This window comes from Heliconius melpomene, chromosome 20 (genome assembly GCF_056956725.1).
Source record: "Heliconius melpomene rosina isolate 202511_hmr_F chromosome 20, ASM5695672v1, whole genome shotgun sequence".
Lineage (NCBI taxonomy): Eukaryota > Metazoa > Arthropoda > Insecta > Lepidoptera > Nymphalidae > Heliconius > Heliconius melpomene.
This window is the reverse complement of record NC_140408.1, coordinates 8454623-8513156: the sequence shown is the minus strand read 5'-3', so window position 1 is coordinate 8513156 and position 58534 is coordinate 8454623. Positions and strand designations below refer to the sequence as shown.

The 58534-nt window shown below is 30.8% G+C and overlaps 1 protein-coding gene across 1 annotated transcript; it reads left to right on the top strand.

Annotated features, from left to right (window-relative positions):
- Positions 1 to 3311: 3311 nt before the first annotated feature.
- On the top strand, positions 3312 to 16571 carry fng (Fringe glycosyltransferase). The gene is made up of 8 exons (XM_085204922.1): positions 3312 to 3740; positions 6736 to 6784; positions 7274 to 7376; positions 14033 to 14180; positions 14493 to 14578; positions 14687 to 14757; positions 15143 to 15320; positions 15594 to 16571. The coding sequence occupies exons 1-8, from the start codon at positions 3453 to 3455 to the stop codon at positions 15646 to 15648; spliced, it is 978 nt and encodes a 325-aa protein (XP_085061048.1). The 5' UTR covers positions 3312 to 3452; the 3' UTR covers positions 15649 to 16571.
- The last annotated feature ends 41963 nt before the right edge of the window (positions 16572 to 58534 follow it).

Here is a 58534-nt window from a genome sequence, read left to right as displayed (position 1 = left end):
GCAAGTTATTCGCGTCTACGCGGACCATTTTGGGAAACTAGATTGACCCCCCGCCAAGGCGAGGGGTGTGTGCCTACTTTGACCTAATGTCTCGGCCTGGTGGGGCCGGGGTGAGTACCTAGCTTAAGCTAACACTGTGTAAAAGTACTCACGTGGGTATGGAATCCAGGTGAAATCCTATGGACACTAACACACTACACTGCACTACACAAAACAACGGAGATCGCCGCTCGCCGAACAAAACGACGCCGATTGGTCCTCTTCGTCTTCTTGGTGTTGCAGGATGGCGTGGCCGAGAGTGCGCGCGTGCGTGGATTGGTTTTTGGTTTTTGGGTTTTTTTGATTTTGGTGATTGCGAAAGCGATGCCAAGCGGACATTGAGACGTCCTGGCGGTACCGCGGTCGGATTGGAACTTTTCTCTTCTTTTCTAATTACATTTGATTCTTCCATCCCAATATCAATATCCGCTATGTTTATATCCAATAGGCTCGCACGAGTGAGTTACTTTTACGCGTCACTGGACTACTAAGGCAAGTTTTGACATGAAATAATCGCGAGATTGCCCTAGCTAAATAAACAAGCTATGTTTTTATATAATTGAATAGTTTCGTAATTTGTTTTTATTTCATTTATTTCATAACGAATTATTTTTAGGTACATACAATCTGAACATAATTATAAAGTGCTTAAATGTTATCATTAGGACGTCGGGAATTAAACAATCACCAATTAAAATCAATGATGCTTATTTTTGAATTCGATAGTGTGTTGATTCTGACGTAGCTTCAAATAAAAACTCGCTTGTCCACTATATGCCAACAACGCGTTTTGTCATACTTCGGCCACACAATGGGCAGAAGTGATGACAGTCTAGAAAAACTGATTGTGGTTGGAAATACCGAAGTCAAAAATCGTCATCTTAGAAGTTCTATACGGTTATGAGAGACGCGCTGGATAGAAGCTGGTAGAGGCAGATCATCTACTCCAGATGCTACCCTGACGCTGACTACGATCCTCAAACATGAGAGACGGACTACTGAAAAGTCAATAATGGTGTTCAGATTGAAATTTTAGATTATTACATCTAATCTACTACTAGGTTAAATTATTTGCAAACCAGCTACTTTACTAGCTTTTATAACAAGGAAATAGTTTTTGGAAAATATTTTTGTGACGAAAGTTGACGGCCAAAAATTATGTGACGTTTTTTAACAAAAATCATTAAAAGTAAAATTGAATACGAATGAAAAATTTAATTTTTATATACTTTTTTTTTTTATTGTATATTAAAAACATTCATATGTTAAGTATAACCGCCATAATTATTATAAATGATACTCTTACACAGTTAGGAGAGAGTTAACGTAATCATGTATACATTTATGGATTCTAAACGGTTATTGTTCCCACGTTAACCGTATGCGATCCTCATTACAAGCTTCCGCAATTAGCTTGGCTTTCTAACTACTGTTTGATCGTTCCCGTAGTAAGTAAATCTTTTATTTCAATTCTAAATAATAGTAAATATCTCTTAAATGAGTATATTTAAAAATATTTATTAGACATTAATACACGTCCTGCAGTACCTTTTAGTGGATTAATTTTATATTTATAGATCTCTCACTCACTCTTACTCTCTCTTTCTGGTAGCTAAGACAATTATGATCCGGCATAGTATCCACCAACCTTTAAAAAGGACGACCACGACCGCTTTGTCAAGAGTGAATCGACAAAGAAGAAGAAGAATAGTATCTTTTTAAATTAGCGATATGAATTGATTTCTTTGTTCTCGCCATGCAAAATGGGCTTACATAAAGCTTACCAAGCTAAAGATTGGTGAAATTGAACGCTGTGTCGCCGCCACTACCGTCGACTACTCCGGCAGATTACTTGACGTGATGGAGGTATTTAAATGTGAATCTACCATATTTCTTTTTAATCATAAGTTACACGAAATTTTCTTTTTGTAGAATATCTTCTACTTTTATTGCCTTATGGCCATTGCAGTGGTACTTACAAAAATGTACATTTTATATAATGTTACTTTTACCAGAATTATTAATTACGTTAAGCCTCCGATATAATTAGTTAAAGAGACGAAGAATACGATCGGTTAGACATTGCTACGTTATGCATTTCAATTAAAAACGTTATAAAAACTGACCGACGTGGGTTTGAATTCTAATTAGCCGATCACAAGCTACAAGCCAGCTACATTGGCTTAATGAAATCTGGAGCCATAAAAAGAATTATGGGCGGACAGGCTTCATTATTTATTGCAATATTTTTATATTGCACTTTCAAAAATATATTACTTTATAGTTAATTACGTATAAGAAACTCTTTGGTCAGAATATGCTGCTGGACATCTCAGTTGCAACATACGCTCCTGTCTTATAGAAAAAAGAATTTAATTAACACTTTCAAATTGTGTCTCTAGCTTTTTTTATTTAATTAATTATGAATATAAAAAATATGATAACCACGACTACTAAAACTCATCTTTTACCAGTTTCTCTAATTTTTTTTACTATTGTTTGAACAATCGATAAATGTGAAACAAAACCTGTTATATTTCGTGTAAAAACTAACCTGATCTTTATATATACAGGTGGTATCATTGTATTCTTACAGCCCTCATTTTATCGCCATCATTGTTTTCTTACAACTCCTGCAATGTAATACCAAGAACTATTTAAAGCTTTGCGATCATTGCGACATGCGATCTTTTCCATTATAAAAATATTTTTATTACTCGTAACATATAAAATAAACAATAATACGAAAAAATATTAAAGTTATTTTAATATTTGAAATATTATAATAATATATAAATATAATTTGAAATATCTATATAATACAGGTTTATTAAAATTAATTCGACTTGAACATGTCATAAATTCTTTAAATATTAATATGTACACGAAAAAAGTGTTTTAAAATGCTACTTAAACAAGTAACTTGATGCCATAGAGGATCCGTGAAAATATAAAATATAAAAAAAACATATTTACTACAATCAAGAATATTATTGTTAAATGAAGAATGTTAGTCTTACAAATAAATCAAAGCTTAAAAATCAAAGCCGATTATCTGTTTCTATATAAAAACATGTGCACAATATATGTAGATGCACCGATGAAGGTAACAATTACGTGAGCCATTGACACGCGTGTCGCTGCCGGCGGTTAGACCGGCGCGCGCGCAGGTAAGCTTAGAGGAAGGGAGAGGGCACCATGGGACCTCTCCCTTCCTCTAAGCGTGGAGGGGCTGCGCAAGCGCGGGCGTATTTGCCGCCTGTGCTACATTTTTATTCAGTTTATAACCGTTCTCTGGCGCTACAAGTGTTTTTGCGTTCTTCAACCGTTTTGTATTTCGATAAGAAAGTGCAACAGATGAGTGACAAAACTTAGTTACGTACATCGGCGCTGTGGCGCCAGCCGGCTCAGCCATGGGTGGGCGTAGGATAATTAAGGCTGTGGCCCTCCTCATAGCTTTAGGATACAGCAGTTTACTTGTTTATCAAGGTGGAGTGAATTTTAACTTCCAAGAAAGTCGGTCAGTGCAAGTTGCCGATTTATCTATAGAACCCGTGACGAAAACCAGTATTTTTGACAGTGGCCAAAGTAAAAATATTACTTTGGATGATGTTTTTATAAGTGTTAAGACAACTAAACATTATCAAAATACAAGACTGCCAGTAATATTGAAGACGTGGTTCCAATTAGCGAAGGAACAGGTAAGATTACTTTTTTAGTAACCGACAATATATTTCTTTTCTATACTAATTTATATTTAATTTACTTCATAACAAGTTTGTTGAATATTTTTATTTCTTTAATAACCGCTTTAGTTAGTAATATTATTATGAAACCGAAAAATAAACTAAAAGAAAAATATACAAATAAATATGTATCTTCAATATGAATTCAACGCTAAGATTATTTTATACAAACATACAAGAACACTTGTTCTAAATTGATAACAAACAGCTGGTGCTTCGTTATAAGTATCTAATAAGTATATTGGGACAGTAGACAATAACCAAAACGACAAGATGTCATTTATGATAAAAACTTTAAATGTAGCTAAGATTTTAAATAATAAAGTATTATTTATTCACTAGCGGCCAGCCCGCGGCTTCGTCCGCTTGAACTAAACAATTATTTATTTACTAATCTTAATTTTTGTATTCTTGTAACATTATCACTTTAAAGATAATATTTATACATTGAAAATTAAAATTTCAAACAATTTTGTCAAATATAATACTTTATTAAATTGATATAACTTTTTATTTATAAGCCGATTAAAGTAAAACAAATACTAAATGTTAGGGAACCAAGGCGAAAGCCCGGCGTTGAGTTACGCCACTCAACGCGCAATACGTCGAAAATTTCGGCGGAAAGTATTGAACGGAGTTAAAACACTTCTTAAGACCTAGTATACAGCGTCAAAATTATTTTTTATAATAAATGTTAAAGAAGTTTTCCAAGATACAATAATGAAAACTGTATTTAAATCGGTTAAACCGTTATTGAGATTACCGTACACGGTAAAATGCACAGAAATACAAACAGACAAAATGATTATTATTTTTTGTGTTTCATTAAAATTGGTTATTCTTACATTTGTAACATAATAAACGGAAAATAATTTCATTTACGTATTATACTGAGCATCAAGATTGCGAGTTTGTATTTTAATGTCAACATTTTGTAGTTATACGAGAAACTTCTTAATTTTATTCACTTATCTCTTCATCAGTGATGGGTTATCCAGCATCCAAAATAATTTTAAGAAACATCTGCCAAAAGTCGTCGTTAAAAACCTGATATCTAAATTATACAAGTAACGAACTTGTCCCACAAGATGTGTTGTTGGGGATCAGTGCGTGATAAGAATAAAACTTGACACTGTCATTTAATACGTCACTGTAATTTAGAATAATAAAAGTGAAGCAGTAAATATTAAAATAATCGTATTCTTTTTAAATTGCTTTTAAAATTTACGAGGGCACGAGCTAGAGATACGGATAGTTTATTGAGGATAAATAAAACATACAAAACTATATTTCTTTTATTTTCTTTTCATTTTATTGTTATTTTAACGTAAGTGTTAATTTTATTTAATTTCAACACAAAATTACAAAACAGCACAAATACTATTTCATTTAGCCACGACAGTTTCAATAAAGCATCTAGAATCTAACAATAGACAACTGGTTGGGGTCAAGCGTGAGCAATACCTCGTTTAGCTCGTTTTCTGAATCTGGAGCGTGCATAATCGCCCGTTAATCCCGCTCGAAGGACCAACATAAATAACTATTGTACACGGGCCCTGCGCTTGCGCAGCGCGTGGCACGAGCGCGCTCGCCACGTGACCGGACTGTTGCCTTGCTTTCACCCTTTTTTGTATAAATGTGAGCTTATCGTTTTTGATTTATGTGATGATTAAGAATAGTTTGACGTTTGGATATTTTGAATGAGAATTGTAAAAAAAATTTTAGTTGTAGTTTTGTTTTTTTTTTTAAACTTGTAAATTAACTTATTATTAAATCTTTGGAGCTCTACAGAAATAACTTCTTAATGCTTTATCTTCGACTCTTTAACTAATGGCCGAGAGTATCAATATAAATCAAATGAGAAAATAAGACAGTTACGGCTGTATAGTCATTTAAACAGAATGCTATATATCCTTCTATAGCACTTAAGCTATAAAAATAGTTTAAAGCATTACTTGACTGGCGCAGGAGCACAATCGTGTTGTAAAAGAAACAGGTTGTTGGTTCGATTCCCACTCGGAGAAATAAAATATTTAATATTTACATTTTTTCGCTCCGGCTCAATATGCAAAACCTTCATAATTCCGCAGAAAATAAATAAATAAAAATATAAAAGAAAAAAAAAATAAATAAATAAAAGAAAATAAAGTGTTTTAGCCCTTTGTTTATACATGCGGGATACAGCGGGAATCTGAAAAAAAAACATTACTATGTTATTATATTAACATGAAAAATATACATGTTTTAATTTGTTTTCATTCAGTACTACATTTTCATAATAAACGTAAAACAAGTTAATTAAGAAATATTAATGGTTCTGAGAGTAATTATAATATCGTAACGAAGATATAATTTATTTAAAATATGATATTTCAGCATGCCATAATATTTTTTTTTATTTAAGCTGCCAGCCAGAGTTTTGAGAAGTGAAAAGTTTGTTTAGCTATGCCAATGCATTCCTAGTATACCTTATCTGTGAGATAAACTTAGATAATATTAACTTTATCATTAGTAAGTTTTGTTGCTCTCTGTGGTCGGGTTAACTAGAAGTTTATTTCAATACGTTGTGATATACTTATTATTAACATTCTATAGTTAGTTGTTTTTAAATATTAAAATGATTATATTTAAATAGCATGAGGCTAGTCGTGTAGCTGGAGCAGAAGTTGACTGTGGGTTCGATGCCCACTCGAGGAAAATGAAATATTTAATATTTTCATTCAGTATTAAGGCACTGTTAAGACAATTCCGTTTCTCACTTACCGAAATTTTTAAAAAGTAAAATAAAAATATTGACGCGTGCGTTGCGGCAATAGAAAAATAGGGCGGATAGCGTGGAACGGAAAGTGTTAACTCTTACTTGCTTACCTTTTTCTATCCTGATACGCAGAAAAGACGGAAACCAGAACTATAAAAAGCTAAAAAATGAATTACCTTTTCCTTGTTTCAGACATGGTTCTTCACTGATATAGATAACAAACAACTGCAGGACCAAACAAGTAAGTAAACGTACTAAAATATAATACTTATGAAGACACCAAAAAATGTCGTAAAATAAAGCGTATCTACTGCAGTTAGACTTTAATTTAAATATTTATTAAATTTATTAAATTTAAACATAATAATATAGACCATATTATTAGGTTTAAATATTTATTAAATTCATCCAATTTTAGGATTGAACATAAAATGAAATTGAATATTATAACTCTACCTTTACATTCTATTTTTCCCAACTTTGTGAAAAGCAGCGTAATAAACATTATTTTTACAAACTTTTGAAACACCAGCCATATCTCTAACTGAATGGGAGGTACTCTCCTATCTCGTATATATGAGAACGCTCGGTGCCGTCAAACTTTGAAAATTTCAAATCTCAATTCAAAGCAGTAGCAATTGAGCTCGATACTTCATAATTATTGTCCCAATGTAAATTGAACCTTGTACATTCGGAATACAGTTGTAAACTGTTAACTTTTTCCCACCAGACGGCCACATGGTAAACACCAAGTGCTCGGCGTCACATCAGCGCAAACACCTCTGTTGCAAAATGTCCGTGGAATATGACCACTTTTTGGATAGCGGTAAAAAGTAAGTACTTCAATATGTATATTATTAAGCTACACGGTTCTGAAATTGCCACTAATTTTTAATGTAAGCACGTGTTAGGTGTACGTTGTAACTTTTTTCATTTTCAATGCAACGAAAAATTTTAGGTGCTTTAAAATTATATGTTTTAAATTGAAGGTATCATAGAAAGTAGAAATATTATTTATTGCCTTATTAGTGCATCTGTGCAATCGTTCTCTTTATTGTTAGGAAATCGATTGAATTAAGAAGAAAGAAATATTTATATATACTCGTATCTTGTTCATACAAATAGATGAAACAGTTTTAAGGCATAATACATACCTATTCTTATTATAACATAAACAATATTTGTTTTTAATGGTGCAGACAAAAATACTAAAAAGCAGGATAAATAAAAAATATAAAACGTATTTTGTTTTACCATAACAGAAAAAATAAATATTATGTATATAAAAGTTTTCCTAAATTGAGAATCCGAACCCTATACCCTAATATTACATACTATTACTTATTACATGTACCTACAGCCAGACATGTCCACTGCACTAAAATGGCGTCTACGGATAAAGCTTAGTCACATATAAAATTAAGCTTCTTTCGAACAATCTATCTCTTGTCACTAAGAAATAAATGTTCTAAGCTATTAAAAAGCAATTAAACTTTTTGTTTATATCATTATAATTATGATGATAGTAATTAATCAACGTTAATCATAAGATACTATAACAACTCTACAATTAATGCAGGACGTGACCGTTTTCGTAGCGATTTAAAGTATATATGCGATGACGTCATAAAATAACAATAAAAATACATCTTATACAAGAAAATATGAAAATAAAATAAGTATATAGTAGGAAAAATTAAGCTCAGAAAAGTTATAAGCTTTGGTTACATTTTTATATCGAACTATTTACTTACCTTTACATATTGTCTATGTTAGTTTTTTTTAGTAAAATTTGACTAATGATATCTAATAATTTTTTTTTTTTTTGTCTTTATGTTTTTATCCAGAATAACTATATGGGGAACGTAAGTGATCGAATAGGAACGAAGTGAAGCGAATGCTAACAAAATAAAAATAACTATATCAGAGTTACTAGAGAGAACTTTATGTTAAGAAGACACGCCATTGTCCATTTTTAGCTCAAATTCGAAACATTTAATAGCGGTTCTCAACGCTGCCCTTTGTTTTACCAAAGCGGGAAAAGGAAAATAATTCAATAACATAAATGAACGGGAACTCAACCTGCTACCATCGTATTTACTACCAGACAGACCACGCCAACTTAAAATCATAATAAAATATACGGTCGAATTGATAACCTCCTTTTCTTACAGAAGTTGGTTAAAAATATAATTTAATATAATCTTTATATAATTAATCTAATAATATATTCTTAAAATTTATCTCATCAAATCACAATTAAATACTCCGCGTATGTTAATTAATTAAAACAACAACAAGTAAAATATTTTGTTCAAATAAAGCAATTCGACGTTTAAAAGCTTCTATAAAATATTTACTTAAATATTTCTGAAAGCAAACTAATTCATTAATGTATTCCGAAAACCGGCCGGTTTATATTGAAGTTGTATTCGTTTCTGTTATTAGTAAAAACAAAACGCTTTTAACTACTGTTTTGACAGGTTACTGGGTAAATAATGAATATGAGCATTGTAAGAGGAGATTGTGGCGTTTGATTGTAAAGGCAGAATAGTGGGTTCAAACCCGTTCTAGGGGGACAGAATTATATTTATTTTTCTTATTTTTAACATTAGGCTTTCTTTATCCAGAATATACAATTTATATGTGAAATAAATATAAAAATATATATGTAAAAAATATTATTTGGAGAAAGTAATAACCGTTACGTATACTTATATTACTTATATAGAACGATGGGCTTAAGCGCGTCTCATTGGCCTTTATAAAACTGCATTTATCTAGCTTAACTGCATACAGCTTATATGCTTAATTCGTTTAAGGCTAATTGACCATATAATCCGCGTATCCCGCACACAGCAGGGTAGGCAGAGGGAACCCGAACTTTCTGCCGAATTCTGGAGGCTTTGCGTGTGGTAGAACTTGCTTTGTCTCGTTATATATATGTCAAGTTATAATAAAAATCCAGTAAAGAAATTTTTAAAAATCTTTTAATAGAAATGTTAAAAGAATGCAAGTTGCAAAAACAGTTTGCTCTCGTATTGTTCTTGGCGGTTAAGACGCTTCTACGAACTTAAGAAGGCTGCTTCCATATCTACCACATACGGCATCTACTAAATATACTGTACGGAATATTATTATATTTATTTAATTCAGTTTTATATATACTTAACTCATCTTTTTTATTTCTGGCTGCTATTTCTAATCAAATATCAACATGGTTTTTATTTGTCGAAAAATATATCATCAGCTTCACGCTGAATCCCGCACATAGCAGGGTAGGCAGACGGAACCTAGTGTTAAGACACTCCGTTCCTCACTTTGCGTGATGAGTGGCAGAACTCAACGCCGCGCTTTGCCACCAGAGCGAAGAAATGAATATAAACGTAAATAAATATTTCACTTCCTCGAGTGGGTATAATGGGTGGTTCCCATTTTATCTCATACATTGACTGACATGCGCGCTACTGTATGTAGCATAACCTAACGAATAGATGTGAATTAAACAGACCGAAACGAATACGTGTAAGGCCAATGCCGATTATTGTTATATGTCATTATAAGGCGTGTGAACTTGCAACCACTGCCTATATAATAATAATATATTGTTATGACAATAAATACCTCAGTAGGTATTTGCGATTTTTAGATATCTGTATTAATTTTGATAAAATGATATAAAACAAGTGTTAAAACACTACTCTACAGACTTACACGTTACGTACACTTAGGTCTACTTAGGTCTTGCTAAGAACATAACGGATTTTATTGTGATTTTAATTTTTAAAGCACAATATATTTTTTACGTTTTTTAAAGTGTTATTTTACACTTAGACTTTATTTTAATTGTAAAACGTATAAGAATGTAAATAAGTTGTAAAAAGCGTGTAAAATTTCAACGTCGCTTGATGAGAACGTATACACGGGTAGAGTTCAGGGTTAGTCACATAATATTTTATCCATTCATTTAATTTATCTTTTAAGTAATTCTCAATGAATTATATAAATAAATATTCTTACAATTATTACAAAAAAAATGTTTATTTATTTATTCTTAACTACACATAAGTTGTTTAATGTTAATAACATTCAAATACTCGACGCTTCCAACACCCCATAATGATCCCATGACAGAACTACCTGTTAAATTTACTTAGTTATCAAAGGCAACGGCTTCTAACTACCATTCAAGCTGTAGACCCTTTAATATGAGACCTCCAGGTTTAAATAAACAACACTAGTTAATGGTTTTTCGAGTGGACGTCTAATATTATTTTGGGCTTACAATAATTTTTACGCGTTCATTAAAGTAAAGAAATGCTTTGTTTGGTTTTTCTTTAAATTTGTTTTTTCACGTGGATTTTTGATTTGAAATATAATATAAATAGTGGAATAGAGACCATTGTGATGTAGTAGGTGACTGTTAACACGATAGTAGTGGATTCAATTTGATTATTTTTGTTTTCCTGCTCTAGCCTAAAATAGGACTAAGATTCATATTTCTAAAGCGTTAAGCAACATTTACACGAACGTATATTTTACATATTATATAAGAAATTAATTTCATTTCGATTTACACTTCTTTGAAAGGACGCAACTAATTTTAAGGCATTTTTCTTTAATTGCAAGTGCTTCACGAAGGTTTATACTCGTATTTGTATACTTTCTATTCATATGCACTAATATATTCTAACTAGACAAAGCCGCGCGATTTACACTAGTACGTATTTATATATTTAAATTTCTATGTCTTTAGAATAAAATATATACCTTCATCATCGAATAAATTGCCAATTTGCTATTTCAAATTAAACGCTTTATAGCGAATATAATAAAATTAAAACTGTCAGTGAAAATATTGCCTGGAATTATTGCCTCTATTGCTTAAGTGTAAAGTTTAATTTCCCTTGATGTAACATTAGGATCTTTTACAATAATATAATTTGCTTCATAGACATTTAATCATATTATTCACGCTTATTAAGCTATTGTAACTAAAATTATATTAAAAATAAAAAATATGTTACTTTTATTGAAATATAAATATAATCGTTTTTATAGCCGTTCATAGGAGTTTTTCAGCTTTACGTTTTACCCGTCCCTACCTACACTGCTATAAATACACAGATTTTTGTTTGCCATGATTGGCGTAACACAACGCCGTTTAGTCCTTGTCCAAAGCGGGAATTTGTACAGTCAGACACTGGCACAATGATGGCCTCAAAATATCTATTTGGCTTATTTGTGTCTTAAGAGATGTTAACAACAAAACTTGTAGTCACACTACACTAGATAACACTACTTTCTCTCTGTCAATCCCACTACGCTTTAAGTTTTTTTAAAAATAGGCTACTGGGCTATATATTTGGTACCATTTCGTAACCAACTTAATATTAAAAACCTGTAAAAATAATATTTTCTTCCAACAAGAGACGTAAATCTAACTAAAACACGCATATAAATGTATAACAGAGCTTCCAAATTGTATTCTAAGCGGAATTGGCGTTCTCTTTATTGGCCTCAGGTGGATATCCTGACTTGTGTAATGAGATAATGGTTTACATTCATATAAATTGATACTAGATGAGTACTTTTAAACAATGGATCATTTAAAATTTTCGTTACTTTTAATTTTTGTTATTTTTTTTACAAGGAATAATTAATTAATTAATAAATTACAAAGAGATATATTATTTGATTAAATTTACCATTAGTTAATGTTAACAAATACAGATAAATAACTTACTACGCCTAACTAGCTACGCCCGCTTGAACTATACGAATATTTATTAAATATATTTATGAAATTATTTTCAGTTTGTAATAGAGAGATGCGTTAAGCAAGCTCATTTTGGGTAACGTTTTCTAACAAACTTTGCAAATCGTTGCTTAGCAACGGTCGCTTAGCGACGGTTGTTATTAACAAATTAATAAGTATTTTAATATATTGATATATATCAAAAATATTACAAATAAGAGAAAAAAAAAGTATCCTATGTTCATCCCGAGACCGTCAAGTATCTCTCTATGAGTATTTTATCACAATTAAATTGGCGGTTTGGCCCTGTTTGCGTAAAAGACAGACAGACAGACAGAGTTACTTTCGAATTTATAATATAGGTATGGATTTACATATAATGCCTTAAATAATTTTACACTAACTACCCATACATAAGTATAAGGTACAAGCCTCATTTACATAACATAGTTTAATTCAAAATTCGACTACACCGCAAGCGGCTCGGTCAAAGGCACTTCTACATTCTCCACGTTTCCAGTTACAGTTTACGAGAGGTACCAATGTACGGAGGTTTGGAACTCGGAGTAACTCCAACATTAATCCCCCAGGATATTTACTGCCGCGGCTCTGCTCTGCTCTGTTAGAATACTCTTGGTGATCATTATTTAAAACTTTAATGCAGTATAAAAAGGAAATATGATAATTTGTTTTATATTGTTTTATTATATTTTTGTTTTATAGTATAAAAGCTAATATAAGTTTGCTTCATTTTTCATCCTTAGTGAAGGCTAATGGACACCAACGTTTCTTCTAATTAGATCGAGTGGAATTGAAAACCACTAATATCTCACATAATTCACGATTATACTAAAAAAATTAAAAATATATATATTTATATTATGGTAGAAATTAGCATATATTTTATATTGGAATATATTTATTGAAGACACGTATTTTAACAACTTATTGCTATAGACAACTTATAATATAAATTCATAACAAGATACCAAGGTTAACCACTAAATTCTCGAATGAACCTGATATGCAGAAATTGGATCCCTTATATTTTGTATGCAACCATTTGTCGTACGCCATCTTGCAATACAGCGTATCTGATTGCGCGGGCGCAGGTATTATTTGATAAAACCGTAATATCAGCAAATTATAAGCAGTATAATTTATACTTGTACTTAAAGGTCTTGGAACAATTTGTATCGACCGTAAAAGTACAATTATGTCATTGTCATTAATGGAATCTTGGATGGAGATGATGAAGTCTTCGCCTCTTTTTGGGTAATTCGCAAATATGACAACCGTAAAATGCTACCTGGTAATTTAAAGTAATTTTCTTAGGGAATTTACGTTCCAGTCTTAATACACAATTATTATTGGAAAGAAAAAGGATTATGTTTTTTTTAGTATTTTAAAATTAAATTTGTAAAAGTCTCCCTTCAGAGATAACAACATAAATAAGTTGTAAAAAGTGTAAAAGAATTTCAACGTAGCTTGATGAGGACGTGTAACTTAGCGGTCAGAATGCTTGGATGGGTTGGAGAGGCGCGGGTTCAAATCTGGCTATGTTATTTTTTTTATATGTTTTAATAGTTTATTAAATTTTAATTTGGATATCCTTGCCTATGCGTTTTTTATTATACTTTAAAATTTAAACAAATAGATTACAGCATATTTAAAATAATACACACTTAAATATGTTGTACGGTGTATTTTATATTATTTTTATTTCCATAGATGGTTCTGCCATTTCGATGATGATAACTATGTCAATATACCGCGACTGGTGTCCATATTACAAACGTACAACCACCAAGAGGATTGGTATCTCGGAAGAACATCCATCTATGAGCCTGTAAAAATATATAAGAAGCCAATTAGCAAGGTAAATAAACATTATTTTTAATATTAAGAAAAAACATTTAAATGCTAATATTTTACTATCTTTCACAATAATTTAAGTGTACATATTTCTCGAATTCTCTATAGAAATAATATATATTTAGTAGATCTTCAACTCTATTCCTTCTTCTTCTTCAATTTCAACTAAAATAGTTTCCGAGAACACTGCTTTACTTTCCATCCAAGATTTAAATCAGCGTCTGTCGTATTGCAGTTCAGCGCCAAATACGAAATATATTTTAAATATAAAATAAACGTTTAAAGAAATGTAATTAAATGAAACTATTTGTTGCAGTTGCTATTTTCTTTCTGGTTCGCAACTGGTGGAGCTGGATTTTGTATAAGCCGAAGTTTAGCTTTGAAAATGTTGCCAGTAGCGAGGTAAGAGAAAAAAATATATTTAATTTTAAATTTATTAGTAAAATCAGGAGAGTGAAGAAGAAATCTTTTTTCTTCATATTTTTAATAATTTTTTTGTTTTTGTTTTAGCGGTGGCAGATTTATAAGTATTTGTGAGGGTATTCGTCTTCCAGATGATGTCTCCATGGGATTCATTATAGGTATGAAATTCTTCTTCACTTATTAATTTTCATTAACGTTCATTTATTTAATAACAATTGGTGAATAATAATAAACATTATTTACTTTTTTTTTCCCAATTGCTACTTGAAACGTAGAAAATTTGATAATTTTAAATATAATATTCCAACAATAAAATATTCGGATTCGAATGAATAATCCTAGTTTAGGTGGAAACGAAATATCTTATCCCCTACCCTATTATGAACGGGATAAAAAACTACTAGCAGTTACACTGTAAAGCACCTACTAAACCAATAGGGCAGTCAAATGACAAATGTCTATCATCATTTTTATGATATCTGTCAAAATAGAACGCTAAGCGCCCAAATGAAAGAAGAAAGTAAATACAAAATTCCATTTCAGAACATCTTATGAAGAAAAATTTGACTCGAGTGCCAGAATTTCATTCTCACTTAGAGCAAATGAAACTCTTGATGCCGGAAACTTTCCGTGACCAAATATCCTTCAGTTATTCACACTCGAAGAGTGGTTGGAATGTTATAAACGTTCCCGGTTTCGATGTCAGATATGACCCAACTAGGTAAGATTTTTTTATGTAGTAACTTTTTAATAGTAATGTTTACTTAATATACTTTATCATATGATTTTTATGAAAAAAATATTTATATATTTTCTATTTTCAAGTGTAATTTGTACCACACTTATTATTCAGTATATTATTGAATAACAGTTATCGAAAAATTATATTTAACTTACTTTAAAGTTCTCCATTATATGGCTAATATAAAACAGAATAATCTTTCTAGTTTATCGAGTAAAAGTCAAGAGTTACAACATTTTCAATTTGTTTCAGATTCCTTTCACTGCACTGCTTCCTTTTTCCTCATTTTAAATTCTGTCCGAGGTAGTAAAGAATAATAGTAGTGTTAGTAGACATGTCAAAATAGATTTAGAGTTTATTTTACATTCCTATAAAAATAATATTAAACGTTCATTTTTAATCTAGATTTACTTATCTAGATTTATTTACAATATATTTAAAAAGATATAATAACGATATTTTAAAATTTTATATGAAATTGAAAAAAAAATAAGAATTTGAATAATTTAATACATTACTATAATATATTTTAAAATAGTGAGAGCATGAAAGTGTCTTATAGTTGTGTTGTTAATTATATTATTTTTTAGATTGTGATATTATTTTAGCAATCTTTTTGTTTAATTTGTAAAATATAAATTATTATCTACAATTCCAGATCAATATAGCTTTAGTATGTAAAAATACTTTAAGATATCCTAAAGTATTTGAATAAATAACAGCCTCTCTTGCAAAATGATCATTCATTTTTGTAATAATATTTGGAAAGCAAAAAGTTTGTCATAATCTGTCTACAGAAGAGACAAGCTTACAAAAAAATTGAAAAAGAAAACATTTAATTTCGTCGTGGCCGTTTTCAAGAAGTACGGCTTCCAACTCTGCTATCTTTATTTTTTAATATATTTTTCTTCAATCTATTCAAATTTATCTATTTAAATTAATAGCTTATATTTCACAAGACCAATGTCAAACAACTGTACTTTTAAAATTATCTAAAGAGAAACAAAACCAAGTTTAAACTAGGTACTATATGCAATCTCAGCTTGTTTTTGTTTAATGTAATTTAATGCCTTATAACAATATGAACTGTGATATTAGATCTTATTTAATTTTTAAGTTACGTTTATATAGATCTACTAATAAATAATATGTATTTGAATTTCTTTCAGTCAAAACTGTTATGACGTTGTTGAATAGGTTGTTTATAAAATAAACGAATATAATTTTATATTTATTTTGTTTTAATTTTGTATTATTCCTGTGTTTTATATAAAGGTGTTGATATATCAAGATATAGAAACAATAGACAACTGATACTAAAGTTTTATTGTATTTTAGAAATATCATTATTGAGTGCTATGGCCTAATATTTTCCTGTTATAATAAGATCTGGGAACTTGGGAAGTATATTCGAATTCATATATTTGCTTGGTTTAGTAGGGTACGATGGTACTGTGTTACTTCTATTTCTTGGTTTATACATTTTGCATATAATAAAATATATGTAAATGTATCATTAATAATATATTTTTAGCCATTAGTTAACACACATACTAAGCACACACAGATGAGGATTGTAAACGCGACGTTTGCGGGTTCGATTCCCATTCGAGAGGATTAAATATTTAATACTTTCATTTCGCTCCAATAAAAGCGCGAAAGCGCGGCGTTGAACTCCGCTACTCAATATCTCAAGATTTGTAAATAGTAAATCTAAGCGCTTACTTAAATAAAATATTTAAAAAAACTTAAACATATTTTGTCATCAAGGAATTCACCAGCTATGTTTATAAAAAGACAAAATAAAACATACATATAAACAAGATGGCACACATATGGACCGAGTGCGAGTCGCAAATCGCAGTTGTCTACAGCTCACTCAGCCGTGTTTACCATTCATGGAATGTTAGGTTAATGTCCTGGCATACGTGTCGATATTATAAATTAACTTTATATCATTGGCAAAGGGAAATAATAGAATTAGTCTTTTTTTTCGCGGGTTTTCTTGTTTTTTTTTAATAAATCAATCTAGATATGAGTCATTGTGCTGTGCTGTCATACTTTTAAGGATATTATGTTTTGGTTGTTAGTCCTATATATGTGTTAGACAAAAGTTTAAATAAATATTCTTAAAAAAAAATACAATTATATTATAGTAGTAGTCACTCAAATCGTTAAATTAGATAAAAAGTCTGTATTCAGGGAAAAAGCTAGCACTGCTTAGAGCCTGCCAGAAACTAATCAGTCTTCTTTATAATTTTACCATGAATATTATCATAAAGAATAATGATTACAATTTTTTACAGCTAAGTTAGTATAAAACAGCTTATTAAAGTTTATATATGAATTTAATTCCTCTCTAGTCACAGGAAATCACAAGTTGGTTATAAAATTTAGCACCTACAATAATAAATATTCTTTGTATCTTATCTTACAAAACCATGTCAAAAAAACGAATACAAAACTACTCTGCTTAATGAGGAAATTTAAATTTTAATAACTTTAAATAGCCTCAATTTTTTTTATTTAAAATGATAAAACATTGGCAACGAAAGTGAATCAACTCGGTCGTAACAGTCGTATTTATTAATTCATTGCAAAAGACTTAACGGATACGAGCCGTCGAAAGTTTAATTCGTACTTCCTTTAAACATTGCGAAAGCTACACATCTTGCAAATTTAATATTTTAATGACTTAATTGTTAAAGTATTTTAAATTATAAAATGTTATTAAGATAGAAAAAGTTTTTTTTCATGAAGAGTATGTCTAACGCGCGACGTTTAATTTTGCAATGTTCTTTCTTCACTTTACCATTTCGTTCTACTCATTTTAGAAGTATTGTCTTTTAGATGGCCAACGTCAAGTAGGCAGAGGTAACCCAGTGTTACGGCACTTCGTTCCACAATTTTCGTCAAATTCGGGAAGCACTGCGTATTGAAAGAAGAAAGCGAAGAAATGAAAATATTGGGACTAGCTTTTACCTTGTTCATAAAATTAAAAATATGCTGATAATCTTCATCCGCCCAAATAAGTATCGAACCCATACCGACCGTGTACAATATTTCAATTCAATTCTTCTCAACTGTGCCAAAAAAATATAGCGTCCAAAATAACAACAATATATTTTTAAGTCAAATAATATTATTTATGTATATTTCACCCAAAAGAGTAAATCTCAACGATTAAGGAAAATCTATGATTTATTATGCACTGGTGCTCTAAGCTGTACTCATGGTTAATAAACTGCATACATATTATAAGGATTTATCGCCGCTCTGGTAAGAATTTAAAAATTTACAACCTGAAATTCAATATTCACGGTATTAAATTTTTCAATAACCGTTGGAAGTTAAATTCGTACCTTTAAAGCATCGATTTAATTGGAGGACTCGTTTACTTTAAAAGTAATTGAGTATGTTATAGTATTTTAGTTATTATGATATACCATTTTTTTAAAAATAAAAAACCTTTCAAATACGTTTAAGACTCACATATCTAGGGTTCAGTAGCAATTTCAGGATTGTATAAAACGGGATGTGTAAATAATAGACGTATGCACTCATTCTGTATGAAATGAATTACAATTATAAGTTTGCTTCTATGAAATATCTATAATTTTTTTTTGGTTTTTTAGCTTTATTTGTACTGGAAGTTCTCACTTCTTGTTAAGTTTATTAACTGCTTATAGACTGGAAGTACTCTATAGGTTTTAATTACGCAGAAAATTTTATACAAAATGCAGCAAAAACGATGCATAAACGCTTGAATCTTCTATTGCGTTGACTTAGGAATTTGATTTTCTCTGTACTATTTGATCTTCTCTAAGGAACCACAGAATTGATCTCTCCGATCTCGAGACTAATGCTCTTGACAAACGAACAAAAAACGATCTTATAAGGGTTCCATTTTTACGGAACCCCAAAAATATATTGAACATACTTATAATTGACGATTTAACTTTGATTAATAGATGATAATGATTCCGAATCCCACATCCCACTATTGTCAGAAACACCTTCGTCAGCTTAACCCTTGATTGGATTAGGTTATGAAGCATAAAATTTCCTTTAAGCTTCTTAAACGATTAATTAACATTGACATGGTTGATCTGACACGCGGTGGCGGGTCCTGGCGTTTCCTGTGCATCCACCTGGCATCGTGATCATTTCTTTTTCTTCTAATCAATTTTGAACGACTGCAGACTCACTGTGCGTAATTGAGTTCTAGTTTAATTTGTTATGCGTGAGTGGCAACCCTATAAAGTTTATTTTTAAAAGTAGTTTATATATAACAATAGTAGTTTAGTTCAGCTTGACGTTATAAGTTTTAAGCATAATATAATATCAAATGCAATAATGGCGGGAAAACAAAGATTACTAATATAATTATATATTATAAAATACCGTAAATATGATATACTAAATACTAGATGCTTTTAATTTACAAGTAACTGGCCTCCTTTGTCTTTGATTCTTTTTTTTTCTTTATTTTTCTTTTAGAACTATAATTTGAATTTAGAACGGCTTTTATTTTATAATGTCCATGGTATTACAGTACTGCAAGATATATAGTGTGGTGAAGTATTGTGAATTGATATAAAACTATAAATTGTAATCAATGTAAGATAAAGTAAATGTGTATTAATTATTACAAATATAATTTATTACTGAAAATATCCTGACTGCGACAACCGCAATAAATGTATCTCTAGATTGTCTCCGTTTACCTTGCATACAGCAAGATATGTATGGAATTATAATACAATTTTTTTCATTATATTAAAGGACAATATATTTCGAAATTCAAGTCTGCCTGCCTGTCAGTCATTTTGTGAAAGCTGTTCTACTTATGAATAATACATTCGACTCATATGTACTTTTCATAAATCTTTAAAAGGAAATAGTGCTGTCACATTTAATTCTCAACGGTAAGATTTTAAGATTAATATAACAATTTCCGCCCAAAGTACTACCTACATTAGTAACAAGTATAAGCTCCTACATTTTTATAGATCCAATTATAACAGTTTCTATGAGTTCAGCTTCTTTATCGATTAATCGAACTGGTCTACTTAATGGTTTCATATAAATAAGTTTTCTAAAGGCGCCGATCGAACTAAAAGTCATTACTTCGGAAATAACACCCAATTAAATTTGACTACCATTTGTACCGTCGCGTCGTCGGCAGCTTTCGATGAAGCTTATTAATATGATACTCATGTAATGAGCGTCGACTTAAGTAATAAAATTTTAGATTATATTTTTATGTGTATTTAAAAAAAGTAAAAGTATAAAATCTTGATTTTTTTCTTGTTTTTTTAGTAGTTAGAAACTCCGTTCCTCTCTTGACGCAGAATTTTCGAGGCATTGTGTGTTGAGTGGTGTAACTCAACGTCGTGCTTTTCTGGCTTGATATCAGAGCGAAGATATGAAAATATTAATAAAGGCACCCCGAGCGGGGATCAAACACACAACCTTCACGTTACAGTGACACGCGGGGCACATGCGCCACGAGGGCCTTTAAAAATATAAAGTATTTTATTAAAGCTCCAGGATAATAATTATATTTGGCATCTAAAATTAATTTTAAACATGTAAAACATAAAATACACATAATATTAAACATTGTCTACTTTTTTAATAATAATACGAGCAGGTGGTAGACCCGCGGTATTGCTTCACCAGCAATTGCAAAACATAATGTAATCACAGATAAGCGTTCATGCAGATTAGTTAGACCACATTTGAATGGGCGTGACCTCACGACAGCCGCACCCTTGAAGCCTTGCCAGTTACTCATTTGTTAGTCCGGTAGTGAAAGGTTATGAGAATTGTGTTGTATTCAATTTGGATTTTTAATTTTGATAACGAATTCATTGTTTGGAAAGTATGTAGATTAAGATATATTGTGTTATGGATGGTCCATCAGGGAAAGATATATTATAGAGGCGTGGCAGGCAGAGAGTGTGATTGCCTATGCGACAGGTTGCTGGTTCGATTCCTATCCGAGGAAATGAAATATTTATTATTTATTATCATTTTTTTGCTCTGTCAAGTCAAAGAGAGGCGTTGAGTTCACCGCTCAAACCACAATGTCTGCAGAATTCAGCGGAAATTGGGGAACGAAATGTCTTAACACTAGGTTCCCTCTACCTACCTTTAGGTTTTAATAATAATATACAATAGCAACATTAGGTTTATTTACTTATGAACCTATATTTTATTTATTTACCAATGATCTTCCGTAATAAATTTTTAAATAATAATCGCGTATCGTGACGTATTTATTAATTAAAGGTTTTTGATATTTTCAAACAGGATTGAAAGTAATATCCGTTCTTTTACAATGGTGTTATGTAAATAACTGTGAAACTGTGTTTTTGTTGGTTCTCACATTTTATATTTCTTATATCTATTTAGAAATTTTGCATTTATTTTTAAGGTACAAAACAGAAATTTGTAAGAATTTATATCCGTACTCATATCAATATTAGTCAAAGTTAACCAAAAAAACACATTTACACTAAAAATAACGCTAACTTAACGAAAATATTCCGTTTCCGAAAATAATTCTAAAATAGTGTATAGAATATAGATAAACAAACCTTACCCGCTTGAAGCAAGTGAAGTATGATAGTGTATAAAGGAGATCTTTTGTCGTACAGTAAAGGATCGTGCTTGAATGGTTATCAATGAACTCTTACTATATAGTAGGTACCATATAGGTACCTATGATGTAGAACATTAACGACTTATGATTTTAACATGACACATTCAGGTCCCCTTCGTGTAACATAGATTGCGTGTGAATGGGAGATTAATTTTTTTGTACTGGACTCTATAGATATGCTAATTTTGTAATCTGTATTTGTGTTTTTTTTAGATGTATGTATGTATATACTAGGATTTATTAAATGTAATATTTTGTTCGTGAAGTCGTCGTGGTATAGTGGCACAAGCGCGTGACAGTAACGTGACGGTTGTCAGTTCGATTTCCGTTCGGGGGAATAAATTATTATTGATTAACATTTTCATTTCTTCGCTCTGCTACCATGGCAAGAGCACGGTGTTGAGTTTCGCCACTCAACACACATATACGGATACTATATACGGATGCCGCATGAAGCTGAAAAAAATTTTTTCTAATATTTGCTTCAATTTATTAAATATAACATTCATTCATTAGTTAATGGAAAAATATTATTAAAAATATAAATAATTTAGTAATTATTCTTGTGAATCGAATTGAAATATGTATCGTACAAGGATGCAATTTTTATTTATAACTAGCGGCCCACTCGCGGTTTCACCCGCGTGAACTATGTTATTATTAATTTCTGTCTCCATGACTACGTCTTAGTGACGTCTATGCCAAATTTGAGACTCCTAGCATTTGTAGTAACGAAGTTTCATACAAACTTTCGACCCTAAAAACAACCCCTTAGAAATCGAATATTGCAAATTCCCGTCTACCTACGTCCCATAAGTAACTCCTATGCAAAATTTGAGATTCCTAGCAGTTGTAGTTTCTGAGATTTCGTGATGAGTGAGTGACCTTTCGATTTTATATATATAGATGATATATCGTCTAGTATTTTTAAGATAAAAATATAATATAAACAAATGAACTATAAATATATATACAAAATATAACCAATAACCATAATAATAGAATTGCATTTACAACTTTAACTTGGAAAATAGAAAATACACCCAATTCATCTTAGTCAAGTAGAAATATTACGATATCCATCTACTTGTCATAATCAATGCAAACTAAATGACAGTGCCCAGTCACAAGCTGGTCTTGCGATAATTAGACATTACAGAGTGCAGAGGCGGGGCAGGTGTGAGCAAATAGTGCCAGTAGGATTATATAAGACTATGAGAATATAGTTTTAGTAAAGGAAATAGTCGATTAATTTAATGTCAAATACTACTAATTGCATACTAGTAAATGTTTATATGTTATATTTTTACCTAATATAATTTATATGTGTATGAGTTTACGAACATACAACTCTATCTTCAAAAATGCTGAATTTAAATTCATCTAGGCAATGTTTTTGGTATTCCATTTAAAAAAAAATGCAAAAATACATGTTCATGTTCAACTCAAAGCGAACAATGTCCACTCAGAAAAGAGAGCTATCAATGTTTTTTACATTTAAATATAATTTGACTAGTATGAAATACAGAAAAAATGAAAACGTACCTTTTTGGTTCCTTAATATAATGTTAAATGAATATTTAGTACTTTATTTTAAACATGAAGCAATCTTTGCAAAATTACTCTTCTGATATTAAATTTGTGAATACGTACTTTATCGCCCACTTATCTGATATTTTACGAAATAATTATATTTGCTATAAATCTGACCTAGGTGTGGTATGCCACTGTGCACGACCACACCCCTTTGATTCTACGTTTAGTGGAAAATGTATCGTATAAATACTAATATAGACAGTAAAATGGTTGCTACAAACAAAGATAAATTACTTAGCGGTATTTCAGCTAGGCCACTTGGAAAATGTCAGAAGTTGAATTATCAACATCAACTGACTTATAAACGAGTTACACTATAAATAAAATTTTAATTAATCCCGTAAACTATAATTAGATATAAAGAAACGGCTTAGAATTCCGCTATTTTGTAGAGCAGAGAACGAAGTGTGTTAACACTAACTTCTGTGCCAATATAGCTATAATTGTTATATAAAGCTCAGGAATATTCTTTCAATATTTTTATCATTATTTTATCTCACCTTCATTAATGCATTTATATATTATAAACACTTCTTTAAAAAAAATTTTTTTCCATTATTTCAAAGACCTGTATCGCTATTTAGTTTAACAGATATGAGAACCTACAAGACGCAACCAATTCTTAAGTGCTAATATTAATCTGAACTAAATTGCATTGGGGGTTCAAGTGTTAAGCTTGTAGTGAATACATGAAATAATATTTTTTTACTTATCTTTTATAATCTATAATAATTTGACATATTTTAAGTATTAAAAATAACTACAATAATTTACATACAAGTACGGTACAACTTAGAACTACGTCTTATAGTCGGTCTCAATAGTTTTAACAGATTGTTAAAGATAGGTAAATTATTGAGAAGATTGCAAAACCAATCCCACTCCTTATTTTTTCGACTTAAGGATGCGAATAACTCCTCAAAATATTTTGAATTTATGGTGCACGTACAAGTTATTAATTAAATAAAGTTACTACAGTTTGATTTATATATGCAGTATATACTTAAGTCTCATTGTTAATAATTAAATGAAAGAGCTAATGACTTCTATAGTCCTTATTAAGTATTAATACTAATCAAATAACTTTATGTAATACATTTTTACAATGGCAAATAATGCAAGTTCGTTATTAAATCATCCCTTAAAAAACGAGCATATTTGAAAACCAAGTTTTTTGAAATCATGAATAAATACAAAAACTACAAAAATATACTATACTACAAATAAATTGTATAATATATTAAATAAATAACAAAAGCTGCATTATACACCACCTCAGAAAGTTAATAGTAAATTAGATATTTACTAATCGCTACTTTCAATAAACTTGGAGCAAGCTAATAAATGCGCAAGTAGGAGGCAAATAATGCGGAGAAACCTCGGCTTATAGGTGTGGTTACCAGCATCTAGTGCACTTGTACTGTTAAATTTATATTAAAATGTTATAGTGAAAGGCAGTTTTGAAAGTAATTATTATTAGATTAAGGATATGATGTCGAATTACTTCTCGATCATGTTTTAAGTACATTTATTTAGCGTAATTTAAATGCATGTAACGGCAATGTTAAAGCGGATGTATAAAAACGTGTGAACAAAGTTAGTTCAGTGAGAAAAAAAATAATATGTTGTAAATAATTTTAATATTTTTTAATAAAAATAAACTTTTAATTACTTTTCTCAGATTAAATTTAGCAATAAAATTTAAAGCAAAGAATTTGTAGCTGCAATATTAATACGATTTAAAATATGGTCCATGCCTCTGATGTGTATTAAATGGCGTGGCTTCCTATATCTTATAAAACAAAGTCGCTTTTCGTGTCTGTCTGAACTTTCTAACTCTTCTTCTTCTAAACCACCCAACGGATTTTTATGCGGTTTTCACCATTAGGTCGAGTATTTCTCAGGGAAGGTTTATATATAGTTTATTATTTGTACATTCTTATGTAAATTAACATAAATACGATAAATGTGTCTAAAGTCCTACCCATTCAGACACTTTCGCGCATGCGCTGCTTTAATGGTAAGTACTACATGAAAATAATATACTGGAGTATTGTTCCTCTTAATAAGATCTACAAAAAAGTCCGCGAGAGCATATTTTTATCTTTTAAGGATAACGTGTAGTGATCATATTTCTGTCTAAAAATAGTAATTTCAATATATTTTTTATTGTGAGGGATATTTTTCCATAATGGTATTAATCCTTATCCTTTAAAATACTTTATTAATTTTCTACGTTAAACGAAGATAAAATTTGCTTTTTACACAATTTCGAAATTGTGAATAGTTTTAGAGAAAAACGCATTTAATTGTTGACACATCACGTCGTTGACTCATCAGCTGTGCCGACTTAAGTTTTACTTATCCCTTACTCTCAGCATATAAATAAGTATATTAGTTACGTTGGCCATTTAATGTAGATCAAAACTGTCTTTTACTGTTTTTTCATTTTAATAAGTACTTTAGAAGTTGTTACAATATCAAAACATCCTTGCTGCGCAACGCGCCCCGCGACGTTTTGCTTATACAAGCGCGTCATGAGCAGTCATCGGTGGTTCCGTGGTAGAATGCTCGCCTGCCACGCGGGCGGCCCGGGTTCGTTTCCCGGCCAATGCATTCTTTTTAATTTTCGTCACAGGCAGCCACGTAGTGCTTGCTTTTCATCAGGGACAGAATACCCTCTTCAGCATTAAACACAAGCTCGAAAAAAAAAACCCGCCCGCTATAGAGGCATAGCAACGAAGATTTAGATGCGTTTGGACGTATTGGATAATTGGAGTTGAATGTATTATTTCAGCGCGATATATTTGGTGTCATATTTTTTGTAGTAGTTATTAGTAGGAAGGCTTTTGTTTATAATTTCTTCCGTTTAAAAATAGTCATTTAACTATCTAAAAATAGTCATTTAAATATATTTTAATAAGTACTTGAAAAGATTAGTAGCACAGATTTAAAATTACGATACCTACTAAAAAATCCTTGCTGTGTAAAACAATTGGAAAATCCTTATTGGAACTACGAAAATGCGGGTTGCATTAGAGTTTAATTAATTTTCACATTATCTTAAGTGCTTTGCAAACATACATTATATGAATAATCCAGTAGTAAAAGCGGGCGAAGCCGCAAGGGGGTCGCTAGTCTTGTATATTTATTTAAGTAATTTATGTTGCTTATGGAAATTATAAGCATTAAGATAAAATGTAAAAATAGTAACTTATAGAAATAGAGAGCAATAATATGTATTAACATATATTCAGCAGTTTCAAAATTTAATATACAAAACAATTATTTCTACCACCGGAAGAGAGGAATATTAAGCTCCCAAAACTTATTATAACTCTACACGCTTTTCAAAGTATATGAATATATCAAAAATATGAAGTTTCAACATCTTAGTACTTGCCTACTTAGGATATTTAATATGCTTAAATATGCATGTTGTATATTAAAACGGTGTAGGTACTTTATGTAATTTAAAAGCAAGTAATCAAAATATAAAGTTAAAATGGCTAGTAATTTATTACTGATGTAAGAAATTATAAATGCGACAGGTTGTGAGTTCCATTCCCAGTAGAGGAAATAAATAATTTAATATTTTGCTCTTCCAGAATTCAATTGGCAACAGAAATCACTTAAACGGAGCTTAGTGTTTACTAGGTTCCTAGATTCCCTCTGCCTACCCTGCTAGTGCGGCATACACAGCGGGAAGCTGAAAAAAATAGTCCAGTAGCAAATAAGCCATAGCTTAGTACTATTAAAAACAAAAATAATAGTAAATTGTCATAAAAATCAAATAATTTTAAACAAAACAAGCCAAATCCCTGTCATTTTACAATCATAACAATGCTCCAAATTAACACGTTTAAAGTTATACTTCAGCTATAAAATCATAAAATCGGTTGTACCTCTGTTTGCCGGAACATTAAAATGTAATACCGGTCCAAAACCGCACCTCGTATAAACCCCCTAATATCTTTCATTTAACTTTTTATCTGACCGCAACTCCAAAAGTTTCTATATAAAAACCACTAATAGACGACGATGTGGTTGAAAAACTTGGCTATTTTACTCGAAAACGTTGAAATATTTGTAGAGTTACAACATTTTTACTTTCTTTAAAAAAATTTTTAGGTACAATTGTAAAATGGCGCACATGTGAAATTATGTATATACGAATAATATTAATAGATACATAAGTAGATTGTATCTACAGAAACAATACTCTACTCTCTACTTTCCTTATATATTAGAGAAGTTACGGTTTAAGGAAAATATAAAATATAAAAGGGTAATTTTATATTTTTCGCTAATTTCTAGAGAATAGGTGATGAATAATATTTCATTAATATTCCACAGAGTGAGAATTGAACTCGTAACTGTTGCGCTTAAAATCAAAAGCTTAAGCCCCTGTTCCATGATGACCTATCATTGATATAATTAAATAAAATATATTCTTTTCAAACCATCTAACATACTTGTCAGATTATACTTAATCGAATCATATTTTTAATTTTTTAAACTCTAACTCTACACTCTTTTTAAAAGAGTATTCGAATCCCTTATCATCGTACATTTAAATGCTTTTGAGCCGTGTACTAACTAATCTTCATACCTAAATTCAAAATATTACTGCCACTTCTGAATAAATTCAAGTCTATTTTGCGGTTTGCAGTTATTATTTAGGATTCTACAAAGAAACTTTTTTAAGTAATTTCAAAGTTTGGTAACTGTTAAAAAGCTTTTTAGTAGATAAACGAATAAAATTTCGTTTGCTAAATCGACTCGCAGGGTTAACTTTGCTGATTTTTAACCGACTTCTCTAAAAGGACGAGGTTATCAATTTGACTGTATTTTTTTAAAATGTCTGAGATGTTTTGACAGGAACCGATTTTGATGATTTTTTTATCTGAAAGTGGATGCTTTCCGTTTGGTCCCATTTTAGTTTGATTCTGATAATGTTATCCATGAAAAATTCCACGAAAAAATGTGCGCAAAATGAACGAATAACTCAAAATTTATTTATAAAAAAAGCATACACTTCAAGGGTAGTTTCTAATTATGAGATCCAACTCAAGTCGGTTTTTTTTGTTAAAAAATATTTCTATCTAAATGAGCTAGATACAACCCCCTAGTAATGTTTCTTGTCGTTCCATAATTACTGTACAACGTAAGAAACCTAAAGCAGCATATATAAACAAATGTATGTACATATTCTATCTACTAATATATGCAGGATATCAAGCAAAAAGGACTTCACTTCTACGAAACTTTAACTCGTATCTTACCGTTTGCATTTTATTACACTTTTAATTTACATACCGTAACAAGTAACAAGCAAGCAAATTAAGGACTTGGAAAAGGCCAGCTTATTTCAGCGCGTGTGGTCCAGCATCCTCATCCAGATACGAGGATTTGTGGACCATTTCATTTACTTTGCATAGAGTTGAGTGCTGTTGTAAAAACAATGTACTCTCCAGAGACAATGTTCACGTGAATTTAACAAGCAAATTTATGATAAGAACAGGACAGATCTAGACTATGTTTTTTTTTCTATTGTAAAATTTGATGTAGTAAACACATACCAGGGTACGTAGAGAGGTATAGGAACCTGGGAACTTAGTGTTACGACACTCAACAACTGTACAATTAACAGACTTGCGTTCCCCCCTTTCCGCCGAATTCAAGAGGCATTACGTGTTGAGCAGAGGAAAGAACTAAAAATATTAAATATTTCATGTTCTCGAGTGAGAATCAAAATCACAATTCGACGCTGGCCTCGTATTCTTCTTAATTTACAATAGTTCGTTAATCAATCGGTAGGACCGATATAAATACGAACCATTTAGTTAAGTCAATATGACTTGAGACATTTGTTAAAATTTTTAAAAATAGTGCTGTATTAAAAAACACACTCATTTAGTTGTAATTCAAAGTTTCTTTAAAACATTACTATATTTTTTTCACAATTTTTGTATGAACTAGCCTTACCTGGACTGTATGTAAGGAATTGCAAACCAGTTTATTCGTTTTACATAAACTGATAGGACACCCGTTTTAACTATTCATGAACAAACGTACATTTCTTACTCCCGTAGAGCAGATAAATCCTCCGAAATAACATCTGCAACATATATTTTGTGTTATTTTTTCAAACACAATAACTAGAGTAAGATTCTCTTGCCCAAATTTACTTTTGTATAGAACAAAGAAAAAGTTAAAAATGTAGTAATAAATTTTATCCATTATTAAAAACTAAAATAAATAACTTTAGTTTTATTCTTTTTTCGCATAACAGTATAGGCAGAAAGAAATTAGTGACGGGAGTATTTAATTATATTAATAAGGATATATATATGTATATCGATATTAATGATGGAATTATATATTGATAAGAATTATTTCAAGATGTCAGTCTTGACAAACGAACATACGGATAACATAGTGTCTTAACACTAGGTTCTCTCTGCCTACCCTGCTGTGTGCGGGATACAGCGTGAAGCTGAAGAAGAAGAAATAAAATTATAGAGGCGTAAATTTTCCGTATTTATCTTTTGAGATATGAAACACCAAAATGATTCTGCGTGCTAAAATAATACTTTTCCAAGGATTTATATTTAAAGTGTAAAATTTAAAATTAAGTAAAAAATAATTCAAATTTGTAAAACATCAACGAAAAATATAATATTTTCAGGATTTTGTCAAACCTAGACAAATACAGCGGCGGTACGTACTAAAATTCTTGTTTCGAGCTGGACGAGTACGGAATGAAATTGTTGGACACACATATGTGATTTAATGCCTCATAATTGCAGCTGATGAGCGTTTTGGAATGCTTCCTAAATTTTATTATGAATCAAATTGAATAAATAAATTTTATTTACTTATAGTTTGTTTTAATTTAATAAATTTAATTTTTATTTATAATTTTATTAAAATTAACCACAAAGTTATCATTTTGTATATAATTCTAGGATTATTAAAGATAATTGCAATTCAAATCCTTCTATGAAAATTACGAATAGTTTCTATTTTTGACACAATTTAAAAAAAAATAGTCCTTCCGTTTACCAAACAAAAAAAAAACTATAAAAACACATCAACTATATAAATAATATAAGTAAACAAATATAAACGCGAAAAATACATATCCCCCAACATAAAGTATCCTGTATCTCTCCATCCTCTTCAAACAAGTGTCGGCACCCCCTAGTCCTGTCTACGCGGCACCATTTCGTGAAGAGGTCGTTCTTTTTAGTTTTATGGGCGCCGAGAATGTGTGCCTTGCTCTTAATTTACAATGACATACATTCCCATGCTTGTTAAATGAAGGCTAATGTTACAATTTCGTGAAGTTTGTTTGTTTATTTGTTTTTTTTGTTTACGTTTCCAATTGTATCGAGTAAAACATTGATTCATTTAATTAATTTCTTTTAGATAATTTAAGCGATACTTCAAATACATTACAGTTAACGTATCTACTCTTTAATTTTTCTATCTGTATGGATATATTATTTTTTTAAATATAATTTGGAATACAATTCTTGATGATAAATATATTTATTAATATACTAGCGACCCTCTTGCGGCTTCGCCCGCTTTTACTACTGGATTATTCATATAATGTATGTTTGCAAAGCACTTAAGATAATGTGAAAATTAATTAAACCCTAATGCAACCCGCATTTTTGTAGTTTCAATAAGGATTTTCCAATTGTTTTACACAGCAAGGATTTTTTAGTAGGTACCGTAATTTTAAATCTGTGCTACTTATCTTTTCAAGTACTTATTTAAAATATATTTAAATGACTATTTTTAAACGGAAGAAATTATAAACAAAAACCTACCTACTAATAACTACTACAAAAAATATGAAACCAAATATATCGCGCTGAAATAATACATTCAACTTCAATTATCCAATACGTGCAAACGCATCTAAATTTTCGTTGCTATAAAGGCAGGTGGGTTTTTTTTTCGAGCTTGTGGTTAATGCTGAAGAGGGTATTCTGTCCCTGATGAAAAGCAAGCGCTACGTGGCTGCCTGTGAGGAAAATTAAATAGAATGCATCGACCGGGAATCGAACGCGGGCCGCCCGCGTGGCAGGTGAGCATTCTACCACTGAACCACCGATGCGTGTAAGGCAGGGCGCGGCGGACGCATGGCGAGTGGCGAGCCGTTTCGCAGCAAGGATTTTTTGATATTGTAACAACTTCTAAAGTACTTATTAAAATGAAAAACAGTAAAAAAAAGTTTTGATCTACATTAAATGGCCAACGTAACTAATATACTTATTTATATGCTGAGAGTAAGGGATAAGTGAAACTTGAGTAACATACAGCTGATGTGTGAACGGCGGGATGTGTCAACAATTAAATGCGTTTTTCTGTAAAACTATTCGCAATTTCGAAATATTGTAAAAAGCAAATTTTATCTTTGTTTAACGTAGAAAATTAATAAAGTATTTTAAAGGATAAGGATTAATACCATTATGGAAAAATATGACTCACAATAAAAAAATATTGAAATTATTATTTTTAGACAGAAAAATTATCACTACACATTATTCTTAAAAGATACGAATATGCCGTCGCGGACTTTTTTGTAGATCTTGTTAAGAGGAACAATATTCCAGTACATTATTTTCATGTAGTACTTACCATTAAAGCAGCGCATGCGCGAAAGTGTCTCAACGGGTAGGACTTTATACATATTTATCGTATTTATGTTAATTTACATAAGAATGTACAAATAATAAACTATATATAAACCTTCTACGAAAAATATTCGACCTAATGGTGAAAACCGCATCAAAATCCGTTGGGTGGTTTAGAAGAAGAAGAGTTAGAAACAACAGACAGACACGAAAAGCGACTTTGTTTTATAAGATATAGGAAAATGCATCGTAAGAGAAAGCATCTCTAAGGATACCTAATTAATTATTTATTTATGTAAATGAAAACAGTGTTATCTATGTAAATTTATAAGTTTAAGATGATATTGTAACTATAAGCTTAGACATTATCCTAATTTGAACTTTGATAACATGAGTTCATATAAGAAGGTCCAATTAAGCAATTATTTAAATCCCAAAAGTCCTAAATCAGATTATATAAAATAATTACCTCTAGATAAGGGTTGAGAGAAAGAGATAATATTTGAAGGCAATATAATGAATGTTATCACTCTGCGGTAGGCTGCTTTATAATCATGAATATTAATTTACATAATTACGTCATTGATAAAGTTAACCGCTTAAGAAATACCCTTCTGTCCCAAGAAATAAAATTAGTGTTTTTACTATAATCATATAAGAAAAAGGAAGGAGGAAGGAGGAATATAAGAAAAGGGGGTAAAATTTTTTTTAGGATATTAATTTGAAATAGATACTGTCGTTATAGTTGAAAAAGTTGACTAAAGGCAAATCATCTTCAAGCTACTAGTTAGGGCAACTAGTTTAATTAAGTTATATTTTGCTTAATGTCTACAAGAATTCTCTTATGGTAAATAAACAAATCCTTTGCATTTTAATGATTTTAAAATTTAAAAGATATAAAATAATCGTTAGCAAGGGTAACGTTGAAAACAAACTTGTCTGTTATTTCAATAAAATGATTCATCAATTAGTGTCGCCGTGTAACGGCTTTGGTCCACACCGCAGTACTTGAATAATGATTAGGGGAACGGATAAGAACAGGATTTATTTTTGGAATCATTAAATTAATTATTGAAAATCGGGAATTATAAAGCCACGTTAAATACGACAAAATGCTTGGTTATGGGTTCAGTTCCCACTTTGGGAATGAAATATTTAATATTTTAATTTTCCTTGCTCTGGCAACGAGGTAAAGTGCAGCGTTGAGTTCCACCGAGTTCGGTGGACCCAGAAGTGTATGTTTTGTAATCTTTTTTCCAGTTTTGAACTATATCCCGCAAAACAAGGTAGTCTTAATGTATTTATATCGAGACACTTCGTTCTCTGCCAACCGCCCGAACAGTGTTTTCGGTGGAGTAACTCAACACCGCAAGTTATTTTTATATATTAAACATTTAATTTTCTAACTAAATATATAGTAATTTAACAGTTTTTAACAACGTTATAGCTAAACATATCATTTACAAATTTTATTACACAATCAATAAACTCGATACTGAAGTGTAGTAAACTTGTAGTTGAAGTTTTTTTTAACTTGTTTATTTTCATAGAACTACATATTGGAAAAGGATACTCGCCATGTGACTTTTACCATTTAAACTTTTAATGGTTTTCAATTCACAAAGCACTTTTAACTTTAAAAAATCTGTGTAACTTTTTTCGAAATTAACCAAATATGGAACCAGATTGAACTTTGTTGGACCTTATTTTAAAGCATCGATTGTCTCATTTGAAAATGTCACTATACTTTATAAAATTTGTACGTAGGTAGTATCGTATTTTTTAAAACTTTTTTGTTACGTCTATATTTAAACAAAAAAATATTTTTCCTTCTTAGTATTTTAATGCATGCACACTTATCAGAAAATATCTCGTTGCGCTACGAGGCCCTCAAATAAATACTTATTTGACTATGTTTACAATTTGCAATATCCTGTCATAACTGAATTAATAAAAAAAAAATATCCAATAATAAAATATTCATAATTAAATTAAAAATGTTTATTAATAAAATTCTCCATACTCTAAAATTATTTATTATTACCATAACAACGTTTTGAGACAGATCGTCCCTAATTATTATGCAGTAGTCGCGCAATCTCGACGCGTATTTGTGGGCGGAGGGAACAGTGGGAAATTATGTTCACCGCATACCCCGTAACGAAATCTCGTACAATCAGTGTTATATACTATATTAACATTCTTATTGTAGATCCACTAAATTGGGGGGAGGGGGGGTGAAAATGGCATCTTACTTATTTTTAAGCGAAAACATTTGTAGTATTAGGCTGTATAGCGAGGCTGCTTGAAGAGTGCTTTTATTCAAATTATTATTCATTTTTCCATTCTAGAAGACGAAGAACGATTAAAAATAACCGGAAAGTTGGTAACGGAGTATCTTAACACTAAGTTCCCTCCGCCCACCCTGCTATTCTAGAAGCTTTAGCTTTTTATACTCTTCATAATTAATTAAACATAGGTATAGTAGTTAAATATTTTGTATAAATTTTGTATTAAGAGCAAATTAATTTAAATAATTATATACTATAAAATACCACTTCCATTTTGTTATAACAAACTAACATACAATTTACACAAAGAAATACTTGACTTAGTAATAAAATGTATCTTTTACAAGTATTAGATTGTAAAACGGCAATATAAAATTATGTTAATGAAAACGTGTGGCGATCGACGGAGCGAGACCGCGCCAGGCAGAGTGGCAATTACGCGTATAATCGAGGGTGGTGTAGCATTGACCTCACTGACGCCACAACGCACCTAATTAGAGCACTAGCGTTTAAATGTACTTGCATTTATCTACGTGAGAAGTGATAAACTATTTTTAGCAGGTTTCAAAGTTAAATTTTCTTTTTTAGGGTTCCGTACCTTTTAAGGAGAAAAGTAATCCTTATAAGATCACTTTTTTGTCCGTCTGTTTGTCTGTCTGTCTATTAAGAATCTTTATCTCAAGAACGCTTCGAGATACCGTGTTGGAACTCAGATGTACGGCCCCATAATTTCCTGCAAAAAATGTATTTCTATATTTACTTAATAAAAGAATATGGCCTGAAAACTAAACACTTGTGGTTGAAACCTTAAAAAATAATAGCCTTAAGAGGTAGGCAAAATTCGGGGGCAAGTTCAAGTGAGGTATCAGATGAATGTGCTCTACCTAAATTAAGCTTCAATTTCAGAAAAAGCTCGAGACCTCCAATTTTTGTACGGAATTCTCCTTGTCTGACCCACTAAAAGCCTAACTTGCGCTTGCCCAGTTTTTTTTTTCAGATTAAATTCTATCTCTAGAAAAAGATATATACAGATTTTTTCTCACTAGGGTAGTAGTCCCAGTAGGGTCATCATACAAAACTTTCATAACTCCACACCCATACATTTACTTCTACCATAACATTTAACTTAACCAAGCACACATAGAATGACAAACCATTTTGAAAGTCCTACAACAGTTACTATACGAGTATAATCTGATAACGTTCTAATTTTCTAATTATAGTTGCAATGCAGGCCTCACATTGTTTCTTAATCGACTCATTGCCTTTGAATCGTGTTCATTGATGTTATCATAGCACTCATTTGTTTCAATTTAATTTTAATCAAGACAGTGATTTGCAAAAGCTATGGGAGGGTTACGGACAAGGAACCCTCTTGGTGTGTTTCGTAACGAATTAACTGTCTATCTATCTATGATAATATAAGTTAATATAATAAGTAAAGTTGCTTAGCGTAATTAAATCTGAAACATGTGATGAAAAATCAAAGCATTAGCTTTAATATATATTAAAATTTGGTCAGCGTGTTAGGATCTAGAACTACATCTTTAATTATTTAAAATTTCCCTCTATTATATCGGTCCTATAAGAAGTATGGAAATGATACTTTTGAAAAAGTTTTTCATTTTCAGGTAGGCTTTCGTTGAAATAATTAAATTATTGAAAATCCAGGCCGTTGTTGCGCAGTGGGACAGCGTGACATGTAAATTTTTTATGATGATATTGAAGTTTCTATATAGCCTTTATTGTACAAAAATATTTAAAACAAATAATTAACTAATTAATTAGCAATATGTTCTCCATATTTGTTTTGTATCTTTTACTTATCCTATATGAAACTAGAATAATATAATTTTTATTTTCAAAGTACGTGTGTAATTGTATACGTACATATATCTGACCTGCAATGACTTAAATACATCTTTATAGGTATCTGAATAATTTTCAAATATCAATTACATTGATGAAATTGATTTACATGTAGAAATAAACCTAAACAAACAAACTATGTCATTTAGTCATTTAGTATACCTACACGATAATTCCAGAAGCAAATTAGATACTATTGGCAGTCGAGGCATAATTATTCAAATAATTATCTATGCAATATTCTAAATTAGATATAATTATATGAGATTATTTTACTGTGAACTTATAATAAAATGGAATGGACAATATTCAGTTCACTTCGTATCTCTGTGAATATGTCCTTTAAGAAGACGTAAGTCCCTTAGAATTTTATTTCTATTGCGCTACATTTCTATATTTTTACACCAATTAACCTACTTAGTGATTCTGAAGTAAATAAAACTAACTTAATGTGACGTAGTTGGCACATAACTGAATAGATAGTTGTAAGTTCCAATTTTTTTTTATTACCTTTTTTCTTAACATATATTTTTTTAAGTATATTTTTTAATGGTAAAAACCTAGGTTCCCTCTGTTTAGTCTGATTGTGTTGATTTCTTTTGTCAATTATTGCATGTAACAATTTTATCATACACACATACTGGAATCGCCTTCATGTGTTCTCCATACAGCGGGACATTGGCAAAGTGACTGGTGCTCAACTGGCACGCTAAAAGCGACATAAATTAACAACTGAATTGTACATATTGGAAAATATATATTTTATTGATTTCATTTAAATTATAACTACAGGTACATAACCTGAAAATTATAAGCACTAGCACGACTTTTGAAGAATTTGACGTTGGTTCGCTACTTTCTTAAGTAATTATAACACATATTATTCCTTATAAAATTTAACAATACAAATGCCATTAATATAATAATCGTCTACACTCATGTCGCCGACCGTACAGCGGGTGAAAAACGAATGCCGCGTAAAGTTGACGTCAAACAATCTGTCACCAACAAAAGAAATATTTTAATATCAGCTTAGCACCCTCAGGGAAGATGTTTTTTTTTTTTTTTATTTTAACCGAGCATCTCGTTATTCAGGTTTTATGTTGTAAAATACTAGCAATGCCTTTTAAAATTATATTTCATTACACTGCTCTAGTTTATTTTTAAAAGTTGTTATTCGAATAAAATTTTAATTAAAATATATTTACAAAATAATTTACTTTTCCATATATATATTTTTGGTTTTCTTTTTTTTTATTTTTGGTTGGTTGCAATTTCTCTTTGATATGAAAATCGTCACTTAGTGTTTCCTACAATTATGTTCTTTTGTATATGTTAAATTGTTAATACTACGCCATGACATACTTAATATTTTTGGAATGTTCTGCTTTACTTCTTATTCAGCTTATATTACATATAGGCAGAGAGAATCTATTATCAAGATACTCTCATCGCCACTTTTTGCCCCAATTAAAAAAAATTGTGTCTATGTGAAAAATATAATATAAGTAGAATCGTTTTTCGAGTAGACAATGAACCAACGGGTTGTTGATTTTAATGGTTTGGGGCGTTTATAATCAAATGCAGTCAGAGATATTTTCACTTGTAACCATTTACGTTGTTTTTTTCCAAATCGAAAGTTATCGAATCCATCCCTTCTTAAATAAATAGAGCTTTCTTCAAGTAGAATTCAAACTTCCAATTATCATGTACGACCTAAGTAAATTGCGTCATAGAAATTTCTGAATGGCTATAGCAAGTTATTTAATTATTATAGATTTTGCCCAATTTTATACTCTATTTCATCCAATGAACATCAAATCCTATTAACATTGTTCTATGATAACAAAAGGTTGTTATTTTAAAACAATATAGCTAAAATATAACACAACAGTTTTAACACAAATAAAATGACAATGAAAATTATCACGACCAGCCAAGGCTAGCCAATTAACGAGTTATAATAGACCCACTTTTGTAGTTCACTCGACGTTGACCTTATATAAGGAATACAAAGCGAAAGAATTATTTATAGCTACATATTATATTATATATACAACTAAACAAGGTCTATTTAATTTTTTTGTAAATTTTCAGTGAGTTGTGGAAAAATATATTTTTTTCTATTTACACTTTTATATACAATACTAAAGCAATACCTACGAGAAAAGCGTAAAGTAAAAAAACACAATTAAATCATATTATTTATAATTTGTAGGGCATAAGTTCAAAATTTCTAGGTCCAATGAGACTATTAGTTGATAATTTCAGCCACAGCATTGATTCAGCTACAAACAACAACGATAGACTAGAATAAAAAATAATATACATATCGATAAGGTTTTTTTCTTGAAATGTTTGTATAAAATATTCGATTTTATAGTTTTTGGATATACATATAGATATAGTTAAGTCATATGGTAATGTAAAATATTTAAATATGAGACTTTCTTCTAGCAAAAAAATTAAAGAAGATACGATAATAGGTGAAAATGGTGCAAATTTGTCGTTTAACTTTCTATATGCACAAGGGGAGCATCTAGGAAGGATCAAATTTAATGGTTTTTTTATTATTATTTAAACAAAAATCAAGTACAGAAAGAAGTATGGTAAATATGCAATTTTACTAAGCTTTAAAGGCAACTGCTATAAAAATAAATTAACTCTAAATTTAGGACAGTTCCGTATCAGATGCTGGCATATACAAACTTAATTATTTAACTAAAACAAACGGTTCTTTCGCCCACTCTTGTCCACATCAGCGTCGGGCGCCGCCCACGTACAGAATTATTCGTGTTCCAAATGATATCTAATAGATATAATCAAACTATATATTTTTTAATTTGATTCAATTGTTGAATCATTGAATTAAATTGGCTGCTTGATATATTATACACTCATATAATATTTACTGTATTGCAAATATGCTTGTTGCGGAACTTAACGCCTAACTTTGCCTCATTACCAGAAAGAGAAAATAATAATATTAAATATTTATTTTTTTTCGAATGGGAATCAAACTCACAACCAGTCGCGTTTACAAATGCATATTCCTGTCCATTATTTCGCAACCTTAAATTCAATTCTGATTTTAAATTCAATTCTACGTATTATAATCTGGGATGTTTATTTATTGGTAAAACTATTCATATAATAGTCATTATTTCTTAAAAGAAGACATGATAGTAATTTAAAATTACTATCTAAGACTACATATATACATTAAAAATAATATTTGATTATAACCTACTCTAGTTTCAATAATTAATTAAAAATTCTTGATAAATTCAATTTTTTAAAACCAATAGTCAAAATACATTAATAATCTACAAATACAAATTTACATGTATTCTATAATTGTGTATATTTATCTTTTTTATTACCGGTCAATTTCCTTCGTGTGTTTTCCATACAACGTGACATTGGCGAAATGAATTGTGCTCAACTGGCACGCTCGAAACGCCATATATCAAGAATTCAATTCAATTCAAATACAAATCGATATATTACGTAAAAATATCGTAAAACTCGCTCATATAATACATTAAGACAAACTCATGGGACATCACTATTTTACCATTTAATTAACAGCATCCACGCATGGCATGACCTGTACAGACGAAACCCAATACTGTATTTATTATGTCAATAGAATCACGGTAATTTATGCTTTATTCGTTGCACAGAAAGGTTATAGTTCTGTGTCGATTTTTTGAAAAAAGGCGATGTCTTTTGTCATAGTCATTGTTAGCCACAAATCGGAATGAGTAAAAAAGCTTAATGAATAGCTTCGTTGATCGCAGCTTTTGAAGCGCGTCGCTTGATGGGATCGTCCAAACGATTAAACCTGAATATATATAATTTTGTAATTCGAACTGTGTTTATCTGTATGCACCGATGGTTTTATTCCAATCATGGAATTTCTTAATTGAGTCAGCCAACTTCTTGGTTTTCTTTATTACTATTATTAAGTTATATTAATAGTAATAATTAAATGATAAAAACATATTTTTTTATATTTTCCTTTTACATTTATTTTTTGCTTAAAGAGACAATACGATACTTTAATTTGATGGAATAGGGAGCAATTTTTTATCTGTTGTCTTGATTGTGTTATTAAATATATATATATATCCTTTTATTGCTTATTCACATATATTTTTCTTTTCTTATTCTACAATATATCTCTATAAGAAAATCCTTAAAAATGCAATAAAACGTAAACAATTTGAAATAAAAATGTACAAATTATTGTTTAAACAAACACACAACGTCCACTTAATGGGTCTTCACAGAAATTAAAAAGCGTGGGCTCCAGCCAATTGTTTTATTTAACGGAGAGCGAAATGAAGCCTGTTTCCGGTCAATAATTAAACGGCGATCAGATATGAATGTACCTACTCGTATGGCAATTGAAAAACGTTGGCTGACTTGCGTAATGACTTCTGGCGATTTGTACTGAAACATGTATTTTATTTCAATGTTTCGAACATTTATAGTTAAGTAATAAATATGGTTTATTTTATTTATTTTTTTATTACATTCACAATTTATTTATTTATGGATTTTTTACATTTCTACTTAACTCCCGCATTGTTATTAAGTAATAAACTAAACCATATGCACCACTCGTCTTTATTTGTATAGCTGCGGAAGAATAAAAATATAAATTTTACGAATATTCCTCTGACAAGAATTTGAATGCACAACCAGAATCCACAAGGTTTTCAGAATCATGTTTCTCATTTACAGTTCCTTTTTTTATTTTTGTAATATTAAATTAACATAAGAAAACTTATACAAACCAAACGATTTCAAAATATTCTTTGGAATAAAACAATAAATGGCAGAGAAAAAGACTATATTGATTTAATGGCATCGAACACTAAATTGGGGCAAAGGTGCCAAAAATACCCTTTTGCTTTGATAAAGCACTTTGTGATTCATAGCATTCATTTTTCATGCCAAAAATTTTGCGAAAATGCCAATTGATAACAAATTGTTTCAGTATAGTTTAAATGGTTTATTTTGTTTAAAATATGCAAAAGTAGTAATATTGATATATCTATTTCAATTGAGTTTTGCTTTAATTAATTATAATCGATAGACAGATAGATAGAAAAACTTTATACAAAGAAGAAAAAATACAAAAAATCTTAAGATTAGTAAAGAGAGGAATTTAGTCTAATATACAGTTCAAAACGCAAATAATAGAAAAAAAGATACAATAGAAAGACCTATCACAATTTAGTGCTAAATATTTCTATTAAACATGTCCTCAAAGAGGTAATTAATGGAAGACAGAAAGCCAAACCACATTAGATTAAATCGAAATAAAATTATATAGCTTTATTTACTCTATTTAACTAGTATTGAGGTCAGTCGTGACTCGTGGAGAAGTCGCAGCAGTAGTGCCAAACGATTTCCTAGCTTGAGCAATGTTTCCATTCCGTTGACCGTTCCGTTGGCCGTTCGAGCGAGGTGTAACTTCAAACTACCGGTAAAACGTGCCTGTTCATCTGATAAACCTTCATTTTACATATCTACCTGAAAGACGTCCTTTTTTCATAGTTGGCACGTGTCTTGGTGGTCGTGGATTGAATATTTTTTTTGTAAATTTGGGTTTCTTAATTCATTCATCCATAATTTATTCTTATATGTCATTTGTTTGGTATTTTGATCTTAGGGTCTCATACAGAGCTCGCACATAGCAGGGTAGGCAGAAGGAACCTGGGAACCAAGTTTTAAGATACTCTGTTCCCAGTTAAAACACTTCCGTTTAAAACTTTCTAACGAATTCTGGAGGCATTGCGTATTGAGTGACGGAAGTCAACGCCGCGCTTTGCCTCATTACCAGAGCGAGTCCTCATAATGATCTAATTTTTTAAACTCATATAATATATAACAATTATTTTATATTACAATATGATATTTAAATAATAATGAAATACATTTCCGTCATTCATAAAAGCGAAATTGTTAAATAACACTTCAATTAATTTTCGTAATTATTTTGTAAATTACAATGTGTTATTAAATTTTGTAATAACCATTTATATTGCCATTACTTAATGGTGTAAACTTGTATTATGAATGTGATATTGTTAAAAATAGGAAAAAAATAGGAATTAAAATATTATTTTAAATTTATATTTCCTTTTCTTCGCTCTGGTGTCAAGACAAAACGCGACGTTGTGTTCCGCCACTCAACACGCAATGCCTCCAAAATGCGACGGAAAGTGAAGGAAGTGGAGAACGGAGACTAGATTCCCTCTGCCTTTGTATAATAAAATATTTTCAATACAATAGTTTTGCAAGTTATCTATAAAAAAAATCAACTTCATGCTGTATCCCGCACACACCAGGGTAGTTAGAATGGACAGGGTAATTTTTTTAAATTATTTATTTGTAAACAAAAATGTAAAGTTAGTGTTAAAACACTACGTTCCCCACAATAACTGCTTCCAATGAATGAAATAAATATAAAAGTCAAATATGGGTTATAAGGAATTCATAAAATACAAAGATATCTCTAGATACCTACAGGCAGGCAGATGCGTCGGTCAGCGCACGCTCATCTCTTCGAGCGGTTTTCGCGGTTGTTTATTTATGCAGAACCTTAACTGTTAAGGCTGTAGCTAGAATGGATTCAAAATGCTATATTGATATGACCAAATATATCACTCTTTTGGTGCAACAATGACGTATTTACACTTTTTGCTATGTCGTAGGATATTGACATATTTGATTCGTTTTTTTTTAAATGCAATTACGTCATTTCTATATCAGCAATAAATGTTATAATATACAAATTTTCTCATATATAAACCACAATTCTCTGTTTAAAATATTATTATGCCAAATTAAAATAATAGATAAACAATACTCGATTGAACAGATTGATCCGTTTTCCACTTTCCGCCGAATTTTTGAGGCATTCTATGTTGAGTGGCGGAACTAAGAACCACTTTTCCTTGACACTAGAGCGATGAAATGAAAATATTAGCAAATAATGATAAATTTCCTCCAGTGGTCATAGAAGCCACAACCTTCACGTTTACAGTTCCACGCTTGTGCCACTGTACCACAACGGCCTGTCAATATGTTTATGTTGTAAAATAAGCTAAATCACTAAATAAGGTTCCGTTCGAAGGTAACCCTTAGTTAAGGCGTGGTCGTTCACGATCCCCCACTGCCGCTGGCTGCTGTTTATGAGATGCATTTGTTATAATTTCTGCGGATATATTACGTCACTCCTTTAACTATAAAATGTAGATGCAGCTTTGAAATGCTGCGAGCTATATAAGAAAGAGATTTTAATGTTTTATTTAGTTTAATTATACAGTATACTAGCGCGCGCGGCTTCGCCTGCGTAAATTACGTTATTATTAATTTCTGTCTCCGTGAGTACCTACGTCTTATAAGTGACGTCCATGCAAAATATGAGACTCCTAGCATTTGTAGTAACGAAGTTTCATACAAACTTTCAACCCCCAAACAACTCCTTAGAAGTGGAATATTGCAAATTCTCGTCTTAGCGAGCACCTATGTCCTATAAATAACTCCTATGCCAAATTTCAAATTCCTAGCACATGTAGTTACTGAGATTTCGTGATGAGTGAGTGACCTTTCGATTTTATATATTTAGATAGATTTATCAGGGCCATGTCATCAAATTCAAAAAATATATGAGGATGTTATTTGTGACAGTTTGTGACAGTTAAATAAATATATTTCACTTTAAATGACTTTATAGTAAGCTGTCTTAACTTGGAGATACTACGAACAAAAGGTAAAGCCTTCGAATCCAACAATATTAGGCCATCTTATAGCATAGAATGTCAGTCAGTACACACGGCGCAGCAAAAACGTCAATGGCGTCCCTTATTAGTTCATCCATAAAGACTAGAATGTAAGGAGAATTGTTGTCTTTTGTCACTCGTAGGGTAACATAATCTCGTTAGAGTGCTTCCCTCCCAGATGCTCTCTTTTAAGTCATGAGCACTGGAATTTTTAGTAGATATTTTAGATTTGTTTTTTTTTTTTAATATTTTTTGTTATTGCTTTTAAAGTTTTGATTAAAATAGATATATAAATATGATTTTCAGTTACTTAGGTAGCTCCACGTCAAATACTATATAATAATATTTGAGGCCAATCGTACGTCGTCGTTAATTTCTTCGAGGCAAAAGCGCAGCGCAGGAATTCGAAAAATGGAGAACGGAGTGTCTTAAGGTTGTCTAGGTTCCCTCAGCCTATGCCTATTATTTTCGGGACACAACAATTTTTTTTTTTTAAATTTAATAGAATAATAATTTATAACTTTTCGTTTATGTCTAATTTTAGACAAACTAACTACTTGCCTAAGATTTATGTGATATCTAATTAAAGTTGTCACTGTCACGTCACTTCCACTTTGTGAGATGATGAATGATGTTCACTATATGAAAGTAAATTAAGTTTTATTCGACTATCAAAAAGTTTTTAAGATTTCGATAATACCTTTGAATCGAATTAGGAGTAGCGTGGGAGGCAGATATCGATTTTATTCAATAAAGCTTCTATCTAATCGCTTAATGGCCTGAAGATTGATGAGGGTAACCATGTTATTAATTTATTTGTCCTTCTAAGGGGTATGCTTTGTTAACGGAGTGAAAATGAAACTTTCTTTCTAGGGTTATTTTGTGTTAGAGGTTAACGATTTTTATTAACAATATTAATTGATATACATATAAGTTAAACTTGATATAATCTATTAAAATTTATTATCTTGTTTAATCAATAAAATATATTTTGGTGACACTTCGTTTTTTAAAGGGCAGATATACTTTTTTTAAGTGTATTATATTTTCTTCTCTTCATTTTGTACTCTCTACCCAGTTTCCGGAGAACATTTTTTTTTATTTTCTCCATAAGTAAATAAAATAAATAAATTTTAATATAACATATTTACCAACACTACAAAGACGAAAATTTAATTAAACTTTTAAAAGAAAGACTTTTTAAAAGAGTTTGAGTATAACGAAATGGTAAATTCTATTACACCACTTTGTTAGCTGACACTGTAAATTTAACTGTACATTGTACTCGACAAAATCTTCCATTAACAGAGCACCACAATTAAGTTGCAATTTAGCTAAAGCACTCAGGTTCATTTCAGCAAAGTGTTTGGTTTCATTTAATTTTATTTGAAATATATACAAATTATATCGTAAGTGATACAATGACCCCTTTTGTTTGCTCTTATACGATATATGAAGTGAACCTTAAAGTTTATTCTAGTTTTGAGATAAAAGATAGAGTAGATATATTATACTTATTTAATAATTATTGTTATAAAAGTTAAGTGCTTACAAAGAAATATTACTTAACTCATTGAGACTGAAAACTCGACTGGTTGTGGATTCGATCCTGTTAGGGAAGGCGCGGCGTTGAATTCCGCCACTCAACACGCAATGCCTTACGAACTCGTACGAAAATGAGGAACGGAGTATCTTAACACTAGGTTCCCTTTACTTACTGCTGTGCGCGTTGCGTTCTGCATACACATCTAAAACCCCTTTAAAATTCATTATTTTTAAATGTTAATTTATATTTATTCAGTAGATGTCTCGATCAAATATTGCTGGTTAAATACCAAAGCAACAAATTCTAATACTGTACAATATTAGAATTCCTCGTTCGTCTCCTCTTTAGCACGTTTCAACCAAACTTCTCACATATTTGAACTATTCGGGGCTCAGTTTAACCAAATTACATGAATTGTCTCATTGTTCCTGATTTAAACTCGTATCTAGCTCGTAGCTGGGTTTTTAAGTATCTTATGAATTACATTTCCATAATCAATTTCATGAAAATATGATTCTAATTGGTATTTGATAAAACAATTTATTATTTAGGTACACGCGTGTAACTGTAAAGCGATGACTGTGGGTTCGATTCCCACTCGGGGGAATGAATTATTATTTATTAAGAACTTGGATTTTTGGCAAGCAACAAAAAATGGTATTACAATTTGCTTGACACTTTATCCCTAGAACAGAGCACCAATCGCTACGGTCTCTGCATCCTCTTTCGCTTTGTCTAATTTCATCAACTTCAACAACTTAACTTATATAATTACTATATTCTAATACAAATACATAATTATATCGAGGCTAAAAACAACCAAAGTGTATTTGCTTACCAAATTCGACTTTAGAACGGATGAAATTAGATCTAGTTAAACTAAAGAACTCCTAAATTTCTAATTGAATCGTTTTTATGGTGGGTGTTAAATAAACGTAGATATTGAGTTACGCCATCAAAGTTAATGCTTCGACCACACCTTGTAACATAGTGTAAGCGGAACCAGGAAATTTAATATGAGCTTAATGTCTGTTACATCTCGTTGAATTCTGCTAATAAGAATTAGAAACCTGAATGTATTCTTATTATATTATAATAGTATATTAAACATGCTCTAGTTTCATCGGAAAGCTCATTTTATGACATTACTGGAGTGTAAGCCATAATGGCGCAAGGCTACAGTGATTGCAATGCAACGATTATGGGTTCAATCCCCACTCGGGGGAATTAATTAATAATTATTAATATTTTCATTTCTTCACTCTGGAACCAAGACAAAACACTGGCGCGGCGATGGGTTCCACCACTCAACACGCAATTCCTTGACAAATTTTGCTGAAAGTGAGCAACTGAAGATCTTAACACGGGGTTCCCTCTGACTACCCTGCTATATACGGAATACAGCGTGAAGCTGAAGTAGGAGTAATTTTCTTGAATTGCCATATTACGTTGCGAATAGAATTAGTAAGAAAACTTACCGGAAATCGACATGCTCTAAAACCAACCATACTTTTTTCATACAAGTAAATCCAAAATTACAATAAATAGCTGATGTAATTGGACATATATAGAGGATATATATTTTAGTATGAAATAAGAAATTATTCCATAATATTAAATAAATTATGTGCCGTTAATTGGTTTAGAGAAAAGCCACAGTACTCGTAGATAGTGTAGTAAAGGGTGTTCGAAGATAATTACTGCTTGCCAGCAATCGAGATACGATCATCGTCATTATGCGGTGAAAGCTAATGAGGAAATAAGGGCATTATCGATAATACCGCAGTTGCAGGAAGCAAGGTCTGGCAACGTAGGACCTAAATGTACCTACTATTACGAAATAAGAAAATATATGTGCAATTTATATACGCTAGGCTTGGTTAGGGTTTTAGTTACTTTCTATTTGTTGCTAGTTTGCTATTTAATGTACAGGCAAAAAATAAAATTAATTAAATTTTGTAAATCCTAATTGAGTGCGGAACTTAACGCTGTGATTTATCTTATTAGAGATTTGTCTCCCGTGGGATTTAACCCACTGTCGTTATATTTATTGTCAAAAACTATCCTGCAGCGCCACGATTTAAATTTTTGAGGCAAATTTCATGGCTTTTATTCATTGTATAACGTTCACTTTAAATTAAATTTTCTGTACCATCAACAGAAAATCTGTGTTTTATTAATAAACGATGAAATTATTAAATCGAACTCTCATAATAAATGAAATCACGAACATCACGGCAAGCCGGTGTTTCTCATTTATATTTTGCAGGAATAATTTTAAAGATATTTTTGTTATTAAATTATCTGTGATGATGGATGCCATGGAAATAACAGACAAACGACACACAATAAAATATGTTTTTTAGTATACTTATTTTGGATATTTATAAAAAAATACTTACGCATGTGCATAAAAAATACAAGTAATCTTTTAAAACCTACTAGGTACAATTAAACACAATCAATTCAAAGGAAAATAGAAAATACAGTTTTGTTCTAAAATGTAATTAACTTTATATGCAATTTTAATTAATTATCTATGGATTAATATTATATTATGTTCGTAATTGCAAAACAGGAATCATAATGTATCCAAGTAAAGCTATTAGAAAGTACCGGTGCAGGTCAAAATTGGCAATTTATTTCGACAAGCATGGCTGGAGCTACAGTGGAGTAGATAAGGGTGGTCCGCTTTTAGCTCCAGTATGGAGAATTTACTTGGTTAGATTAGATACTAAATATTGATTATAATTTAATAGAATGTGTGGAGTTAAACTGACGCAAAATATGTGTATTTTTAGGCTTTATTCTACGAAATTAAATGAATATTGTGTATCGTCTAGTTTTACATGTAGTATGAGTAATTATATATATATTTTTAAAATAGCACTGTTTTATGTGTAATAGTAAAAAATATCATTAAGAAAAATATGAACCGAAAACATAACTACTTAGTTCACTAATACAAAAAACGGTCTGTTTTTGTAATTTTCTCTTAAATCTGAGATCGAACTTGAGATGCCAATCGATCTCAAACTCGAGAGTGGTTTATAAATACGATCCTTAACCCTAATCATGTGCATATGCAATTCTATAACCTAAGTTGCTTTTAGATACCTAACTTATATATCTAGTGAACATTCAAATAAAACTGCCATTTTCTTATAAAAAACCTTGACATTAAATTGAAATTTCTCTTTTAGATAACGAGCACCCTCGTGGATAACAAGCTCTCGTACGTCATTCGCATTTTATCATATTGACACATTTCTGGTCTTTTATTTTATTCCACCTATCGGAGACACCGGCGGCCGATGTGAGATGACACAGCACCTAATAAAGAGTCAACCATATGTCAAAATGAGAATGTAATAGAATCATCTTAGATAGTTGTAAGGACATACATATCTTTCGATTTCACTTTCGATAGTTTTTGTCGTCAAACAAATAACAAGCAAAAGGAGTTGGGAATAATTTATTTAGTATAGAAAGTTATAAATTGTTTTATTAAAAATAGATAAATTATATAAGCTTTTTTTTGTATTGTATATAATAAAATTCCGCAGTATATTCTAAGTTTGCCACTTCCAAAATTTAAAGTATTTGTAAAAAAAATTCTAACATCATACCTCATTATATTGTACAAGAATATTTACAGGATAAACATGTATGGAATTAATGTCTATTGAATGTAATGCAGGATAGCTGCCAGCTAATGTAATAAATTGTACCATTGTCTTTGAAGAGCAACTGTTGAGTTTCTTGCCGGCTCTTCTCAGCAGAACTGCCTTCCGGGCCGGTGGTAGCTTTTTGCTTATATCTTCATTTGACAATTCAAAAGTGCTTATAACAGTCTATTTGAATAGAGAATATTTTGAATTTGAATTAGTAATATTTTACCTCGTCGATTGAATAATATAACTGAATATAGATATACAGGGTGTCCCAGGAGTCAACGATAAAACGAAACCAGGTGATAGACCAAGTCATGACAGTTATGAGAAAAATATAAAAAAAAATCTTTGTCATGTACTTTTCATATTATATTGATTTTAAAAAATATCGGAAAAACCGACACCCTGTGATGGTTTTTCAAGTCCCAGGACGACAAATATTATTCTTTCTTCTTTTTCTTTTCTGTAATGTAATCATGAGTAACCCTTCTGTGAATTACAGCTTAAGATTGAAACATATCTGCATCAGTTTTCAATAAAATGTGGGTGTTTTTGCCAAACATTAAATTCAAAATATTTACTACACTCAACTTTAACCGACTGCACTATAAAAAAAATGTACTACACTGTTTTTGCAAGTAACTTTAAAAGTTGGCGCATTTAATCCGGATTCCGAAATGGTAGGACACTTGCTGGATTACTTCTTTGTTGAAGAGAGAAAAATCTAAATACACGATAATCGGGACGACGTTCAGCGTTTTGATATCTTTTCCGATACATTCTAGCTGCAGCATTTGCGTTACATTCATGGAGAATGGTTATTCTCTATAAATGAAATGCATATTGGCAATGAGTCAAAGACTGAGTATATGGCCTGCGAGAGCCCGGACTCGAGCACTATCCTTATAAGTCCTGGGCCAGCCCCTAAGTCGGATAAGCGTTGCCTGGGCTAAGTGGCGGGAGGTCACTGGTGTGGTCTGTGATCACAGGATACCGTCCAAACTCTTATCCGGCCAAGGAGATCGTGATCGATGCCTCCAGACTCGTGCATGACGGATCCAAGGTACTTGAACTTTTCCAACTTAGGGGCTGGCCCAGGACTTATAAGGATAGTGCTCGAGTCCGGGCTTTCGCAGGCCATATACTCGGTCTTTGACACATTGCCAATATGCATTTCATTTATGGAGAGTGGTTATGTAACGCTAATGCTGCAGCTAGAATGTATCGGAAAAGATACCAAAACGCTGACCGTCATCCCGATTATCGTGTATTTCGATTTTTCTCTCTTCAACAAAGAAGTAATCCAGCAAGTGTCCTACCATTTCGGAATCCGGATTAAATGCGCCAACTTTTAAAGTTACTTGCAAAAACAGTGTAGTACATTTTTTTTATAGTACAGTCGGTTAAAGTTGAGTGTAGTAAATATTTTGAATTTAATGTTTGGCAAAAACACCACATTTTATTGAAAACTGATGCAGATATGTTTCAATCTTAAGCTGTAATTCACAGAAGGGTTACTCATGATTACATTACAGAAAAGAAAAAGAAGAAAGAATAATATTTATCGTCCTGGGACTTGAAAAACCATCACAGGGTGTCGGTTTTTCCGATATTTTTTAAAATCAATATAATATGAAAAATACATGAGAAAGATTTTTTTTATATTTTTCTCATAACTGTCATGACTTGGTCTATCACCTGGTTTCGTTTTATCGTTGACTCCTGGGACACCCTGTATATATATATGTAGTTTCTGATACTGTGTTTGCACAGCTTGTTGCTTCTCAGTGAAACATTAATGCACCCGCATGTAGGTACAATGATGCCATAGCGGCGCAATTGAGATATTTCTGATTACTTGCAATGATTGTGGGTACGAGTCCATTAGCTTTTATATTTGATTACTTTATTTTAAATCGGGAGAAAAAAGTGGAGAGCTCAGAAACTTGTATATATTTACTTGTGAGGTCACATACAACGTCAGATATCCACATAATTAAATTATTATTTGCAATTATTATACTTCATAATTATTTTATTATGAATAATGAATACGGTACCCATATCAAAACAACAGATGGCCGAAGTTTTCAGTTATAAGGACAGGAATCCAAAAAGTTACAAAAGCTTACTGTAAATAAGAAGGTATATAATCTGATTTTAGACAAATTATATGTATTTTATACATTCGGAAGTACCAGATAATGGATGCCAAGTAATCTTAATCATATTTTCATAATAGTGGAAGGACTTGAATACAGACGGAGAGAAGAAAGAGTGTTTTGATATTAGGTCCTCTTTACTTCATCTGCTATGAAGAATAAAATGCGAAGTTGAAAATATATACAAAAGTATACAGATTTAACACCTATACAATCTAGTAAAATACGGTATAAAACAAATAATTAATTGGAGTAAAGACGTCTATTTTGTATCTAATGATTTTTTTTTAGTGTTACGCTGTTTTCCATTTATAGCAGGGTATCACGGAACCTCCGAAACTTTTGTTAAGCACTACTATCCGTCAAATTCTTGAGGAATTGCGTGTTGAGTGTAATTACCAGAATGAGGAAATGAAAATATAAAACTTTTCGTTTGGATGAGGAATCGAACCAAGAATCATTGCGCTTACAGTGCCCTACACCACTGCAGGCTCTTAAAAACATATAAAATAAATATAATACCAAAATTCATACATACAAATTAATATACATACATATAGCTAAATTCCCCATACCTTTGCAATAACACAGACCCCTTCTGCAGAATATACCCGCATATTCCAATAATATCGGTGGGAACTGCCGCCACGTGTTCCTATCGTGTGAACGACGAGCAGGATGAGAAATGCCTTTGTTTTATTAGACATTAACTATAATTTCTCTTTAATTGAGTGCCCATCAACTTTGGAGACGATACTTCGTTACGTCCCCCCTACAAATTAATTAAAGTGACTTGAGAAACCTTGTGAAGTCGTTTTTTATTGAGTTATTATTAGAAAAGATGTACATATTATGTTTTTGTTCAATGTTTAAGGAATAGTTTAAAATATACTAACATCTGTTTTATTTCACGGATATATTAAGAAACTAGAGGCCCGTTCGCGGTTTCACCCGCGTGAACTGTGTTTATATTCGCGCGTCATGTTATTATTAATTTCTGTCTCCATGGCTACGTCCTAGTGACGTCTATGCAAAATTTGCGACTTCTAGCATTTAGTAACGAATGACAAAGACAAATGTCATTAGTAACGAAGTTTCATACAAACTTTAACCCCAAAAACAACCCCTTAGAAGTCGAATATTTGAAATTCCCATCTTAGCGAGCACCTACGTCCTATAAGCAACTCCTATGCAAAATTTCAGATTCCTAGCACATGTAGTTTCTGAGATTTCGTGATGAGTGAGTGACCTTTCGATTTTATATATATAGATAAATAACGTGGTGATATTTTAATGTTTTTAGTTTCGCCACTTAATACATAATGCCTTCAAAAACACGGAAAATGGGGAGCGGAGTGTCTTAACACTATGCTCCCTCTGCCTATCCTGCGACAAGCGGAGTATAGCGTGAAGCTGATAATTTACTATAATGTTAAAATCCAAATGTCTCAATTTTCCTCTCTGTTACTAAAACTTTTTCATATATTTGTCAGTTTAATTAAATTATCATATGAGAATAGATACTTCTTATATACATAAGTTACTAAATTACTATACAAGTACCTGAAAAGCACAAGTTCCGAACAACCAGCTTGTGTCCACATTGCATCGTACCACGGTAGAACAATCAAGAGGTGTTGAAGTGCGAGAGTGCATGAAATAATTAAATATACATTACAATTAAGTTGTTTAAATATAATTTTAACATGTAGACCGTATTCAATTTCTCTTTTTAATTATTGCCTTTATTATTAATATAAATAAAGAAATAAATCAGCTTCACATAGCAGTGTAGGCAGAGGGAACCTAGTGTTAAAACACTCCGTTCTCCATTAAAACAGTTCTGTCTCCACTTTTCATAGAATTCTTGAGGCATTCAGTTTTGAGTTGCGGAACTGAACGCCACGCTTTGCCTCGTTACCAGAGCGAGGAAATAACAATATGTAACTTTAGATTGCCCCGGGTGGGAGTTGAACTCGCAACCGTCACTTTTACAAACGCACGCTAGTGCCTATGCGACTACGGCCACAGGATCTTCTGTATTTAGCGTTAAGCTGTAAAACAAATGTCAATTTATTATTAATTTTTTTCCTATAAATTCTAATATGATAATTTCTTTCATTTTACTTTTGTCATTCATAATAAAATGTAAAGCTTAACAAAATATATTTCCAACGGTCAAACCTATCAATTATACTGATATACCCAAATCAAATGAACTGACCGTTACTTCGCCAGTTATTTATACAAATTTCAAACAAGCGTTATATAATATGTTTACAAAAAGCTCTCAAATGACAAACGCCAAATGTAAACAGCCCGGTTGCTATTAAGCTCAAATATTTTATTTTGTATACGATAACGATTTTATTTGATATAAATGTATATATATATATGTCGGAGTTGGGTGGATTTCCCTCGCACATAGTTTTTGAGTACCCGATCTACTGTGGGTTTCCGTGGATAATGTTGCCATGAGTAAACACAATTTGTGATATTACGAATTAATTACAACACCGTAACCAATTCACAAGAAAGCAGCTACCGCTATCCCAGTAGGTAGATACACAGCACGGAACGCGGGACAGTTTCAGTGTCGTCTAAACCGGCCGACCGTCAAACACAAAGTGAGTCGATGTCCGTCGGCCACGCCTCGACTCGCCCCTTCCATAACGATGCAAAACATTAACTCTGTCGAGCGCCAACAGATGGCGCTGGCGTTCCGGAACCACCTCAGTACTACAAATTCCGACATATATATATGTACCAAATATTATAGTAAGCTTGTATATAATATTTTTTATGTATGTTAAGGTTTTTCTTTTAATTTGCATTTCTTTCATTATACGAGTTTACCTGAAATGAACTTTGAATTAACAACTGTTCTCGCGTTCAGGCTACATCGCCATCGCCATGACCACTCAATACTATGACAATTAATATCATATATATATATTTTTTAATATAAAATAAAAAAATAATATAAAATCTTAGTCACGCTAATTCACAAAATAGCGAACAACATAATTATTAAGTTACTAATCTGCATTACTTTCATTTTCTAATATAATAATAATGTCACTTTAAAAACAATATTTATGTGTCAATATTTGTCTGTCTATATATAGAATATATATAAAATATATTCTGTATATAGACAGACAAAACTATTCTTTTTACGTTACTAAATGCCATCTATATCATTTTATATATTTTTCCTGTAGATACCTGTACGTATAAATATAGATGTTAACAACCAAAACTTTCATCTTATATAGCAATGCTTGTAGGTAAATAGTTCTATGTGAAGGTATTTCTAAATCTAATCTTGGTTGTGTATATTTTTGCCTTTATAGCCGTGTGATACGTTTTCTTTAACGGCCTCTCTCAGCTGTCTAGGGAAGAGGGGAAAGCAGTCGTTATTTACGTCTTACTGTTTTTCTAAGTTGGTGAATCTTTGTATTTTACGTTTCTCTATACATTTGTCATTTTTTATGAGATAGCACGTTATACAATGATATAACAAGTGTTTTGATATATTGGGATATTTGCATAAAAAAATATTTTCTATTGTCACCACGTTCTATATAAAAAGTGGTAGTTATTTGAAATAACTAAACGATTACAAAGAGGTAAAAAAGAATACAGTCGAATTGATAACCTCCTTCTTTTTGAAGTCGGTTAAAAATATAGGAAACTGCCATGTGACCTCACTAATATGAAACGTATAATGAAATTGTTAGCTGTAATATGTTATTAATTAAAATTGAGGCTGTAAATAGTACTTACGTAATTAAATAATTATTGCAACATTTAAATAAAAATAATTTACTTTATACACTTATTTAAATATCTAATTAATTGAATTTAATAAATAAATGAAGAAACAACTTTTTAATAAATAATTAGTCAGAATTTCACTTTTTGTCTGTTTTTTAGGAAGCTTCAGAAATATAAAACAAAATTTAATATTTGAGTGAGAGACAAATCTGCGACAAGGTATAGGTATGTATGTTACCACAAATTATTAAAATTAACTTTTTATTATATTCCATAATTTAATAGCTATTCGAAATTACGAGCATTTATATGTTTACCTTTCTAACGGTAAAACTCGATAGGATGATAAGTAAAGTTTCCGCGTTCGTTATACCTACTGATAAGCGAAACACTGCGAACTGTGCACACGGAGACGTTGGGAGTGGCTATCGGTCATCGACCCCAAGGAATGGACCACATTAAGATCATGCAGTTGTGCAGTTTTAATGCAATTGAGGCCATTACTACGGTACAGCGAGCAAAGCGTTTCAAATAATAATTTTATTGCAAATGGAATTAGAAAATTAATTCATATAAATTACTAATAAAATTGAATTAATATTTTATATACGTATATATAATGGGATGGGATTATGAAATTTTAATAGAATTTTTATGGCTAAATACATTAATTTTAATATATTTACTGCAGTAATTAAGTGTGAACAATGCTGCTTTAGTTTATTGCTTTCGCATATTTCATACATTTTTCAATTATTATAAGTCGAATTTTTAATGACACTTATTTTTATTACTTTTTTCTCTGCTCCTACTTCCATGTATTATATGGCCGACAAAATTGAAAATATTTTTTATAAGTTCAATTTAAATCGATAAGAACAGAAAATCTTTAATATACGTATTACAATCGCGAGGCTCAAAGCTATTCTTTTGATATAATATATTCAAGCTATTCCCTAATAGCTCGTTTAGATATTTCAAATTTGCATGTGAACTGCAATTTTCTAAAAAATACTATAGCATAATGTTTCTTTAATTTTTGTAAGAGCACGACAGGTTGCAAATGTGTTTTTATCATGCTACCAGTAGGAAAAATGAAAAGAATTCCATACAATTCATTATATTTATGGCGAATTCGTAGTATCATAAAATACAATAGACATTTTTCATTAGAACTTAGTTGATCTAATTTAAATTACATATTACAAAATTTAGGAAAAGCGTAAAGTTCTTATTAAAATAAAAAAATTGCTCACAAAATATATATTGAAATAAAATTTATTCTTATTTATTAACTAAATTTAAATGGTTACAAGTAAAAACATTAACTCAAACGAGCTAGAAATAATCAATAGGCATAATAATCATTTAATCAATAAAAATATAATTATTTTAATACAATAATAATGTACTATATTAATAATTACTACTTACATATTTTTATATGAATTCAATGATTATTCCTTCCAACAAAAAATAAGAATTTCTTCATATATAACTTTAATAGCATCAAATATTCGCAATAAAGCTTATTTTATATACCAATTACTAAATAGTAATATACGCAGTAATTTCCTCTCGTACTGCTTCGTGCAAGTATTTTCCTTTTACGTGTCCACTTCGCAATTTTCAACACAAATTGTTCTATTTGCAAAATTGTGGAAGAAAATGAGATGAAATTAGGAATACTCATTAGATATGAGAATCTCAACCTAAGATTTTTTTTACGTTTTCTACTTATGCAAGAATATTTCTGGACAAAAATAATATTTTTTTAAATGTAGACATTGTTAAATATACTACAAAAGTAAATAGTTTTCTTTTTATACTTTTTATATCATCATCATCATCATCATCAACAACAACCATCGTTTGTCCACTGTTGGACATAGGCCTTCCCCAATTCTCGCCACCTCACTAGATCCTCAGCTCTTCGGACCCATCCGCTTTCCTTTACTTTTTATATTATTTTGTAAACAATATAGACATATGTATATATTTTTCAAATGTTCTTAGTCTTCTCTGTGAAATAATTAACAGTCAAGTACCCCCAAAAATAGAGCAATAAATTTTATCATCTGTTGACCCACAAAAAAACCCATGTTGATACATTTAAGATTTTGTACGTTAGTCATCCGTGAATTGATCCAAGTCCAGCTGAGATTCTCAACATGTGGTGTTTATTTAACCATTTATTACATATTTTTTACTTACGCATTAGTTTCATGGTAAAGTAATTCCTAGAAGATAAATGTCACATGGCCTACATATATTTTTTTATATTACTAATACAGCATACATACTACAATATTTTTAAAGCTTAAGTTTTAAAGTGTTTTTAACTTCACATGAACATGGGAACTTCAGTTCCCCACTTTCCTCTGAATTCTGGAGGTATTGCGTGTTGAGTGGCGGTATTCAAAGCCGCGCTATGTCTCGTTACCAAAGTGAAGAAATAAAAATATTAAATATTTCTTTGTCTCAAATGGGAATCGAATCCATAAACTTAAGAGCACAGCTGACTCTTTTTGACTAGAATCGTGCATTAAGCACTAATTACTCGTAATCAAATTAGTATAACATTTAGCTTCACGCTTATTCTCACGCACTTGGTATGATACTCATAGATAACGTAGTGTTAAGGCACTCCGACACAGAGCGGGAAAATAAAAATAATTTATTATTGCTAATGGGGCAGGTAGCCACAACCATTACTTTTACAATTAGATCTGCGCCATATTGCGACTTGTAATATCGAAATCAAAAAAAATCAAATCCCCAACCGAATTTACAATGAGTTAGCTCAAAAATTTCAACTTTCAGGTCTATGGGATCGTGTTGCAAACAATTTTTTTAACATCTGTATCGCCAATAAACATGAAATTATTTACACATTAAAAATCGATAAAAATACTCTGGTAGATTTTTAATATATGCAATCGACATCAACTATCAATATTTTTTTAATTTCAAAAATAAATTTGAATTTTACAAATATAGTCATATATATATATGTAGAATATAATAGAATATAACCAAATCCCAAACGTCGATAGCTCTAGCGTGTTCTTTATTAGTGCAATATTGCAATTTTTCTATACAATATGCTGGACGTCGAGCGCGAAATGAACTCTTCTATACAAATTTCA

Excerpts from the sequence above, each read along its gene's own strand:
- fng (XM_085204922.1), top strand. The coding sequence starts at position 3,453 with ATGGGTGGGCGTAGGATAATTAAGGCTGTGGCCCTCCTCATAGCTTTA. Across the intron at positions 3,741-6,735 it reads TCCAATTAGCGAAGGAACAG|ACATGGTTCTTCACTGATAT; the intron begins GTAAGATTACTT and ends TCCTTGTTTCAG. Across the intron at positions 14,758-15,142 it reads CTCCATGGGATTCATTATAG|AACATCTTATGAAGAAAAAT; the intron begins GTATGAAATTCT and ends ATTCCATTTCAG.